The following is a 72089-nucleotide window of genomic DNA, read 5'->3' as shown; positions in this document are numbered from 1 at the left end:
GAATCGAGACCGTATGTGTTTAGGTACTTGACAAGCTTGTGTTAAGAGGATTGCAGTGAATTGTGCTTGTCTTGGTTAGCCTGTGAAGATTCAGCGGGATTCAGAGGTGAGTAAATCTCACGATATTTGTTATGAGCATAATTACCTTATTGTCTTGGAGTTATTAGGTTAACTATGACTATAGTTGGTATTAGTGACATTCCTAAGTGGATGACTACGTATACATATATTTACGTGAAATATATATGTATTGGTGGCTTCGTTGTGATGTGAACAATATTTGAAATGAGTTCATTATTGCTCGAGAATGGTGAAATTGTGTATTGAGTTGTGATTGTAGAATATCATGTGTTGAGATACCATGGGTCTAATATGACCGTCTTGATTGAGATTTAAGATATGGTAAAGCTTGTGTAGGAATATCTGTGTGATGCTTCAATGACATCAGTGTGATGAATCTTTGTGATGATTGTCATGTAAAGCTTGTGTAGGAATGTCTGTGTGATAAATCGATGTAATCTGTGTGATGACCAGCGAAATCTGTGTGATGATCGCTATCTCTGTGATGACTGGCAAAATCTGTGTGATGATCGTTGTCTGTGTGATGACTGGCGAAATCTGTGTGATAATCAGTTGGATGATCGTTATCCGTGTGATGATCGGCGAATCTGTGTGATGATCAGTAGGATGATGGCTATCTATGTGATGACTGGAGAAATCTGTGTGATGACTGCTCTATAGCGGAGTTGAATTGTTATTAAGTTAACAACGATCGAGAGGACTGCTGTGATGGTCGGAGCTACCTACGGATGTCAGAGTGTGGAGTTATGATGATTTCTATGACTTGAATTGCTTGTCTTAATGTGACCCCCTGAACTAAACTATACGCAGGGATTACTATGAACTGTTTTGCCTGTTTTAAATTGTGATTGCCTTGTTTGCTTCTTGATTTTACTGATTTATGGTTTGATTGATCTTAATGGCCATAGTGGTGACGATTATGCTCTGTGTGAGGATAGGAAGGTGATTCATTGTTTTCACCTTTGATGTCATGTTGATGACAAATGCTTCCGGTGGGAAGGAAATGAGTGTCATCTTTGTGACTAGCCGTTGTGTGTCAAAAGATTTCCAAACATTACTTGAGGAGGTTTTGTTTGACTGGAATTTGTGTAATTGGATGCTAGGTTGAGAATCTGAGCATGTGGTTTCATGTTATGGAAGATTATGAAACAGATGGTTGTACTTGTGAGTTATGTGTTTATCGTTGTTTAGGTTAAGGTGACTTAAGAATGTGTTTCTGCTTTGTGATTTTGAGTTTACTCATACAGGCTGGCAAAAGCTTACCGGGTTTGTTGTGTGGCAACCCGGTGCACCATTCAAATTATGTATGGGTTAATTCTGCAGGTCAGGATAATCGTGGCTGATGCTGAGGTAGCGCCATTTGCAGCTTTACAATAGGAAGCCATTTTTGTGACTTTACCATTATTAAGACTTCCGCTTGTAGTGAGCTCTGAGGAGCATTTACGTTTTATTTTGTTGTTGACAATTTAATTCGTCAGCTTGTGTAATATATAACTCTGTGAAGCTAGTATATATTAACTTTGAGGGTTCAGGGCAACAGTATGTACTTGGTTTAAAGGGAAAAAGTTTTCAATTAAGTATTTTGTATTGATGGCTGAACGATCACGCATGTATAATTATGGGATTATATATCGATTTTTATTTGTGTTAAAAATCAAGGGCGTGACATCGGAGGTCCCCAGAATGATATGCTCCGTTATAATCTTAACAGCCTTAAGAGCAACCTCGTTGGGTCTCACCCAGTCGAATTTGCTCAACAATCGGTACTAGTTTTCGGTTTGTTTAAATTAAAGATAGAGGTTGATTTTGTAGGGTTTTGAGCTTGTTTATTTGCTGGGTTTCAGACGAAGAAGATTCATTTGAGGAGACGGAGAGGAAAATCTTAGCCAACTTATGGAACTACACTGTCGATGAGAATGGTTTCGAAAGGCAAATGCTTTCGTGATATGAGTCTTTTTCTTTTGTATTTTGTATTTTTTTTCGAATTTTGACTGGTGTTTATGGATTTAGTTTTATTTTTGTGATTCAATTAGGTTTTTTTTTTTTGAAGGGGTTTGGAACCCAACTAAGCTAAGAGCCTCATCCCCACTCCTGACTTATTGTATTAGAAATAGCATTGTGCACTGAGGGGGACATAAAACCTTGACCTCGAGCATAATTACAATTATCTTCATAGAGTACATCCCGAATAATAACAAGACACTCATCTAACCAAACATCACCCAAATGATTATGACTAGCAAGGTGAGCTAACCTATGGCAAGTTTGATCTGAACATAGTGAAAAGATGTCAAGTAATGAAAAGATGATTATAATGATTACAATAGCAGGATAATTATCTTCTCGGAAGACATGTTTGATCTTAATATAGTGAAAAGATTTCAAGTAGGACTTACAATCTCCTATAATACGCCCTATTCCAGACCAATATTCCTCAGCTCGTTGCAAGGCAGTCACAAGAATAGAACAATCACTTTCCAAATCAAATGCATCGAACTCCTGATGTACGTATAGCCAATAATAGTCCTGCCCGACAAGCCTCAGCATCCATGTGTATGGCAGAAGAGGCATGGGGAAAGAAACAAGCTAGCAACTCCCTGCTCATTTCATATCACCACACCAACTCCCTTAGCACTAGTCTCCGCTCTAAAGCTGCCATCTATATTTACCATCGGTCTTCCACATGGAGGAGCCACCCACTTTGTTGGCTTTCTCTTCTTGGGCTTTGTCTCACAAGTATGCAGTTGTAGGTACTCCTCAAGGAAATTACTAGCCCACTGAGCAGCATTTGAAGGACAAAAATACTTTCCCTTCCACAACACATTGTTGTGCTCCGTCCACAGAACCTAGAGAGCCATATAAAATGTACTCCTTTGACCCCATTCAGTACATCCACCACATTCAATACCCACTCCACTAAGTTCGATCCTGGGACATTCTTAACTCCTCTATCCAGCTTGAATACGGCCCAGAAACACTGGATACCCAGAAAGAGCTTTCCAGCACCGATCTCGGCCACTTAAGGCCATGAAACCATTTCCATCTGAATCTCCTTGTCTTCCTCTTCCTCTCTGTGGTGGCGGAGTACAACTATTGTGGTGGTGGATGACGCAATGAGTAAAACTTTGGCTGACCCTTTTGGGACTCCGGCCAATTCTCGATTTTCCGGCCACCTCCGGCCGCTCCACTACCCACATCTTGAAGCTGTTTTCTTCATGGTTCGATCCCACCTAGCTACCAGCTCCAATTCAGCTAGAGGAAGGAGAATCGATAATCAAAGGAAAATCAAGGGATTTTGGGTTTTCAAGATAAATTCCGGTCAAGTGGCTTAGAATCTAACTTTGTGATAGTTGAGACTATTGTTGGGCTTGTTGATATGAATCTTTTGGCACTGGTTTTGCATACGAATTTGGGAGTTAAATGGCGTCAGCTGTTTTGACTATATTTGCTGCCTTGTTAGGGAGAGCTCTTCATTAGGAACACATTAATATTATTTTCATAGCCATTGAAATACTTCTGGTGAGAGATAAGGAATTTCTGAAACTTGGGGAAATTCGGGTTTTAATTTAGGAAGATCCAACCGTTGGATTGACCCCATTTTTTGATAGGTTGCTATAGTTATCGAGTCAATGTAATCTGTGGAGTTTGAGCTCGTTCCGTTATGATTTCAAGCTTTTCATGAATTATCATTTTTAGGGTTTGAATTTTGTTATCGACAATTTATTTTCGATTCTCGAAAATAATTATTCATTATATCAAATCTATGTGTAGACATTTGTTTTTAAAATAGACATTTATTTTTTGAATATTAATTTGTCATATTGATTTATGCTTTCGATGAGTTATTATTGATTTATAAAGTTGATTAAATTGAGATGGAGATTTACTTTTTGAAAAGGTTTTATTAATTATGGAGTTAATTGAATTTCGAGCATCGATTTGTCTTCGCGATTTTATCGCGATTTAAGTATGGATTTATCACGAGCTTTTTTACGATTTTATCGTTTATTTAGACTCTGAGTTTTATGAGGAGGACATGATTAGGAAGCATTTATGTATACTGTGTTGTTACATGCATGCATTACCTTATTAGCAGTACACTCCAGACAATATTCTGGTCAGTAGTACCCTCCAGAATATTTCAGTCGGCACTACCCTCAGATATATCATCTGGTGGGAAGTACATTCCAGATGGCATGAGGTAGTTATTCGGCACTACCCTCTAACTATTTGTGGTTAGTCGGCAGTACCCTCTGACTACCGCCTCCTAGATTTCGGTCAGCAATACCCTCAAATGCGTCATCTATTTGGCAATATCTTCTAGGTGGCATGAGATGACTAGTCGGCAGTTTCCTCTAGTCATCGCCTAGTTTATCATGACATCAACAAGAGTTCTTGAGACTTCTTAAAGGAGTACGAGATGCTCGAGTTTTAAATGAGATAAGATTATAATACATGTAGGATTTCTAGAATGATTTGAGATTTCTGAAATTTAAAAGCATTTTCTCAAATCCTTACTACATGATTGGTTTTTGAGAAAGTAAATTTGGGAAAGCATAAAAATATTCATTTTACTTTATTTACGATTACTTATTTTTACCCGCTCACTCTATCGGTTTTTAAATGCTTTTCCTTGGGATTTTTGATTTCTCGTGCCCAGTTTGCAGAGTAGTTGAGGTCGAGCTTGCATAGGAGTTGAGTTAAGGTATAGTGACCATCGATTCCATCCTCTTTATAGGTTACATGTTAACCTGCTTGTACTCTATTCCAGTTCATTTGTCTAGATTCCTCTGATGACCATCTTTCAGTTGTATTGGTATGAAAGATAATATGATATTGAGTCCTGAATTTTAGTTTGGTTTTATGTTTCTTGTTAGAGAGTTAGGTTTGAATTGTAGGGAGCTGGTAGGCTACAAGAGTTGAGGATTGATATGTTTATTAAGGACTGATAGAATGTTTTTACAGGTTTTGGGTAGTCCACTTTTAGGGGAAGTTCTGCCAAAAACTTCAGTGGAATTTCTTCTAAAGTGGGCCCTAAAGGGTCAATCCCTTTCAAGGTGAAATCTGGGGCAGGTCCTGTTAATTGGTATTAGAGCTTTAGGCTGTTAGGTCCTGTAGACTTTCATTATCTCTGTTCTTACCTTATATATTAGATGATACTCAGTACCTCTCGAATGGTTGCCTAACTGCAGCTGTTCCCCATCATAAACTCTTCAATTCTAGGTAATCATCAAGTGTGTGAGGTACGTGTCATTGTGTCATTCCATTTAGTTACTTGATCTTAATGTTTTCTCGAGTACTATGCCTCATGGACGTGGACCTCGTACTGCTAGTAATCCTTCGCCCGCTAAGGGGAATGACGATGAGCGAGTCCCTTGAGGATTTTCGCGACAGCACTTCCGAATCCTAGTATCGATTATATTGTTGAGCGTGCCAGATGTTGGTATGCACATACCTCCTAAGCACAAGTATCGGAAGCACAAGACTCGTATCGCCAATATACCAGCGAGGTAAGCTCCCAAGCTAAGGGTTCCAATACCCCTCAGGTGATATCGGGATCCCGAGCGTCCCACACCTAAAGAAACGATACCAAGCTCCCAAAAACCTGCTACATTAAGGCCATCTCCAACAACCTAAAGAGGTAACTGTTTATTATCGCTTTCCATTATCATTATCTTACACGATACTGACTTAGGCATCGGAGCGTTGAAGAACGGCACACCCGGTCTTCCCTCGGACCTTCGTCTGTTTTGCAGATAAGCGAGACCGATAGTGGTAGTAGCAGACTGATACATCCTGTGTTCAGCTGGATTGAACTCCTCTTGAGACAACTGAAACACCATGGAGCCTATTCTTTTTCTAGTGCTTCGAATGACTCCGTAATAGGAGATTGGATCACTAGGATGGAGAGAGTTTTTTAGTCTTTAGGTTGTCCTACTGTCAGGAGAGCCTCATTAGCTATTGATTTCTTAGATCATTATGCATACCTGTGGTAGTGCACCGTTAGGAACAAGGGTTTTGACCCAAGCATTATGACTTGGGATCAATTCAGAACCAAGTTATTTAATCAATATTACAATCTGGCCACTCAGGATCGTTTGCAAAGTGAGTTTATAAGGTTGGAGCAGGATGATAGCATGACAGTGATGCAATATCAAGAGCGTTTATCACTTTGTCTCGTTATGCACTTAAGCTGATAGTAACAAAGAGAATGAAGGCTATGAGGTTTATTGAGGGTCTTCGACAAAAGTATCAGGATTTGTTGGCACCTTATGAGTATCCGGAGTTTAGATTGGTTGTTGAGGCTGCTATGAGATGTAAGGCCAGGATTCTATCTCGTTCACAACCTTTGAGATTGGTGGCCCTAATCATGGTCCACCTAAAAGGGCTGCTTCGACGTCGGGATCTGAGTCTGAGGGCAGCTGTAGGCCATATTGTTTTGGTTCTAGGGCTAGATAGAGTTTTGGTGGACGTGACATGAGATTTGATCAGACAGATGAGTGGCACTTCCAGGACCACACTAGTGACTTTAGTGATGCTTACGATACTTACGTGAGTAAGAGCTACTTTCTATAGTGTCAGACTTGTTGTGATACCATGAGCGTCAGTGCCGAGCAGGTAGTAGAGAGTGTTATCAATGTGGCCAGCTGGGTCACTATATGAGAGAGTGCTCGCAGCTGATTCAAAAGAACACATCGGGATTTGGTCAAAACTCCAGTTAAGCTCGGGTGGTGTTTTTGGTAGTGTATCTGGTAGTGCATCTAGTAGTCCATCCAATAGTGGCACCCATACTAGTACAGCAAACAAATCTAACACTAGACAAGGTAGAGGTCATCGTGGATGTCCAGTACTTCAAATTAGGCTTCAGGCTATGTTTCAGCGGGAGAGTCATCCATCATCAGAGGTTGGTATTGGTGTATTATTGTATCTCAATTAAACTGTTTACTTTAATTAGGCCGAAAGTGATATTTCCATTTATCTTCATATACTTGCACTTTTCATCATTACCCCATCATCATCTCTTTTATAAGATCAGTATATTTCCCTTTCTTCGATAAATATACTCAGCATTTCATATATCTCCCTCTCTTCAAGTTAACTAGCACAAAATTTTGAGGATGAAATTTTTCTAAGGTGGGAAAATTATTACGCTCCTTATCCAAATTTACCCGTTTACTAGTCATTTGGACATTAAACGATTTTTACCTTCATTTCTGACTTTTTAGGGGTTTCAAAAGTTGACCATTTGTTTGGCTCAGTTTTTTAGGAAACTTCCTTCTAGAAAGATATAGGGCACGTTAAACCAAATTTGTGGACATGCGGTTTGTTAAAATCAGAGTTGTAACAAAGAAGTTATAAGGGTTTTAAGTCAGTTGTAGTTTTGCAAATTTTGGGAAATGCTTCTAAGTATAATTAGGTGTTTCGAGAGGTGGAAACTTACTATTTTTGGTGATTTCCATTTCGGGAGTCAGAGGAAAGAGAGAGAACCCAGAAAGAGCTTTTTGGCATTGAACTTCTCGGCCTCGTCAGCGTCGATTCCGACCACCTCAAGCCGTGAAATCAGCTTATCTAAACCGCCTTGTCTTCCACTTTGGCCAATTCTCAATTTTTTAGCCACCTCCAGACACGCCACCACCCAGATCTTGAAGCTCTTTTCTTCATGTTTCAAACCCACCAAGCTACCAGCTCCAATTCAACCAGAGGAAAGAGAATCGATAATCGGAGGAAAATCTAGGGATTTATGGTTTTCAAGGTAAATTATGGCCAAATGCCTTACAATCGAACTTTTTTGATAGTTGAGACTATTGTTGGACTTGTTGATGTGAATCTTTTGGCATTGATTTCGCAGCCCAATTTGGGGATTGAAATGGTGGCGCATGGGTCCTACGTGCCGGCTGTTCTAACCATCTTTGTTGGCTTGTTAGGTAGAGTTGTTAGTATGATTTTTGTAGCCATTGGTGTACTTTTGGTGAGCAATAATGAATTTCCAAAACTTAGGGAAATTCGGGTTTTAATTTAGGAAGATCCGACCGTTGGATCGACATATTTTTTTGATATGTTGCTATAGTTATCGAGTCAATGTAGTCTGTTAAATTTGAGCTTATTCGCTTATGATTTCAAGCTTTCAACGAATTATCATTTTTAGGGTTTAGATTTTATTATCAACAATTTATTTTTCATTCTAAAAAAAAAAAAAATATTTGTTCAGGTTGACGTGTAGATCAAGCTTGAGCAGGCAATCATCGGACGGCAATCAAAGCTGCAAATCTGTGAGCTGATATTTGTTCTTAAAATAAATGTGCATGCAGTATTATTTTCTTAATATTAATTTGTCATATTGATTTGTGCTTTCGATGAGTTATTGTTGATTTACGAATTTGATTAAATTGAGATAGAGATTTACTTTCCAAAAGGTTTTATTAATTATCGAGTTGAATTTCTAGCATTGATTTATCATCTCGATTTTATCATGATTTGAGTATGGATTTATCACGAGCTTTGTTATGATTTTATCGTTTATCGAGAATTTGAGTTTTATGAGCTTGACATGATTAGGAGGCGTTTGTGTATATTGTGTTGTTACATGCATGCATTACCTTGTTAGCAGTATCCTCCAAATAATAGTCTGGTCGGCAGTACCCTCCAGATAGCATGAGGTAATTAGTCGGCAGTACCCTCTAACTATATGTGGTTATATGGCAGTACCCTCTAACCACCGCCTCTTATATTTCGGTCGGCAGTACCCTCTGATGCGTTATCTGGTTGGTAGTACCCTCCAGGTGGCATGAGATGACTAGTCGGCAGTTTCCTCTAGTCATCGCCTAGTTTATCATGACAATGTTCTCAATGAGATTTCTAAAGTACGAGATGCTCGAGTTTTAATTGAGATAAGATTACAGTACATGTGCGATTTCTAGAATGATTTGAGATTTCCGAAATTTGAAAGCATTTTCTCGAATCATTACTGCATGCTTGGTTTTTGAGAGAATAAATTTGGGAAAGCATAAAAATATTTGTTTTACTTTATTTACGATTTCTTATTTTCGTCCGCTCACTCTATCGGTTTTCAAATGTTTTTCCCTTGGCTTTTCGGTTTCTCGTGTCCAGTCTACAGAGTAGTTGAGGTCGAGCTTACGTAGAAGTCGAGGCATAATGACCACCGCTTCCATCCTCTTTGTAGGTTACATGTGTAACCTACTTGTACTCTATTCCAGTTCATTTGTCTAGATTGCTCTGATAATCATCTTTCAGTTGTATTAGTATGAAAGATAATTTGATATTGAATCTTGAATTTTAGTTTGGTTTTATGTTTTCTGTTGGAGAGTTGGGTATGTATTGTGGGAAGCAGGTAGGCTCAAGGAGTTGAGAATTGATATGTTTATTAAGGACTGGTAGAATGTTTATACAGGTTTTGAGTAATGTACTTTTAGGAGAAGTTTTTTCAAAAATTTCAACGAAATATCTTCTAAAGTGAGCTACGCATGATCACTCCGGATTTCAGAGTGAAATCTGGAGCATATCCAAACCTCTTCACCATAAATCTTGTGTTAAATGATGAAAACCATAATAGTACTTTAGTACTACCTAGATGGATACATTGTACCTTCCCCCACACATTGAAGTGTGTGTCTTCAACACTATGTGGCGTCACATCGACCCTTTGATCACGTGTGATGTTTGACCTTATATATAACTATATCAAATTGGTAGTGTGTGATGATAAGAAATACTGACTTGCTAGCAAAGCATGCAAGGACAGCCAGCTCTATTGTTTGAATTGTAATTGTAGGTATCAATTATTACAAATTGTGTGAATTACATGGAATTATATATTATTCTATCTACATGTGTGGATTACTTGCAATTTGTTCTAGAGTAGATCATTGGTTGTTCGTCACTATTATATACCCGCCTAGTTAATAACAAAATACTAGATTTATATGGTAGATTCGATTTATCATTGTATAGAGCCGTAAACTCCATTACTTGATACGAGAGAATAAGCCGATCCCTCATTTATCATGATTTTTGTTATCTCTAATCCATTAAGATATCCTAAAATGAACAAAGGCCTGTTATGCTTAATGAGTCCTGGTTGCAAGAGTAATCGTCCGTAAACTTGATCAAAGCCAAACACGTTTTGGGAGGCAGAAGGCTTGCAATGTCATTCCATCAGAGCTCGGCGATCAAGATCTCATATGTGTTATACGCATAGACCAACATCTCTATAATACGACGAGTTTTCTCAGGTCATAGTAAATTAAGGCGGCCAATATCTTATATATATTGAGCTATGACAAAGAACAAAATTAGTCTTATCCGAGCAATTAAGCTCACACTAGTTTGAGGTCTTTCGGCCGAGACCAACCTAAATACTTGCATCGATTATACCACATAACATGTTCAATCCACCAATTAGGTGGCTATCAGAAATTAAAACTAACACTCTTCGCTATCATCTTGTGTATGCACCCTCTCTTTTATCTGGGGCCATCACATAATCGATTGGTGAGTTACAAACAGTTGGAGGGTATATATATAATGTTGTACCTAGCTAGCTTTCTGTAGCATATATCTGAAACTGAATGGTCCATAATTGTAAGAACAAGAACAATAATGCAGGTTACGGGTAAAGGAAGAAAAAGCAGATGGGTCTGAAAGCGATAAAATAGATCGAGTCCACATGTTTCCAAATCAAAGACGACAACTCTATTTGAACTCCCAATGGAAACAGCGTTGCCCATCTAGATTAGGAGTACCCACCACCAAAGTAGCCTATCCATCTTGCACGTGTGTGACATTGAATATAGCAAAAGGCCCCCACACGAAACGTATGGTATGGATGATATATCAATCTTAATCTGGGCTAGCTTGGTTTCGTTGGCTAGCTTAGAAAGCTGTTCGAAGTAGAAATCCTCCGCTGGAAAAAGACCTTCAATGTCGACATATACAAGTTTCGCACGGGCAGGACGGCACTTTGGAAAACTGGAGATCTGACTAGAGACTAACAAGTCAATTACTGTGTCTGTGCATGCATCGCTCTTGTCTATGAATTATTGGTCCCTATGATTCGACTTTACAATGCTAATCACGCTTTCTTATTCTTCTATCAACCTTAGTATTTTTTATTAAGAGCTGAAAATAATTGAGTTAGAATTAAAATAGATAAGAATATGATCATGGCAGGAGTTCGAGTTTCTTCCTCGTTTCGAACCTTGTATACGCAAACAACTATAATGCATGAAGTCTCACTGTTGCATACAGTTGAGAACTATGAACAGATTACAAGAGAAAGCTGCAGTACCCAGCATACAGATGTGATAATAATAGAGCATGCCCTTTGGTAATGTAATACAGATATGCGACGGTAATCGACAAGCTGGCAACATTATTGGTGTCGTTAACAATCTATTCAAGGCTTTCAATCTTTGACTACAGAGGAGCATACATAAATACACATCCAAAATATATATATATATATATATATATATATATATATAGGCCCTTCCAGTGAGGATCCCTTTTTTATCTTTTCTAGGGATAAGACATCTGACCAACTTTTCGATCATATTTTCGCATTTCAACCGTTCAATTTTTAGGTCCTAATGTGTAGATTTCTGCAAATTTTCATCTAAATCGGTGATCGTTAAGGTATCAAAATAGATTAAATCAATGGACGAACCAAATCTGTTAAACTTGAACCATTTATACTTATAATATTAAATCGCCATTTTGAATGCCTAAACTATAATCAATTTGGCTGAAAATTTGCAAAAATGATCTACACATTATGACCTAAAAACTGAACGGTTGAGATACGAAATGTGATAGAAAAATTGGTCTAATGTCCTATCCCTAGAAAAGATTAAAAAAAGGGATCCCTTAGTTGGTCTAATATATAGGATTTTGCTAAGGAACTTAAGGAACAGATTTCCATATTTTGACCATTTTTCGATCACATATTCATATCTTAACCGTTCAATTTTTAAAACCTAATATATAGATCACTTCTGTAAATTTTCAGTTGATTTGATGATCGCTAAGGTATCAAACTCGATTAAATCAATGAACGAACCGAATCTGTCCAACCTGAACCGTTTGTGTTTATAATGGTAAATTGTAATTTTGGATGCCATAACGATCATCAATTTGGCTGAAATTTTGCAGAAGTGATCTATACATTAGGACCTAAAAACTAAACAGTTAAGATGTGAATACGTGATCGAAAAGTTGTCAAAATATAGAAATTTGTTCCTTAGCTAAGGAAAGAACGTTTGTTTCTGAGACGGACTCTGTGTGTGTGTGTGTGTGTGTGTATCAGGCCTACTCGGCTAAGGATATCCTTACCTTAGCTTATGGAACGGATTTCCATATTTTGACCACTTTTCGATCACATATTCACATCTTAACCGTTCAGTTTTTAGGTCCTAATGTATAGATCACTTCTGCAAAATTTTAAGGGATCCTTTTTTTTAGCCATATTAAGGGATTGCTCATTAGACCCACTTTTCAATCACATATTCACATCTTAACCGTTCAGTTTTTAGGTATATATGAGTATATCATCTCTCCAAATTTTCAGCCACATTGATAATCATTAAGGCATTCATAACTGCGATTTACAATTATGAACATTAACGGTTCAGGTTAGATAGATTTGGTTCGTCTATTGATTTATCTAGTTCGATACCTTAACGATCATCAATTTAATTGAAAATTTAATGATCTATATATTAGGACCTAAAAAATGAACCGTTGAGATGCCGAAATACGATCAAAAAGTGGGTCCCACAAGGGATCCCTTAAAGATTCGGTTCGTTCATTGATTTAATCTGGTTTAATACTTTAACGATCATCAATTTGGCTGGAAATTTGCACAAGTGATCTATATATTAGGACCTAAAAACTGAACGGTCGAGATGTGAATATGCAATTAAAAAGTGGATCTATCAAAGACATTCTTAGATATTAATATCTAAATACCTCCTTAGCACATAAGGAATATATATATATATATATATATATATATATATATTCAGTTTGTTTCACGTTCATTTTTGAGATTGAATCACTTTCTAACCTTGGTCGATGACTCGATGTCAAACCCACTCCATGAAAATCCCATTGTCAAGATTTTTTTTATTTTTTTATTTGTCAATTACACGGTGTCCTCAAAAACTTATTAGGCCCAGAGACTAATCTGTGCTCGGGAGATCTTATCAGAACGCTTCCTCCCCCCTGGCCACCAAGAATATATGGGATTTAACTCCAATAAGCGTCGGCGGGATTCGAACCTGGGTGTGGGGGTTCCACACCTGGAGGCTCTTACCAACTCGACCACCTGTGGTGGTTTCTCATTGTCAAGATAAACGGTCCTATATCTCGAGAATAGACCATCGATCAACTATTTATTATCGGCTAATCTTTCGGAAATTGACAGTCTTTAGTACTAAACATTTGATTACGTGCTGCAGGTAGCAGTCGATTTACATTTTACCCTTATGGTTGATATGAAATCGCTGTCTGTACGAATTGATCTATCGATTGAATGGCTGATTTGATCTCTCTCCAACAACGCAGACTGTCTTCTAATATAAAGGCCATGTTTTCCATTTCAAAGTGAAAAAATGCAATGATTCAGTCAGTCATATTTCACAGTACTCAACTGTAGGGTTACTGGTTTAGGGTACAAAGTGAACAGTAGTATTATATACCATGAATATCCAAATAGATCTGACCTCTCCCATGCATCAATGGCAATAATTCATTTGATTATAGCCTCACACTATGGCTCTCTATGACATTAATCAACAATAGTTCAAAAGCGTCAATGATGTAAGGCCTCTGATCTTTTCCCTATTTAAACATCCACTTCACCCCTTGATGAATGCATCTCTCTCTCTCTCTCTCTCTCTCTGAAATACACGCAGTCAAAAATGAGAACAAGGAGTTCAATTCCATGGAGAATTAAGTCGAAGAAGAGAAAGCTAAAGCTCTCTTTTGGTAGAAACTCCGAACTGGTTGCCAAATCGTCCATAGAAAGGAGTCTGATGGAGCTGGGAAGGATCATCCCCGGGTGCATTGCTGACAGCAATAACCCAGAAACCTTGTTCCAAGGAATTGCTAATTACATCTATCTCCTGGAAACCAAAGTGAATGCTCTCAGATACCTGTCCCTTTCATACGGAGTCTAAGCAAGCAGAAATTACTTGTACGTACTCTCAGACTCTGCACTGAATAGTGCAAAGAGCTAGAGCAGAAAGATATGATGCAAAAATCTGTAGTTTATATATTTTCCTTCTTCTTCTTTTTTTTGAAAGTATATATGTTCCTTCTTGTACCTGCGAAAAGAATCAATTAAGTACTTGTACTCCGTTAAATTTCTATCTTTGAATAAGGATTCTGAGGGTCAGTATATATACATATATTTATATGTGGATCTGATAATAGACGCTGCACTGTTTTGGAATTCATAATAATTATCATAATATCCTTAATTTTTCGTAGTAAGCAGTACGTATCTGCAGCCATGAGTTATAGATTAAGAAGTCCAAACAATCAAGTCCCCGACACCTTTAACGGACGCATCCCATGCACACGCTTGCCTAGTTTTCAATAATTGATGACGTTAAAGACCACATATATACTCTTCTTTTTATGGGTGGCGGAGCAACCGGTCGGCTGTTAACTGACTGGTCGTAGATTTGAATCCTAGCGTACTTGGAGAGATTTGATTCATTCCGAATTCTTGAGTTCGGAAAAGGAGGGGGATGATCCAAACGTCAACCTCTTTCATATTTTGGTGGAAAAATGCTTAATTTACTAGATCAAATGCTCGTCGAAACCGACATTACACTTCAATTAATTAATTAGTTTAAAATACTAATCACACAATTGTAGTAGTGTAACAATTCTTGTCATCGTTTACCAGTTAATCCTACAAATTAAATATGTCACACAAACGTCTATAATTTAGTTTTAACATGTAAATTAAGTACATGTAGAATCGGTTGTATACATATTTTGACATACAAACATATGTTGTACGTCAAAAATGCAACACAACAATGAAATAACTAACCAACAGGTCTACTAATTTTAGATAGACTCTGACATGGTTGAATAGAGTCAACACGCTTTCATGTTAATTATCTCACTTAAGATATCTCTAAAGAAAAACTCGATTACCAACTCTTAGCCGCCTTAGTGAAGGCCGCGAGTTTCTATTGGTAATAGAGATGTCAAGGCTCCTATGTAGGGGTCATTATTTGGCCCAACTCATTGCAGTTATAACATGTTAAAGACGCAATCTGCTTGATAGGTGCAGCTCTAATAGGTTCAGCGGCTACTCCAGCTGAAGCCTGTTGATGAGTTCTTTGCCTTTTCCAGGACTCACCCTTGGGAATCCTTTATAGCCAATAATTCCTTCTAAAACGTTAGATTATTTTTCTCAATTGCTACAGTACTATCCATGATAATTGACATATAAGAGAGGCGAAAATTAACAACACCCTGCCTAATCGAGGGATTCAGTCCCCGCTCGAACTTTCGAGCGTCTTTGCTTCCATTGGCCACACAAAGCAATACAATTGGGAGAAATGAGCCTCATATTCCCTGACATTCATATCTCCCTAAACTAGCTAGATCAAGGAACTCAATATCCAACTGTTCCCTCACGGAAGGAGAAAAATACTTGTCTCAGAAGAGTTCCACAAAACCTTCTCAGGTCAAGGTGGCCACATCCTTAGCCTTCTGTATGAAATTCCACCATTATCTTACCTCATCCTGGAGAAGAAACGTAGTTATCTGCCTCTTCTCAATGTCGGTACAGATGACCATCTCAAAGTAAATCTCCAGGTTCTCAATCCAGCGATCAGCTAACATGAAATCATTACCACCTTGAAATGCAACTGCTCAATCTAGTGACCTCTCTAGCCAGCCTAGATAGGCGAGTAGCATCAACTACCTCAATAACATGCGGAACAGGCTGCACCACCTATGGTGCCTCCGCCTCATCCTCTTGATAGAACTCCTCTTGAGGGGGAACCCTGCCTCTACCTTTGGCCCTACCCCCACCTAGAGGTCTACATCGGCCCCTAGCTCTACCTCTCGAAGGATCCATCACCTAATAAGCATAGCATAACCTGGTTAAATTACTTGTACCAATTCGAAATACGAGTATAGGCTAAACACCAAGGACCATAACAACCAACACAACGGAGACAACAAAAACAAAAACAATTCCTAAGAAAATAATCCTCGATAACGAATCCAAAGTTCAGTCCGGAGGTTTCCATTCCTCAAAAGACTGCAACTTAAAGAGGCTACACTCCAACGCTTCACCTACAGTGCAACATGCTGCTCTGATGACTTAATGCCTTGAACAACACCCAACACTACTACATACCTAATGATTATACTAGTACCGAATAGTATATGATGGGGAACCGCTGCAGATGGGCCATCACTAGAGTAGTACTGATCATCACCAAGCGCGCATGTGCCCTACGCTCTGATACCAAATTGTCACGCCCTAATTTTCGAACACAAATAACAAACAAAATAAGAATGACAAAGTACATCGGGCTTGATGATTCAAACATCGACCCTAAATAATAGAAATTATTTTTTTCTTTTAAAACAAGCGTACGATGAGTCATGAAATCACAATATCAATACCAACTCGTTCTTTAAAGTCATATATTACATTACACAAAATTTACAAATTAAGTTGTTTTAACAATTTAATAAGTAACGCACCCTCATAGCAGACTAGATAATAGAAGTTTAATAAAATCAAAGCAACAAAATTAGCTTCCGACACCTATAGCTGCAACCACAAGACTTAAACTTCAGCCACTATTATCCTAACCTGCAGGATTAACCTCTACACCATCAAATAGTGCATGAGGATACAACAAACAAACCCGATAATCGTTTGAAGCTCATATGAGTAAACTCCAACAATCAAAATACAAGATCAGTTATGCCCTGTAACCTAAACTTACCCGTTTACTGGTCATTTGAACGGTAAACGAATAAAAGTTTCACTTTTACCTTAATTTTGACCTTTTAGTGGGTCAAAAAGTTGACTTTTTCTTCAACTCGATATTTGAGGAAACTTCTTTCTGGAAAGTTGTAGTGCACGCTAAACCGAATCCGTAACATGAAGCACGCTAAAATCAGAGTTGTAACCAATAAATTATAAAGATTAAAACTTACTGGCATTCTTGTAAATTTTAGAAAATTCTTTATAGTATAATTAGGTGTTTCCATAAATGGAAACCTTACTATTTTGGGGACTTGCATTTCGAGAAGCCGAAGGAGAGAGAAACCTATAAACCCTCAAATCTGTGCCGAACTTCTCGGCCTCGCCAGCACTGATTTCGGTCACCTCAAACCATGAAACCAGTCCCATCTAAAACCGCCTGGTCTTCCTCTTCCTCTCTGTGGTGGCTATGTATGACAATTACTGAGATGGAAATCACATCAAGCAAAAGCTCTGGCCGTCCCTTTTTCAAGACCCGGTCGGAAACTTTGTTTTTCGGCCACCATTTTTGATGATTCCTGTCAGGTTTTGATGCCCTCTTCTTTGTTGTTCGAACTCATGAAGCCACCAGCTCCAATTCATTTAGAGAAGGACAAATCGAAGATTAAAAAATATATATATAGGGATTTCCTAGCTTTTGAGATAATTTCCAAATTGTAAACTTGAAATTGACTGCTGTCATAGTTGAGAAACTTGTTGGGGATGATGAGATGATCATGGTGATAAAATTTCATGACCCAATTTGGGGTTGGAGGTGTGGGGGCACGTCCAGCCACTTTATGTCTCCTGTTTCGGTCCGTTAGGTGGAGCATAGTGTTACGGACATATGGATATGACTTTTGTGTCGGTTGGTGCATGTTTTGAAAATGATCAGAATTTTCGAAGTTTCAGAAATTCGGGTTTTGATTTGGGAAGATCTGACCGTTGGATTGATCCCATTTTTCAACATATTGTTATCATTACCGAATCAAAGTGACCAATGAAATTTGGGCTCGTCTTATTATGATTTTGATTTTTTGACGCATTATCGTTGTGAGGTTTTGATGGTTATTATATTCAATTTAGCTTCGATTCTTGGTAAACAGTTATTTATAATATCAATTTTTTCATGACGACGTGTAGATTGAGTTTGAAGAGGAAATCATTAGACGGCCGTGTAGCACAAATCTGTGAGTGGACATATGTTTTTAAATTAAATGTGCATGCAGTTATTCTTATTTTCTAAATGAGATTTAACATATGATTTTACGATTTAATGATTTCTTTACATTTATGATTTATCAGAACTTTATAAATTATACTAGAAAGTTTATCCGCGCAATGCCGCGGGCTACAGTTGTTACGTTAAGATTATGGAAGGGTCCTCTCACTATCAATCAAGAGACATCAATGTAAATTCAAACACATTTAATATAAAAGGGACGTTCATTCGGTGATAGAATATATGGATTTTATATGCATCATGTGTACAAACAAAAAAATAGTTGATCTGATTTTTGTTACAAAATACTCCCATGTGGTCGATGTTCATAACTACATTCGCTGCTAATTGACATTGTTCAAAAGTGTAAAAACCATTAGATTTTGTGTAAAACAGAGTCGGAAAAATCAGAGTGAACAAACTACTCGGCCAGGCCACAGCCATCCCATACCTTAACTTGGAGAAAACAAAACAAAAAAACAGCACAATCACTTAAAAACTAAACCAACTGCAATATGAGGCAGGATTACTAATGACATTTTCCTCCTACCAGATTTCATTACATTTTCCCTCATTCATGTGTTACTAATCAAGTTCTTAATCCTGGTTAGTCAATTTCAACTTTTCTGAACTCATCTCAGCAAAAACAAAGCACTATGGGTCTGGAAAATTGAAGTGGACTTAAACAACTTATAGTTTGATCACCAGAAGCTGTCACAATTTGAGTATCATCCTGTAAAAACATTACATTGCATAAGCATCACATTACATCTGCTACATTTTCACAACGGTAAGAATTGCATCAAAATTTATTATACCTCTGTCAACAGATGTCAAATACGGCATTTTGATGTGCAACCCACTTGGGTTTTTTGTTAGAGTAGATTGTTGCTGACATCTAGAGATTCAAGTGCTCCTCCTAAATTGTACATACCAAGCAATCCTATTGAGGGAAATTGGAGGTTGTCACCAAAAACTTGGCACATTACACATTTAGATCTTCATACCACTTCGAAAAGTATTGAGAACCAAGTAACCTAATAGAGACTAGGAGATATGGTGAAAAACTTCACATTCTAGCACATCCAAGGATACTTCAAAGTGGTCTTTCTTTGGCATTACAGAAAGAGTACTTGCATTAAGCAACATGTTTAGTGTGGAATTTGTTAAGTGGAAAATTTCATATTCAAAAAGATGGTATAAGGTGACCTAACTGGAATGCATATAGTGCCCATTCTCCTATGCAACTCTCATTTGCAACATCTCCAAGCATACTAATATCTATCCATTCTGAGGGAGGCACATATTCAGCACCTATAATTGGTGGCCACTTTCTGCCTCTTTGGCAATTGAAAACACCAATGACTCCTAATAACTTGTTTAAATTCCAAATCTTCAGCAGACTGCAATAAATGAACCAAATTCAGAAATATTAGTTAGTAATGTTGAAAAAATTCTTCTAGGTAGTCAGGTGAGCAAATATTACCTATTATGTCGACCACCGGTCACTGAATAAGCAATCTTTGTTAGATCAAAAGTGGACTCATCACAAGTTATCCTAAAGCAACTAGGAAACCATTAAAACATTAAGTCAAATACAACATGGATCTGGAAAAGAATCAACCTAGATATCTAATGTGCTAGTGTATTTAGCATTGGATTAGGATTCCATTATTTGGATTACAAGAAGGTCCTAAACTGTGATGCATTAGGATTCTTAGATACAAGACTTGATCCTTAAGGAAAACCTTTATGGGAGGTTTCTTAGGATTAGTACTTGTATAAATAAGAGGTTAGGGTCCCTGTTATCACCACCGTCTATAAGCATTGTGTTCTGCTCATTCAGAAGCTTCAGTTGGTGAATAGCAGAAGACTTCAACCTTGCCTTCATCTTTGTTTTTGCAGCTGCGACAATGGTCTCGACTTTGGACATAAATGGTATGTTTTGATCCTCTGATAAGTAAAGTTGAACATGAAATTGTGTAAGCCTATTTGTAATTTAGTTTTACAATTGGTATCAGAGCTTATGCTCACAAAACTGTTCTTCAAAATTATTTTAGCACAAATTGTTTTAAGTTTTCAAACAAAACAAACAAAAAAAAAAATTTCTTTGCAAAGAAATAGGCCTCGTTTGCCTCTTCAGAAAATTCTTCAAGGCCCAAGCCGCAACATGTGCTGATCCAAGCCCAATAACCTGTTCCTTTAGAAACTAAAGAAGGTGACCGTTATTTTACAACGGTCATCTGAGTTAAGTGGCTGGGTTTTGGAATCGGAAGCACAAAGGATGATTCATCCTTTTGGGAATTCAAAATCCTTATGCTGTCGAATCAAGATGCCAAGAAGGATGTTTTTGCTGCACTCTGGTTTTTGAATTCATGCTTCCGCGAAAGGTTTTTGCAGCAAAATTGGGAAAATTGCAAAGATCAAGTTTTTACAGAAAACTGAATTTTCAATTCAATTTGTTTTATCGATTGATGTGCACAAGAACCCTAGTTGCATTCCCAGCGTGCACATAGGTTAGAGTAGATGGTGACTGGAGGAAATTTAATTTTCTTGGATGCTTTTGTGTTTTGTGAAATTGAAAATGTGCTTGCATATCTGTGTTTTGTGTTTATGTTTTGGTATGCATGTTTGTGATATACTCTTATGTTTTGTATCTATGATTATTGATATAACAATGTATGCAGAAAAACTCCCAAAAATTTAGGCATTGTTAAAAATTTGACAGGTACAAAGAGCTTAGTTTCTTACAAGGATTATTAATCCGGATAGAAAATCAAGTTTTCAAGCTAAATGTGGTTTATGTTTTCTGTAGGTTTGAATGAACATATTGCACAAAGCACTCTTCACTAATTTTTGCAGACAACCTTAAGTTAACAAACCAGAAAAATTGTATCTTGTGTTTTAAAATCATGCATATAATTTTGCTTCCAAAGAAGTAGTACAGTATGATTTTAGGATGCAGATAGAAATATGCATATTCATTCTTTTCAAATATGGATACTTAGAATTCAAATTTCTGTCTGAAGATGTGATTTGTGTTCTTTGGATAACTTGGATTGAATAAATGTGGCATGTTGATTTGGAATCTTCAGAATATTATGTCTTCTGCTCAAAAGTGTTGCATGATATTAATTTTGGTTAAAGGGCTATTGTTTGAAATATGGCATTGCTTGTGTTTTGTTTTCTGTGTTGTAGTTTATTTTGTCTTGAAATTGCTTAAGTCACAAAAAGCATCAAACTTAGAATGATAAGAACTTTTGGATTGAAAACTTACAAAGCTTTATTTTGTTTTGCTCTTTAGGAATCCCTATTGTGACCTTGAACATCATTCAGCTCTTAACTGGCTATAATTACAAGAAGTGGAGAAATCAAGTAGATTTTTACCTAGCCATGAACCAGAACATGGACCTTTGCTTAACCGAGGATGAACCTGAGTTACTTACTGGTGAAAGCACAGATGAAGAGAAGAAATATTTTAAGGAATGGCATAAAGCTAATAAGATGGCAAAGAATGTTATTAGGACTACCATGTCAGACACAATTAGAGGTAGCATAGAGGAACCTGATCTAGCCATGGATTTTCTGTATGCCATTCATGACATGTATAGGGAGAGTGACAAGGCTGAGGCAGCTAGGCTGGCAAAGGAGTTTAATGACCTTAAGTACACTGGAACAGGAAAAGTGAGAGAGCATATCATGAAGCTTATTGAGATTAATGCTCAGTTAAGGGACCTGAATATGGGGGTCACTGATGATTATGTAGTGCATACTGCACTGCATTCCTTGCCTAATAGCTTTAGCCAGCTCAGGACTAGCTACAATGCTCAGAAGGAAAAATGGAGCCTCAAGGAGCTGATTGCCATTTGTGTAGATGAGGAAGACAACATTAGGAAGGAGAAAGAGCTAAGCACCTCTGTGAATCTTGTTGAAAAGCCTAAGAAGAAATACCATAACCAGTCTAAACTCAAGCCTACCAAAACTATCACCAAAGGGTCTACCTTAGGAGCAGCTAAAGCCAACAAACCATTTAGGTTCAAGTGCTATTTTTGTAAAGTAGGGCACATGAAGAAAGACTGCACATGCTTTAAGAATTGGTTGATCAAAAAGGGTAATTTTTCTAACTCACTGTTTTCTTTAGAAATTAATTTAGTTAATGTTGAACCAAAAACTTGGTGGATTGATTCAGGAAGTCCCTTACCCATTACTAATTCCTTGCAGGGATTCATAAGGAAGAGAGTCCCAACAAGTGATGAAGTGAACCTGTGTGTAGGCAATGGCATGAGAGTGGCAGTCAAAGCTATTGGAACCTTAAAATTAGATCTTGGTTTAGGAAAGTTGTTAGTTTTGGATAATGTTTATTATGCACCTTCCATGAGAAGGAATTTAGTTTCAGTTTCTCTTTTGGTTAAATCTGGACGTAGACTTCTTATTGACAATAATGGAATTATTATTTCTAACGATTCAGTTCAAATTGGTTCTGGTGTTATATTGAATGATTACCTGCAGTTAAATTGTTCACACAGTCAACAAGAAATTTCTCTTGTTGAAAATAATAACACATCAAGTAACACTTTAACTGGTGTTAAAAGAACTAAATGCAATGAAAAGTCTGCATATTTGTGGCATAGAAGAATTGGCCATATATCAAAAGAGAGATTGAAAATTTTGGTTAAAAACAATATCTTGAATGAACTTGACTTTTCTGATTTACAAGATTGTGTTGAATGTTTTAAGGGAAAGATAACTAACTTAAGGAAAAAGACTGCATACAGAAGCCAAGCACTTTTAGAGCTCATACATACTGACATTTGTGGTCCATTTAGAACTCAAACAATCTGTGGAAATGTATATTTCATAACCTTCATCGATAACTTTTCTAGATATTGTTATGTTTATCTACTTTCAGAAAAATCTCAAGCACTTAAAGCCTTTCAAATATTTAAGGCTGAAGTAGGAAAACAACTAGAAAAGAAAATCAAAACTGTTAGGTCAGATAGAGGTGGTGAATTTTATGGAAAATACACAGAGAGTGGACAACAAAAGGGTCCTTTTGCCTTGTTTCTGCAAGAACAAGGCATCAAGGCTCAATATACCACACCATATAATCCTCAGCAAAATGGTGTGGCTGAGAGAAAGAATAGGACACTTTTGAATATGGTCAGGAGCATGATGTGCACAACAGGCCTACCTAGGTTTTTATGGGGTGAAGCCTTAAGGACTGCAAACTATGTTTGCAATAGAACACCTAGCAAAGCTATAGGGAAAACTGCTTTTGAGCTATGGTGTGGAAGAAAGCCTAGCCTCCACCATTGTCATGTGTGGGGATGCCCTGCAGAAGCTAGAATTTACAATCCAAACATTAACAAGCTTGATCCTATAACTGTAAGCTGCTATTTTATAGGTTATCCTGAAAAATCTAAAGGCTATAGAGTTTATGCAGCTCAACATTCACCAAGAATTTTTGAAACACATCAAGTAAAATTCTTGGATGAGAAAATTCACAATACAAGTTTTGAAGATTTATCTTCAGAATATGAAGAAATTGTGGATAATGAGCATTCTGAAAGTATATTGCCTATAGTTCATGATACACAAGAAGCCATTAGTGTTCCAGAAACTCAAAATGCACAAGATCAACTTGTTGATCAAGGAATGCATTTTGCAGATGATCAAGCTAACCCTGAAACCTTACCTGATCAACCACAGCCTGTAGAACCTTAAGATCAGCCTGCAGAACAAAACCAAAATGTAAATCCCCAATTAAGAAGGTCTAATAGAGCAAGGAAACCAACTTGGGGGGGGGGGGGGGGAAGATTCTGACTACATTGTTTATTTGCAAGAACATAAAGTTAAAATTGATCTTGCAGATGACAATGATCTAGTCAATTTCAATCAAGCTATTGAAAGTAGTCAGTCAGATGATTGGAAACAAGTTATGGAAGCTGAGATTGACTCCATGAACAAAAATGCAGTTTGGGATTTAGTGAAACCTGACCCCAAACAAAAGGCTATAGGCTGCAAATGGGTGTTTAAACCCAAGAGAGATGCAAATGGAAATATTGAGAGATATAAACCTAGGTTAGTTGCCAAGGGTTTTACACAGAAGGAGGGTACTGATTTTACTGAAACCTTTTCCCCAGTTTCAACCAAAGACTCTTTTAGGATTATTATGGCACTTGTAGCTCAATTTGATATGGAGCTACACCAGATGGATGTCAAGACAGCATTCTTGAATGGAGAACTCGATGTGGTTATTTACATGAAGCAGCCTGAAGGGTTTATAGAACCAGGTACAGAAGACTTAGTCTGCAAGTTAAGGAAATCCATTTATGGTTTAAAACAGGCCTCAAGACAGTGCTGTAAAAAGTTTGACTCTGTAATTTCTTCTTTTGGATTTACTGAGAATTTAGTGGATGAGTGTGTTTATCTCAAAACATCTGGAAACCAATTTATATTTCTTGTACTTTATGTTGATGACATTTTGTTGGCCAGTAGCAATTTAAAGCTACTTAAAGAAACCAAAGCCTTTCTGTCAAAGAATTTTGACATGAAAGATTTAGGTGAGGCATCACATGTACTAGGAATAGAAATTAAGAGAGATAGAACACAAGGGCTGCTAGGTTTATCCCAGCAAAGCTATATTGCCAAAATACTGAAAAGATTTGGCATGAAGACTTGTGCATCAGGGGAGGTTCCAATGTCTAAGGGAGATAAGCTCACTAAGAAACAAAGTCCAAAGAATGAAGTAGAAAAGGTGGATATGGAGTCCAAGCCTTATGCAAGGCTTGTTGGCAGCCTAATGTATGTGCAGGTCTGCACTAGACCTGATTTATCTTTTGCAGTTGGCATTCTTTCCAGATTTTAGTCTAATCCAGGTCATGAACACTGGGTAGCTAGAAAGAAAGTACTTAGGTACTTGCAAAGGACTAAGAACCACATGCTTGTATATGGACAAGTGGAAAAATTGGAGCTTGTAGGATATACAGACTTAGATTTTGCAAGGAATTATCCTGATTCCAAGAAATCGACTTGTGGATATATTTTTATGCTTGCAGGAGGGGCTGTTGCTTGGAAAACTACGAAACTAACCTTAGTCACAACATCCACAATGCAGGCAGAGTTTATTGCAGTATATGAAGGAATGTGTGAAGGGCTATGGATTAGAAATTTTTTGATGCAAACTAGGATTTTAAGTCATATAGTTTCTGATGCTCTTGTAATTCATTGTGATAATGAGGCAGCTGTGTTTTTCAGTAAAAACAATAAAAGGTCAAATAACTCAAAGCATATTGACCTCAAGTATTACAGTGTGAGAGAGAGAGTCAAGCATGGTGAAATTTCAGTATTGAGTATAAGCACAGACTCTCAGCTTGCAAATCCCTTCACCAAGGCATTGTCAGTTGCTGCCTTCAAGAATCATATTGAGAACATTGGTGTTTTACCTAGTTTAAGTTCTTGAGTTCAGTGGGAGCCTATTTAGTAAGAGCAAATTTTATGAGTTTTGTATTTTCTGAGTTCTTGTAAAATTTTAGTAATTGTGATTTTCAGTTTAATCGTCATCACAACTTTATGTATTATTGAATTTTGATTATAAATAAACTTCTCGAGGTATTTCATTTAGTTTGTGTTGCTGCAGTTTTTTATTAAAATTTTCTGTAACTTTTGTTTTGTGTTCTTGATTTATCTTAATGTCAGATGGTCTTGAAACTTCAGTGAACATGTTCCTTCAGTTTAAAGTACAAGCATTAAGACCATCAGTGTTTTTAGTTTTGCTTGAGTTTCATTTTGAAACATTCAGTTGGACCATTTAGGTATATGATCTTCTGGTAATACACAATGTTCATATACTGCATCATTTTGTTTTTAAAATAGCATATGTAGAATGCAACAGCTTGTGTTAGTGGTCTAGAAGTGCTGCATTTTTGTTAAAGTGTATGCTTTTCCTTGCTCTGCATAAGCTACTGCATTTTGACCGTGATGAATGGATTTTGAGACTTTTCCTTATTCTGGTGCACACTTCAGTTGGTTGTAAACGAGTTGATGTTATTCAGTTTTGGTTTCCCTTGATAACCAGTGATAGTCCAAGTGGGAGATTGTTAGATCAAAAGTGAACTCATCACAAGTTATCCTAAAGCAACTAGGAAACCATTAAAACATTAAGTCGAATACAACATGGATCTGGAAAAGAATCAACCAAGATATCTAATGTGATAGTGTATTTAGCATTGGATTAGGAATCCATTATTTGGACTACAAGAAAGTCCTAAACTGTGATGCATTAGGATTCTTAGATACAAGACTTGATCCTTAAGGAAAACCTTTATGGGAGGTTTCTTAGGACTAGTACTTATATAAATAAGAGGTTAGGGTCCCTGTTATCACCACCGTCTACAAGCATTGTGTTCTGCCCATTCAGAAGCTTCAGTTGGTGATTAGCAGAAGACTTCATCCTTATTTCTGCAGCTACGACAATGGTCTCGACTTTGGACATAAATGGTATGTTTTGATCCTCTGATAAGTAAAGTTGAACATGAAATTGTGTAAGCCTGTTTGTAATTTAGTTTTACAATCTTGTCTTTACTATATATCAAATGTCAAACTGAATCAGATAGGGTTTAGTATGAATCAGAATAAGCTACAGTGTAATACCTAAACCCCGATTCAGTGTATATAAGGTTTAAGCTACAATGCAATACCTAAACCTTATCTATCTGTTCCTAAGCTACAGCTCGGCTATCTATCTGAATAAGCAATCTTGACTGGTTTTGCAGCGCCATTGTATTTGATGGTTGAGGTATGGCTCCAGATACCTGACCTGATGCTTGGAACTGAACTTACAACTAACTTCATATCTATGCCAGTGTCGTTCATCAACATATTCTGAGTTATGGTATATAACAATTGAGAGCAAAATTGAAATGGGTATTCCACGACTGATAGTTGTGGATGAAAATTGGAAAGAAATTGAATTTCAAGCTAAAGAGGAAACGAAGAGGATAGGAGGGGCATAGATGATCAGAACCAGAACCAATTCTTGACTTAGGCGCAGAACCAGAACCCATTTCCCTTCTCTCTCTTTCTGCGGAAGCAAAGACGAAGATCCTCACTCTTTCTCTCTACCTCTGTCACTCTCTCTCTGTACTCGTGCAATGCTAATCGGTCGGTGGAAGGAGAAGCAAACACGTAATAGCAGGTGGAGTCTGTAAAACACTAAAGGACAAAATCATCTTTTCATGAACGGCTTGGCTTTAGCCGGCACTGTTCCTACGCTACAATAGCACAACCTTGTTTTAGTAGTGGCTGAGGGCAAAAACGCCAATCTTCTATTCATAAGGGAAACCTTACTTTAGTATATAGTATAATTTTCAATGGCTTGGTGATAATATCCGAGCATTTGATTTATGATTTATATCGTTGAGATTTAATGATGATTTTTATTGAGTATTTTAAGTATCGAGTTATTAAGAGAACTTCTGAGTTTAATATTTTGAGATGAGAAATTTGTTAGTTTATTTTATGAATTGAGGAGGTAAATATGAAAGATGAGTATAATAACGCATGCATTCATTACTTGGTCGGTAGTATCTTTCAGATAATAGTCTAGTCGACAGTACTCTCTAGACAATATTTTGGTCAGCAATATCCTCCAAAATATATATTTCGGTCAGTAGTACCCTTCGATGCATTATCTGGCCGGTAGTACCCTCCAGATGGCATGAGATAGTTAGTCGGCATTACCCTCTAACTATCTATGGTTAGTCGACAGTACCCTCTAGCCATCACCTCCTCGTATTCTTGTCGACAGTACCCTCCGATGTGTCCTTAATCAGCAGTACCCTCCAGGTGGCATGAGATGACTAGTCGGCAGTTCTCTCTAGTCATCGCTTATTTTACGATATGAGTATTTTATGAGATTTATAAGAGTTTTGAGATGATTTCACTAATGATTTGAAGTTATTTTACGAGATGAGATTTACAATATGATTTGAGACACCAGTATATTTCTGAAATTTTTTTATTTTTTTTTAAGGTATTTTATCATGTGAGTATTTTAATGAGATTTTGAGATGACTTTCGAGATGTGTTACAATACATGTTTGAGATTCTAGTAAAGAGGAGGATCAAGAGTATTTTCATGAGACTTTACTGCATGCTTGGTTTTTAAGAGAATAAATTGGAAAAGAATTATATTTATTTTATGTTATTTTCATTAAAATTATTTATTTTTCGTTTACTCACTCTAACGGTTTTTAAATGCTTTTCCATGGGCTTTTAGGTTTCTCTAGCCCAGTTTGCAGATGAGTTGAGGTCGAGCTTGCGTAGGATGTCGAGGCATAGTGACCACCGCTTCCATCTTCTTTGTAGGTACATGTTAACCTACTTGTACTTTATTCCAGTTCTTTTGTCTATATTGATCTGATGACCATCTTTCAGTTCTATTAGTAGAAACGTAATTTGGTATTCAAGATTTGAGTGTCAGATTTGTTTCATATTACTTGTTGGGAAGTTGTTTATGAATTGTGAGGAGCAGATAGGCTCCAGGAGTTGAGGATGGATAAGTTTATTGAGGAGTGCTAGAATGTTTTTTTTACAGATATTGGGTAGTCTACTTTTATGGGAAGTCTTACTAAATTTTTTGTGAAATTTCTTCTAAGGTGGGCCCTGCAAGGCCACTCCGGATTTCATGGTGAAACCCGGTTTGGGTCTTGTCAAGATCAGAATGGTAAAATCAAACAATTCAACATATATTAAATGTTTGCATATGATTTACCTCAGGCGATTAATAATATAACTAATTTATCACCCGAAACAACATTAAATTTACTCACCTCGAAATCTCGCTACGTTTTCACACAAAACGAGAATAAGCACAATACCACAAAACTCCGCTCAAAATGATCTTGTCAAGCACCTAAGCAACAAGATCTCAACTCAGTACCAAGGTTCTAAAAATCGGTCTAGGCAGCCGCCTAAGCACTAGGTGTGGGGTGACCGCCCTGATTTTGGGCTAGGCGACTGCCGAAATCGGGTTGGGATTTGCCCGGCGGGCTAGGTGGGCGCTGGGCGACCTGCTCTTCTACTTCTCAGCATAGAAATAAGCATCGCACCAAGACATTCTAATTATTAAAATCAAGAAATGAATCAGAATACCTGCTGCAAATCCAAATCCAACACTTGAGAAATGCAAAATATAATTATTAATTACAACACCTCTATCACTAACCCTCTCTAATCTCACAAAAGCAGATTCCTGAATCGAAGCATCGAAACCCAGAGTAGTCGTGTCAGCAGAGAAGAACAGAAACGCAATGTCTAAGGATGTAAAATGGTTGTCTGGTGCTTTGCGATCATCATACATCATTTTTAGAACCCCATTTTCTGGTGGTTTTGATCTTTGATTATGGCCAAGATAGATTTAGGGAATTGAAGTTGTACTCATGGAGATTAAGTTGATGAGGGAACGAGTTAAGAAGAAATGGAGGATATTTGATGAGTGGAATACCAGATTGTGCAGATGTTGAAATTTTGTAATTTACATAATTGAAAGTACAGACTTAGGGTTCTTGATAGAAATTGGGGATTTTATGAGTTTGGCAGAGATGAGATCAAGAAAGCTGTGAGACCCAAATTGATGTTTTTTTTTTTTTTGAAAGGGACCCAAATTGATGTTAGGTTTTATTAGATTTTGGAATCATCTGTGCTAAAGTCTACAATAGAACATATAGACTTACATAGACTTACATAGAGACCCAATAAATAGGTGACATCTGTCATTTTTTTTTTTTCTGGCTAATAATAAGTATGATTTCATAACCTTTGTTCTTTCCTATTTTAACTACTTCTGACTAATTGTAAAACTTTTAATACAATTATTTATTAACTTTATGTCTTAAAAATAATTTAAAAATTAAAAAAATAAAAACCACCTAGTCCCCACCTAAGCTCCTAGGCGCTAGTCCTTGGACCACCGCCCGACTAGTGCCTAGCGTCTTTTAGAACCTTGCTCAATACAAAAGCGTTTAGAGTTCGAAACATGAACTTCAACTAAAAACTGAAGATTTCATCAGTCATGACAAAACTTCATCCTAGACCACCCAAAGTCTTCGAAACACTTCTAGGATCAAATTGACAAAACAAAAGGACGATCTAACGGTCGGATCCTCACAGATCAAAATCGAACATACCGAAACAGAAATTAACCTAACTCGTCCAAAAGATCGAGCAATGACAAAACTAAACACACATAGATGTTCGTATCGACAAACAGAGGCTAATGGAGTAACCAAGTGCTCCAAAGATGGCCGAATGCGTCACCGGTGAACTTCAAAATTTGCACGATCAGCTTCAACCAACTTGTAGTGCACAACAATGAGAGCAACTTTCATATCTGGCACCAAGTCCAACTCTGCCTACATCAAGTTAGATCAAGCTCAAAAATTTTGGTGGACGAAACTACAAATCCAAATTTTGTGCTCCACACTTCGGTTGGTCCTCAAGGCTTGTAAGGATCGAAAGAGGAAGTGGAGACCTTCAAAACCCAACCGGTTTCAAGCCGTGATGTTGTCGGAAAATAGAGATCGAATCAGGTCAGTTCCACCGACTTTCGACCTTCGATCCTCTGTGTACAGTTCAAGTGGCGGACGTGAGTGGCTAGGGGAGGAAGAGGAGACAACGGCGAGTCGATTTGGCTCGATAGCACCCACTATTATCGCCGGAGGAGGAGAAAAAATAGGGTCGAGTCAGCCGTTTCGCGTTTCGGATTGGGGTTTCTGGAGAGAAAGAAAACAAAGCTTTCCAAAAATAGAAATTTGAAATTTTCTGAATTTTTCTGGAATTTCTTCTATTTATAGGAAAATTTCCAAAAATATAAAGAGTTTTTCTATTGGAACCTCCAAATTTACTCACTTGACCTTCTTGCTTTTTACACCTCCTATCAAATTTTCCAATACTAAATTTACTCACTAAACCTCACTTAAATTCCTGAAATAACCTCGCTCATATAATTTGCAAATAAACTATTAATTACATATTCATTCCTTAATCAGATTACATAAATCTTTTATCCAATAAAAAAGAAACTCAAACACAAGGTATTGGGCTTTAAAAATTAAATATTTTTTTTTTGATTGGGGGAGGTCAGCGTTAATAAGTTAGCGACACACGCACCCATGCAGAGTATCCTAGCAGAGACAGACTAATCCACTGCACCGTCTATGGGGACAAATCCACCACAAACTGGCCACTAGGTGTTAAAAAATTAATTTCTAATAAAAAAGAATTGTTTTTTTTTAACTTTTTTTCTCTTGTAGATGTGCAAAAAAAAAATGAAGAGTAGTTTTTCTTAATGTTTAATTATTTTCTCTATTTTCTGTACGTCATGATTAATTATTTAATAGTTTTTAGGTTTTTTTTTTTTTTTTTTTGCAAATATAATGGATAGACTGGGATTTAGGTCATAATATGATTTCTTTTGTTATCCCGAACCAATATGCGTTCAACATATATGATGATAGGAATTTTTATGTCACATGATCTTGATTATAGTTTTAATTCTTATTAAATATATATAAAAGCTTTAATGAGTATGTAGTGAAATTGGAAAATAATAAGAATACGATATAATATTATTGAATTGGAAAGTCTATAGAAATTAAATATAATTTTTTTTGGGTATAATTATTGTCCTTAATAGTCATTTTATAAGAGGTTATATATGTCATTTAATAATTCATAATAGAGTGAGGTCAATTGAGCAGATTTGGAGGTCTCAATAGAAACACTCAAATATAAAATCTTTCTCTGATCATAACTTTTTCATACGATCTTAGAAAAATACTGCCACATATTTATAAACTCGTATCGACTTACTCTATAACATTCATGAATAAAGTTTTTCAAGAAAATCAACGAGTCAAAAGTAAACTCTCGACCCCTTCATAATTGAAACGTTTTGGAGAAAATAAACATTCTCTTCACTGACGAATCAAGAAATGATGTACGAACATGAGGAAATGCATAAACCGAAACCTCAATAATTTCAATAAATCAACAAAAAAAAATTCGTCTTTACAGGCCATGTCCTTATGGAGGATTGGATTTGGGTTTCGATGGTTGGGTCCTCTCTGGTGAAATGGGTAGGTGCCAGGTGGCGATGTGGATGCGGTTTGGTGATTTCACTGGTGGTAGGATTCAGGATTTCCAGCATAGGGTTAGGTGGGACTTGGGAGGAAACACAGTTACCCAAGCACTTTGGTTCAAGTGCGACCGAGCCACGTTATTGTGGGCATCTTTGAACCCATGTTAAGTTCTTTTTATGGGCTAGGTGGGTTTTCTACTTATGGGCTGGAGGACAATTTGGTTGGATTGTTAAGATGGTCTATGTATTTCGGCTTCATTAGCTTTCACTATGTTGGTTTCTTTTAGGTCTATATGGGTCGAAGTAATGGTTTCACCTGGACAATTCAAGTCTGTGCCTTGGTGTGTGGGGTGGGGGGGCTCATCTAGCACATCCCTTTCCAGATGGCTCTTCTAGCTCATCCCTTTCCAGCAATAACTGTGAGGAACTAGAAAATAAGTAAATTTTTTGGTTGATGTCTCTCTATGTCTGTGTCGTCCGAGTTATCATTTGTAATTTTATTGTAATGCTAAAGAAAAAATTATCTATTTAGAGATTGTCAACTACACATAGAAGCTACATCAAGTATCTTAACAGATAAACAACATACACAATCTCTCTATAACGATGACACTTGTTTAAGGAATAACAATCTGAATAGGTTGCCCCATGGCGACAAAAATAAATCAACCGAATGAGACTTATTGATATTTCTTCAGCTGAATCAAATATCTTTGAAATTGTAACTAGCTTAATTTCCTTCACCTTTCAAAAAAAAAAAGTAATCATGAAACGATGCATCACCCCTAGACTTATATTTGGGATATCATTCACAATTAAGAAAACACTAATAAGCATCAAAGCATAATACGTACTTGATGTCACATGAAACTATTGAGAACATCTTTAACCAAATCTTAAATTTACATCAATGCACCAACAAAAATCGAGTAAGCTGACCCCATAACCATTTTTGAACTCTAAAAACATCCATAAAAGTTTAACACACCTAACTTTCATAATGCTTTTAACTCACAAAAGCTAATCTTTGTTTAAAGGTATTAACAAATACTTAAGCATGCAGTGTTACTCTAATGGAATATTGCTTAAGAATGATATATCTTTGCCGACTTCTTATTAAGTGTTCAGATCAATCATATGTGTCTGCTTTCTTTATATCAATGTTGGCCCAATTGCATGCTTGGTTATCATGCCTTTCTTTCTTTTCTAGGCTGTTGTGGTTAGGGACTTAGGGGTTTTAGTGTGGTGGCCCTGGCCAGCTCTAGCAAGCTTAACCCTATCTTAAGCTCCCTTCATGCTTAGCCTGAGTTTATGGTTTTCATTTAAAGGTACAAAGTAGAGGGCCTCTTCATTCTCCTTGATCATTTTATCCAACAAGCCTCCATACTTCTATAGTGGTAAGCATGTGTTTTCTCTCTCTTGGACATTTGGGTACCCTCCAAGTTCCCTTCTTAGCACCTGCATTTTTTTATATATAATCTTAAACACCCTTTCCAACTGTAATATCTCATCTGTCCAATTTCTTTTGGGCGTGCCACGAGAGGACTGGAATATTTTGTACTTAATTACTTGGCATTCCCCTTTTTAAGTATTATTTAATTTCCACATTTTTCTGAAAATTTGCATCAAAACGTGGACCATACATGAATATAATGATGGTGAGTTTGATGTCTATATAAGTAGTGTACTTGTAAGCTTAAGATTTCTATATAATTGGCATTGTGAAGTTCAATCTCTCAATCTGTTGCATTTATCTGGGAAGTAGCAGCTTTTACATCCCAGGTTCATGGATTCGAATTTCAGCCCAAGCCCTACGGAGGCACATCCTGATACGATGGATTTTCTGTCTCTTGCATGGTGCAATTTTGCAGTACAAGCTTTGCAACCAGAGCAACAAGACCACCAATCTCTAGTTTCGTTAAGTGATCCAATTATCAAGTTTGAGAGCCAAAACATGACTCAAATCACGGTACGCCAAGTCAATTCATTTAGCATGGCATTTCAATACTGTGAAACATTTTAGAATTTTATTTTTGCCGACCATGAGAATTTGTAACGGAGATATTTTGCGACTTTCAGAAGTTGGACAAGAATGCAAAGATGGATGGTGCAGATGCCAAGCCTATACCACCATGGAAATCTAATGATGTAAAGGTAAGCATGTGTAAGTTGATAAACATGAAATGTTCGGGTCACATATCTATCAGGTATGTTGTTCAATTGTCTATTAATTACACCGCTATTAACACATCACATCGACAACCTGCCATTTTTGGTGACAGAACATCATTTGCTTATGATATTTCATTGATAAGTAAACCAAAATCTGTTTGTCTTTCTTCTTTAGTCATGGATATGGATGCAACAAGCCATGCATCCAGAATTGAACTACAACAGCTATTTCCGAAAGAAATGGGTTAGTAATTTGTATTACACGACATCTTTCTCTATATATGATAGTGTGTATTCACTGCTGAATTTTTTATAAAGAAAATGCTTTAGCAAAGAATTATATTACATTGCAGCTGTCATGGAAGATAGTGCCATTCAAGAACATGTCGATCAAGAAGTGGCTGAAGGAGATTAAAGAAAGGCGGAAAGAGGAACACAGGTTGCAAAGAGCTGAAGTCCATGCAGCTATATCTATGGCAGGTGTGGCAGCAGCGCTTGCTGCCATTGCGGCTGAAAGCTCTGGAAAGAATGAGAGCACTGCTAAGGAAGGAGCTGTGGCTTCTGCAGCTGCTCTGGTGGCAGCCCAGTGTGCAAAAGTTGCAGAAGCAATGGGAGCAAAGAAGGAACAGATCAGCAGTGTAATAGGTTCAGCCATGAGTAGCACAAGTGCAAGTGATATCTTAACCCTCACAGCTGCAGCTGCAACATGTAAATATCCTATCCTTCTCCAGTTTGGTTTAATGCATAAAAAAAGGATTCTGGATTTAATCAATCACCTCTACCAGCTCCTACAACAATTTCCAACTTAACATTATGCACATTAGATAACTTCTATCATTTCTACCAAGTAGTTGTAATTCTTTTTTCTTGGACTTGTGTATATTATTTTCTTAAGTCTCTGATAATTGTCCATGTGCACATAAATTAAAATGACTGGTAAAACAATCAAAAAGCATATGCAATTATTACTGGTGAAGAAATAGCAGTAACCATTTGCAATTGTCACTTGATGTCAATAACAATAGATACGATCACTGAAAAAAAAAAAAAAACAAATGAGCAGGCGCTTCACAGAAAGACAGTTCTCGAAAAGTAAAAAATAATCACGTTTTTTTACAACTTGCACTTTACAAATAACAGCATCAAATCAAAAAACCTCCAGGCGAAAGTCTTTTATATCGTACGATGTTATTGTCTAATATGACTTGACATTTCTTCTGTTTAAAAAGAGCCATTTCTTTCTGTTTTGTTTGTGTATGTAGCATTAAAAGGAGCAGCTACACTTAAAGCAAGATCAGGATGCAAGAATATGCTACATGGGGGTGCACCCGTGCTGCCCATCGAGGAGAGCCATGAGGTTGACTTCGACTTTGAAAAGTGTAGGTCAATGCTTGGAATGGGTGCGCACCTCAGCATCGAAACACCAGATGGTTTGTATTCCAACTTAATGCATCTACATTTTCTGACAAGAAGGGTAGCGTAGTTATCCCTAGGTTCTAGTTTATAATTCCTAAGACAATATCCTGATTTACTTATCTATATGCTAATAGTACATTCAAAACTATCTGTTAACAGGGAAGTACACGGTCAGATCAGTGTCCGTCATCCTAAGCAGTGAAGCCAAGGTCTGACTTAAAGCTTAAATTGTAACAGCTCTATTTTGTCATGCTGCATAGTAAAAGCATGCCCTAATTGCTGTTTAACAGAGATCTTAGTTTGAACTATTCTCAATTTCTTATGTAGGTTGTTCTTAAAATAAGGAAGCTCAGTCTATTGAAAAGCAAGCAGGAAAGTAAGTCTGCTACTCTGTTTCATATGTATTTATTAGTTTTCAATGTATAGTAAAGTTAGATTGCTATGGAATCTAACCTTTTCTCAAACAGTTGTGTAAATTGAAAGTCTTGATAGGTTCACAGCCACATTAAACTGAAGAGGACCAATTTAATGTAGTGCAACAATCATCTGTGTTTTGCTATAGGTATCATACTGGACATGCATGCAGAGCTGTATAAAGATTCAGAGGCAGAGACTGGTACAGGTTATCTTATCGTCTTGACAACGAGTAAGGGGACATTCAAACTTGACATGGAAGATGACTATCAACGTTACACAACATGGGCCACAACCATTAATCATATGCTGATGCTCTCTACTTCATTATCAAAATATCATCTTCAGTTCTACAAAAACTAATGTCACCAGCTATTACTATAATCAATTTGTTGCACCGATGTGCATATCTGTCCTGTTTTATGTAATTATCACAAGTAAATTCATAATTCACAGATTTTTTGTTGCTATCATAACAAGCTCATATGTTCCCAGAGCAGAGCTACACTAACAAATTCAGAGATGATAAATATAGGCAAATACTTTGTGATTAATTCATATTAACCAAATAGTAATAAATAAAAATAATAATAATAATAATAATATTCTTCTTCTTCCAGGAGAGAGTAAATAGAGAGTGAAAAATGGCTTACATATAAGCATTCAATTAAATAGTCTTGAACAACTACCGAGTAAACATTGTATCATATCTATATACCATGTCTCTATCACTTAAATGAGTCCAATACTACCAAAAAATAACAACTTTTTTGGACAAAATCAAAAATAGCATCTACAATGTAATGCCTCTAACTACTTTTACCACATATTTAGATTACTAGTCTAACATAAATGTTCAACCAATTAGCCCAAGCTCTAATATTTTTTTTTCCCGAGGTTGATGGAAGGAAAGACAATAATAAATTAATTCATAAAAGTTTGAGGTAGGAAAGAATTATTACATTAAGAAGATCTGAAGTTGATCTCCACTGAGGCAAGCACGTCACCAATTAGTCCAAGCTATGGGGATTTCGCTAGTTGAGGAACAACTGAAGCCAATAACTTCTTTGCCAATTATATCAGTGCATAAACAATAATCAGGAGCCTGTCAAAGCATATACAACGACTGATGCTTGAAGATCACGATCCACTTTGAAGTGAGCATGGAAAAATCTTTGTATCTGTATCGGTGGTCAGAACAGAGCAATTTAAGAATCGACTATTTAGCTAACTTGGAAGTATTAATTGAGTCGAAGAATCTACCTCTTTGAAAGAATGGGAGACTAGAAAATCCCGTAACTTCTTTTCTTCCGAATCAAATAATACAATATGACTCGGTAAAGACCAATTTTTTGCAAATTCTGATGCAAACCCTACAGGATCCATCATGAATTGATCTGATTCGTCTGGGATTCCTTTCTCTTCACTGTTGACAAAATTTTGAACAATGCATAAGCTACCAAACAATTATATTAAAGGCTTCATGGAAAGAAGAAACAGTTCCAGCCAAATTGTCAAATTCCAAACCTCGGTGTGCAGTCTAGAAATCGCATTGGAAGGTTTCGGTGCAAAGTAGAGTAGTAAGGTGTGGCGTGGCAAGGCATTAGAAAAAGTATGTCTGTTACTTTTCCCTCGACCACTTCATTGGACAGATAGTAAGTAACATCTTCAGTTCCTCTCTATTCACCATATTCGAAATTACCAGCAGAAAGAGAGGCATCGAAAAATTAACTTGAAAAAAAAAATCAGAGAAATTTTCTCCTTTAACTACTCAATTAAAAGATACAAAGAAGGTGATCCATCGAATAGATAATTAAAACATTGATGATAGAAGTAGAATAGTGTTTAAGTTGGCTAGCCAACCACCAAACATATACTACCCAGCTTTTGTGGTTATCAAAGAGCAAACAAACTACCTGATGAACCAAACTCATATACAAGGCCATTGGAATATTGGTAGCGAGCAAGAAAAAGATGGCCAACAGCATTTTTGCAGAGAATTTATTATGGTAATCTGCCAATTTCTTCCTTTGACCATTTCCAGAAACTGATGTTTTTAATGCGGTTAAAGAGTATCCAGAGAATATCAAAGCTATAGGAAGCACAGGCAAAACAAACCTATAACTCAGAATAAAAGTGGAGTATTAGTTGCAAATACAAAAAAAAAGGTCAAACAGTCACATTTATTTGTATAAACTCATATACCTTATGAATGAATAGGTACCTGAATTCTTTGTGGCCTAGTACACTATAAAGTACCAGAACCCATGCAATAAGGCCAGAAAGCTTCCATTGTTTCGACTGCAAGATGCCAGCTATAGAAAATGGTAAAAAAGAAAATACCATGACAGAAAATCCCTGAGTGAAGTACCAGTGCCACTTGTGAGTTCCATAATAATCTCCACCAGAGGAAAGAAAATTGAATCTTAGGAAATTAAGAGGTACTAAGACCCATGAGCCGTACATCAATCGATCTATTAAAAATGTAAGCCCAAGCACCAGGACCCTGAAGCCACAAATGAGTAGAGAAAACATTTCACATAAACGCCACCAGGCACACAATGACTGACATGATACAGTTCACTAAAAATTTGTATAAGTCCGCACAACAGCTACAGTCATTTTACAGATGTCACACAAATGTGAGATAAATATGGTGACAACTTAAATGAAAATGATGAAGACTTCAAACGTCTTATGCCACATAATTCGTTGGTCTTATATATTATCAGTAGCTTCAACCGTCAGCTTTATCATGTGTGTATCACATTGCATAATCACCAAGAACATTTGCTGCCACTCCTAAACCCTATTAGAGTGACACCAACTCTCTCTGTCTCCATAATTTCAAGGTAGCTCACATACTTAGTATTGTTTTTATTTGCATCACCTTCATTGATAATTTTTATTAATGGCAGTTCCACTAATCACCAAGGACCTTTAAGCTCTTACTACTATGACAGCAAATTTCTCACTTTATCACATCATTTCAATATTGCACTCAGACCTCACTAAACTCAATGTCAAACAACTCACCATTTATTATTATAACTTGCTTCCTTCAAACTTCTAAGTAGAAACAAACATGAAAAAACAACTATGAGAATCATGTATTCTAGGAGCACAAACAATTTAGGCAGAAATTATCATTTTAAGAACTTCATGTAAATTAGGTATTCAAAGGAAAATGGATAAATACCTACCCAATAGGAGCTACCTCCAAAAATATGAATCTGAGTTTATCGCGTGACACAAATAGCTCAAGGACCCCAACATAAAGCCATATGATGGCACTTGTTGGTCGAATAGCACAAGCTAATGCAGCAATAAGCAAACCCCACTTTCTAGATTCCAACGGAAGTTTGCTGGAAGAAGGCCTGATACAGGGCCAGTAGTACAAGCTCACAATGGTAAGAACAGTCTCCAGACTATTCGATAATGTACGAGTGAGACAGAAAAACATAAACCAATTTGTCAATTGGGAAAAAAGCTGAGACCAAGTTAAGTACATCTCGTAGCACAAACAACTTGATGTTTTCAATACTGCAGTGTAAAGTGTACCCATGAGCTTGACATAAAATATATAATTATTCAAAGAGTAAAGAAGCTGTCTGTTATACAAAAGGATACAGCCCATTTTGCAACCTGGTCGCCAAAGAGGATGACAGAGAATTTGTACAGGTATAAATCACCAAATGCAGAGAATAGGGACTGGAATAGCCGAGGTGCCTTGACCTACAAAACATATAAACAAAAAAATAAAAAAATGAAAACTTTGAAAAAAAAAACATGGAGAAAAGCAATTACTTCAAGCACCTAAAATTTGATGTCATCTGTTAATGCGATATGAGTAGCAAGAAATCAATGGCAACCTTACCAGAAGAAAATGAAATGTTTATACACAACTACCAAGATAATATACGCTGAAAATCAATGCATTCTGTCTCTAGTTTAGAAAATCAAAGATAGTACAAAGTTTACCATACAATAAGCTAACTCGACTAATATACTTCTGATCACAAAAGGTAGAACATCTTAGCAAATACTTACACTCCTTACGCACCTCATTCTTCTTACTCTCTGACTAAAGTCACAAAATACCAATCCAAATTTTACATAAGATAATTGAAGACCTGAAATGCTCATGCTTTAAAGACGTAATATCTGTTGCAAGGAATTAATAGAGAACTACTACAAGGATGGGTTGTTCACTCTACTGGTCAGCTTAGCATAGACTTCAAAGCTAGAAATTATCGCGTTACACATAAATACAAAGAAATTGCACATAAATACAGAGAAATCTTTTGCATCAGCTTTCGTTTAGAATGTAATGATGACATGCATTGTGTGGGTTTAAAGGCCATTACCATGAACCATGGGGTATCAAGACCTAACAAGGCAAGCACTTTGTAAAGGAAAGCAAAGAGCAAAGGATGCAAGTAGCTCCGAATCCCCTTCTTCCACTCCCACGTCAAATGGCCAAACCTGTCATTTAGAAATACAAAAACCCATTTCAGCATTTTGTTTCTATCATCCTTTTTATTTCGGCATTTATAACAACAAAGTGAAATTAGTGATATTCTCCACACACAAAAAAAAAAAAAAAGGTGAGATGAGTGTTACCCAAAAGTGATGCGGTGAGCAACTTCAAGAGCTTGCCAGTGCTCATCTGGGTTGAAATAGGTCTGAACCAACAGAGCATTTAACATTCGAAAGGCCAAGCAGAAGAGATAAATGTTCTTGGGTGAGGCTAGCAGATCGAATTGTGGACCTTCCTTTTTTTGTTGTTGTGATTTTGTAGGAATTGGGTTTTGGGTTCTGTTTGCGTTTGCTGATGATGAAACTGCAGAACTCTGTCTTTGCCTCATTGCAATCTGTTGTATCAGCAAGGCAAAAGATCGAATGAGTATAACTTGATCTCGAATGAGCTAGTTTTGTTCCGAGAGTTTGAGTAAATTATTAAACCAGGAGCTGCGCATAAGGCGCATGTAGAATCGCCGAGACAGAAAGATGGTGTAATCACTGTAATGTAATTACATCGAAGGAGAAAGTCAATTTTGTGGGTTTTTTTTTTTTTTTTTGTTTTTTGGTAAACAGAGGGTTTGTTTAGAGAGAACGTCTTCGGTGCTCCGAGCTTTTCATGCTCGTTTTGCTTGGGTCAACACACGTGAGGTGCACGTGCCATTTTATTAGTGTTGGTTTCTGAAAAATATTCCTCTAGACCAAGATGCTTCGAAATCATCTCAATGAAAAATAGATAGTTCAGTTGCGTGATAATAATCTAGGGTACGTTCCACAAAACCCGGACTGGTTCTTGGTCTAGGGTTTGCCACCTTCGTCTTGTCCGGCGGCGTGTTTGGGCGGCGGTGGCTCGCCTCGCCTGCTTGACGCGGCTGCCGGACGGGAATTCGAAACTAAAGGCCTGGCAGTTTATTGGACAGGGGTTAAGGCTCGAGTCCGGCTCTGGATGGTCTTGGGACGAGTACCGGAAGAAATCTTGGGCTCAGTGGGCGGCGGTACAACGAGGGTCGAGCGTCGCAGAGGCACCTCCATGATCGGCAGCGTGATGGAGGGGCTGGACGGTGGTGGCGGCGTGCTGGATCTGATTGCATCGAACTGTTTTTTCGACGGGTTCAATCGGATTTTGACGTGGTTTGAGGCAGCGAGGTCAAGCTTGTGGTGCTGCGGCGTGGCTGGCGTCAGTGGCAGTGGCGAGGGCTGGTGTCGTTTGCGGCGGTGAGATCTGGTACCGGGTGGCAGTGGTCGACCACTGGGGCGGAAGATGGACTGTGGGCTTGGGTCAAGGTGTTCTTTGTTGGGCCTGAGCTGGGTTTCTTTCTTGGGCTGTTGGGCTTTGATTTTATTTTGTTCAGTCAGTTTTTCTATGTTTTTTAGTTTCGTCTATTTACAATAAGGTTCCGTTTTCGGGACAGTCTAGGCACTTTTGTGCATTTAGTTTTTTGCATTTGGTCTAGTCTTGTCGACTTAACTCTCAGTGGATCTAGGTGTACACCAATTGAGGTCTCTAGGCAGCTAGGTTTATTGGTTAATGAGTTAGGTTTCTAGCGCCTCCGGCGTAGTACCAAAGGGGGATCCCCGCTATGTCTACGTATTGATTGTACAATGAGTGGGTCTAGTTTCTATGTACCGATGTGGGTACTACCACTATCTTCTTGTCTGTTAATGGCAACGGAAGGGTATGTAATGGCCTATTCTGGCTTTCGATGAATATATTTTCGCCTACTGGCTCCATTCTCAAAAAAAAAAAAAAAAAAAAAAAAAAAAAATTCTCAATGAAAAATAGATTCGCATCACTCACAATCCTCAAATCACGTCAAACAACACCCCCAAACTGAATTAGATTGCTTCCTAAAAGAAAAAGTTTATGATGGAATAAAAGAATATGCAGGGGATGGATCACATACCCTAAAGCATGGGCTGCTCTAATGGCTGGCACAATTCTGGGATGAATTGGAGTCTTTGAGCACCTCCGCCCAAACTCATATGTTGATGAACATAACCTACGAAGAGGACTGGTAGTCAACTTTGGAGAAACAAATTCTTTGCGGCTTGCCTCCAAACTCACAGAAGCTAGGACATCTAAAATATGATTCCTTTTCTTTCCAATGGGACTGATTGAGAAGTTAAAACCCCACTTCCACGCAATGGGACTTTAGAACTACTACAGGTGGAGCTCCGAAAAGGTGAACAATTAAGATTGTGAAGTTACATTGTGGAGGTCACGGGTTAGCTAGCCTAACTAACACTGTGGAGGTCACGGGTTCAAATCTCACTGACATCAGGGATAGGGTGGGGGTGGGGGTGGGAGTTGCATTGTCGTCCAGAGTCAAAAAAAAAAACAAAAAAAAGATTGTGAAGTCTTCTGGAGGAGGTCGAAGTCTTGAAGAATCGAAACTGAAGAATAGATTAATGTTTCCACTGCTGTTGTGCGGAGGCTGAGGCTGAAAGAAATGATTGTGGCGGAACGGGATCGAGCCACCTCATTCCCATTTGCCTATTTCGTTGTGGTTTGTTTTTTTTTTTTTTTTTTTTTTTGGTCTTTTTACTTTCTGTTTTTGAACTTTTTTCGTTCCAATTTAATTAGTGGGAAAATGATCATTTACCCGATTTTAGGCTAAAAATTGCCCACTTGCTCCACCAACTGTTTTTTAACCCCATTTACCCAAAACACTCTAAGGGATTATTTCCCCTTTACCCAATTAATTCTTTTTTCTTTTTTTTGAGACTTTTTTGCCCTCTCTTTCTTTCTCACTTAGAGAGAGAAGTCACCATCCACCTTGCTGTGCTCCGGCGACCAGTGACCGGACTCCGGCGACCGATGACCGGATTCCGGGAACCAGTAACCGAAATCCTGCGATCGATGACCGGAATCCGAAATCCGGCTATTATTGCCCCCAGTAATCATATTACTGCCCCCAGTAATCATATTATTGCCTCCCAAAAATCATATTATTGCCGTCCAGTGAATTGTATGAACTCCAAAAACCAAAATGAATACACTACAGGCACAATTGATCAATTTATAATCATATTATTAGCTCCCAATAATCATATTATTGCCCCCCAATACAAAGTCCAATGTCTCTACTGCCTCCCAATAGACCACCAAAAATGCACCATTTTGTATGATTCACAGATAATTTGACTTTAATACACAGAAAACAACAGGTAACTTACCAATACACCACACTATAGTGATCCCTGTCCCTCATTTCAAAGTCTACTGGGGCCAATAATGTGTCTACTGCCTCATCTTCGTTACCAACAGACCCAACGTTTTGCTCATTATCCATAATCATCCCTCATTTCAAAGTCTACTGGGGGCCAATAATGTGTCTACTGCCTCATCTTCGTTACCAACAGACCCAACGTTTTGCTCATTATCCATAATCATCTCCACAACACCGTTCTTCAATTCGTCTTCGGTGACCTTCGACTCCGCCACATCGTTTCTAGGCTCGTCGTCGCTCATTACATCCACCACATCGCTCACCGGAAGCTCATTCTCAGCCTTCCTGGCCCGAGTCCGGCCAAACGAACAGGTGACCTCCGCCTGAGCCAAATCAAGGTCAATTCGTGCTTCAGCCCCGGTCGTTCACCGGCGGGAAGCTCTACATGCAGAATGACCTCGACATGTCCGCCGCGTCCGTCACCAACCAGCTCTGCGACCTCGACTTGCTGCTCAGATCTGGCGTCCTCCACCAGTCAAACGCCACCTCCGCCATCTCGCCCCTCGCCGCCGCAAACGATGAGTCGCGCAATCACCGTCGAGGCCTCATCGCCGACCCGGAAAATACCTCCTCTGTTTCGGTCTTCATCGGCGCCTTCTCCGACGACGCAGAACCACTCGATCGGCGCCTCCTCCATTTGCCGCTGCTTCTAGAAATATTACGCCATGCCGGAGTCGAGAGAGAGAGAGAGAGAGAGAGAGAGAGAGAGAGAGAGAGAGAGAGAGAGAGAGAGAGAGAGAGAGAGAGAGGGACACGTCTGAGAGGAAGAGAGAATATGATAGGAGAGTAATTTTTTAATTAAAATAAGGGTATTACTGTCAAATACTGTTAGATTGGGTAAATGAGGTTAAAAAACTCTAGGTGGAGTAAGTGGGCAATTTTTAGGCTAAAATTGGGTAAGTGGTCATGGCCCCTTAATTAGTTATTTCAAATTTGTTGGTTATTGTAAAAGGAAATGGAAAGAAAAAAAATTATTATACGTTCATTTGATTAAATTTTATTTATAAATTTAACATATAAGTGTTTAGAGATGCTAATCTCGCGAAAATCAAGTCTCTCAAGTTCTTGTCTATAGGTAATGCTTGTATTCCATATGAGAAGCTAGTAATGATTTGTGGTGATGAAGGGTTATGGAATTGGTAGGAAGATGAGTGTGATGGTGGAAATGGTGGTTATGGAGGTGGAAATGGTGGTGTGGTGTTGTAGAGAGAAAATGGGATGTCTTGGTGAGATCTAGATGATGGAATGGAGTCAAGAATCATGAAGATAAGGTCTTTGAACTCTCTTTGATGTATGTCCCTTTGGTCCAAAGATTTGCAAGAAATGCTCTTACACCATTGTCTCCTAAATGATCCCAAATTTGCAAGATGACAAAAGGACAAGTTGTTGGGAGATGTTTGAATTTCAAGTGGTGGGAGATTCTCACAACCATGGTCTTCCTTGGCTGGACAAAGGGTCCTCCATCAGTGGCGGCTCGCTGTAAAAGTTGGCCGAAAAAGTCGCCGGAAAAGTTGCTGGAAAATTCAATTTGCGTTTTTCACTCAAATTCCATGACTTCTTCTCCTTGCTCCAATTCTTCACATTTCAAGCCTCAAATGGTCATTTTATTCTCAATGCATGGTTTCCTACAAATAAGAGGAAATGGATTAAAGAGGGTAAAATAGCTTGGAAGACAAATTAATTTCCATAATTTTGGGGCACAAATGCATAAGTAATTTGTGACTCAACATCTAATAGCTAATGGAGGGATAGTACATGTACCACTAGACTCTCTAAAAGTTTTTGGGTATCAAACAGTATATTTGCGATAGTTCGGGAATCATATCAGGATTTTAACCTTGTTTATACGTGAATATCCAAATTGTTCTTAATGAAGGACTCATTTAATAATAAGAGAGTTTTGAAAATTTAAGTTATTGGCTGTGCAAGTTTCGTGGTTAAGCAAAACAAAATCAATGTGTTAGGTCCATAATTATCTAGTGATTATTTTCCTAATCTTGCGTTTTTGCTTAATCTTTGTGTTTATTTATAGGATTAATTACTGCTTACTCCCTATACTTATAGGGTTTCGTCGTTTCAGTCCTTGACATTCGAATTTCACCTTAAAACTTCTCAAACTCTCAATTTCCTCCCAATTGGTCCCTACCGTCAAGCTCCATCTAAATTGTCCGTTAAATTGCTGACGTGGCATCCATTTCACGCTGAAATGTCTATTTTACCCTCAATTACTTTTTTTTTTCTCTTCTCTCTTTTTTTTTTTTTTTCTTTCCCTTTTTACTTCTTCTTCTTCCACGCTCTCTCTCCTCCTCAGTTTATCTCTGTCTTCTTCTTCCAAACAAAGCAATCTTAGACATACAGAGTGAAGCAGAGAGCACGTTGACAATGTGAGGAAGAAGAACAATAAGACACTTATCTTGCAGGACCTGCAAAGCTGGCTTCTGTCCAGTTAGGAGGGTCCATCACAATACAAGGATCAGACTTTTCAAATTCAGCAACCTAACAACAAATCACAACCCATCGATCTTCAATTTCAAGCTAAAAATAATGGGTACTTATGCCAAAGACAGTCCATGGAACGCAAAAGAAAGCAGAACCCAAAGCCACAACACATCAAACACCCCACAACAGATGCCAGACTCGGCTTTGATATGATTTTTTTCAAACCACAAATCGCATCAAAAATTAAATCCCAACCATCGATCACATCAAAAATTTTCAAACCCAGAATTAAACCGTCAGTGAGTCTGGTGTCGCCGCAGTAAAGGCAGTTGAAAGGAGCTGGAGAGTCTCTGCAGATGGTGTGTTGAAGCAAAACTCCTCTGGGGTCGCCGTAAACAAACACAACCATCGTTCACAATCTACAACAAGCCGCCGTCTTTCCACCACCACCTCCCGTCCTCCGCTGCGACCCGGACTGCTCTGGCCACCTCCCCTACAAAGACATATAGGAAATCGAGATCAGGCTGGACCGATTAATGAAGGTAAGAGGAAAGGAGTGGTAAAGATTTGGACTTTGTTGGATTTGATCAGTTTGGTTTAGGTTGAGGTTGGTATTGATAGGGATTTGGTTTGGTTTAGGGGAAGGAAATAATCTGAGGATGGTTTGGTTAGGGATTTGGTTTGGATTTACGCTGATTTCAGAATCGTCGGTGATGAGGAAGAAGAAGATGGGGAGAAACAGACGTAGAGAGAGAGCGTGGAAGAAGAAAAGGTCAAAAGGAAAAAGCAGAGAGAGAGAGAGAGAGAGAGAGAAGAGAAAAAAAAAAAAAAAAAAGTAATTCAGGGTAAAATAGACATTTCAGCTTGAAATAAATGCCACATCAGCAATTTAACGGAAAATTTGGATGGAGCTTGACGGCAGGGACCAATTGGGAGGAAATTGAGAGGTCGAGGAGTTTTTAGGTGAAATTCAAATGTCAGAGACTGAAACGACGAAACCCTATAAGTATAGGGAGTAAGCAGTAATTAATCCTTATTTATATATATTTATTAATTTTTTCCTTATTATGCTAGGAAATACAGTGAAGCTTGGAAATACACTAAATAGTCAACCTCAGCACCTTTTCTTACTCTGGCTAGGAGAAACTAGGTTAGACAAGGAAGGAGGGGCGGCATGCTGACCAAATGAACTTCAAATGAGCTGCAATTTTATAAAGACATTCTAGACATCCTAAGGATCATTTTTTTCATGAATAATGAAAAAGCTAGTCCGGAGTGGAAGTCTTTCAAAAGATCGGTGCAAATTTCTACACTAGAAGACAAAAACTACAAAACCGGACCTGTACAAATTCCAACAACATTTCTGACCAAACCACAGTGAACTAAGCCCTAAAATTTTATTAGGATGATGTGCACTCATGGAGAAACATTTGGTATGAAGAGAGCGAGGGCCGATTACGAAGTCTTTGTGGAGATTTAATTGAAGGAAGAAAGGAGAAGAAACTGCGCAAAAAGATAAAAATCTGTACCGCCAAAATCCAGCCGGCAAGGTGGTGGATGGAAATCAATGGTGATGGGTGTTGGACAACAAGCCAAAAGACAAAGGAGAGAAAGAGTGGAACCCTAATTCAAATTCAAATTAGAATAAGACAAGTGAAAGAGACATCTTCACCTCTTATCCCCTTGATGTTGATCTTGTCTCCGATTTTTTACCCAATTATCTATTTGCCTTTACTTTTCCATCTCTACAAAATTATCTTAGGGCTTTTACGTAATTCAAAAGCCATGCCAAAAGTAATATCCACATTTTAAGCTTACATCTTTTGGCCTTCACATCTAGCCATCAATTCCTTTCATCTCCACCCTTCATTTGAATTGCATTGGCCTGTAAATAGCCAATTCTCTCTCTCTCTCTCTCCCCCCCCCCCTCCAAAAAACCATCCACCCCCTTGACTATCTCATTTTGCAACATCAAAAGCTCTGTTTTCTCTAGTTGTAGCTTAATTTTTCATAGTTTACATAGTTCTTTGAGTTTTGTGTAAGAGAAAGGTGTGTAGCCACTCTATTTTCTCTCGTTTTAGCTTAGTTTTTCATAGTTTACATAGTTCTTTCATTTTTGTGTAAGAGAAAGGTGTGTAACCACTTGGGTTTCATCAATCTACACACTTTAGATCAATCACAACACTTGTTTTCATATATTCAAGCCTTTGTTCTTCATAGTTCTAAGAGATTTTGTGAATTAGTATAGTGTTCGGGTTCTAGAAACTGAAATTACTATACTTTGAAGCATTTCTCATCTTGTATAGCATCTTGAAGTGTAGGAAGAGCCTTAGAGGTTTCTGTTTGGTTCCAAAAAGAACCAGATCCGTGTGCATACTCATTCTTCTCCACTCTTTCTTTTCTTTAATTTGATATTTATGGCTTATATGTGTATTAATATGGGTTGTGAGTAGTTGAATTTAAACCCTAGCCGAATTTGTGCACAAAACAATGTAAATTCCTATCTTCTTTAATGTTTATGCATGTTTTAAATGTATTGGCTACTATATTTTGATGTTTCCTAAGTGTGTTTATAGATTTATCACCTTGAAGCATGCTTTAAGAAATTAATAAATTGGGAACATAAACTTGATAAACTCTTCATTCTATGAGCATATGTAGCTAAATAGGCGCCGGCTTAGCTTATTCCTACGGGAAGAACTAAGTTGCTTGAATTTCTTACCTAGAAATTAAAGCATAATGCCATGAGTTTAGGTTCCAGAAGAATTTAGGCTCATGGCACCATAAGCCATTTATGATCCGGAAGATTTGAATGGTGTAAAGGTTGTGTAATTTAGCTTTGTTTTGGAAGAGATTGTTTAATTGGATAACTAGTTGGTTTCTTGGTAGCGTCATCAAAGGAGAAATTTATAAAAGCATGTTGTTACATTAACTTTGGGTTACATTGTGTGCATGAATAAGGCTAGGTGCGATGCCTAAGCCTCTATTTCTCTCTTACATCAAATTTTCTATTTTTATTTGCTTACTTTATTTTTTGTGCAATATAATTTGTTTGCGTAAACTTTAAAATCAACCAAGCCGTTTCACTACATATTTGTCAATACCATCCTCATGGTCTTTAGTTTCTTGACTTGATACAAATTTATGCAAGCGTACGTATCATTGTCAAGATAGGGAAGTATTAAGCCCAAAATTATCGTACCGCACGGATTAATGGCTAATACATAATCCTTAATTGGGTAGTCGGAACTAAAGTCACTAAGAAAATAAAGAAAAATAAAACAAATAAAAAAATGCTAATCTAAGGCACCAAGCCTTAACAATGTTTGGCTTTGGTGTCACCCAAACCTAATCAAAACTAAGAGCCTAGTGATTATTATTTACAATGTGTCGGAGTTCCATTTTTTGAGAGAGGATTTTAGATTAACAAAATGTAATGAAATGTAAAGCAATTAATAAAAAATGCAAAGAAATTAATAAAAGTGTAAACAATATAAATGGGAATGTCGGGTGCTAGCCTTAACCCAAATCTTATGTGTCGGAAGCTAATATAATATAGATGCAAATTTCTTACTTTGGCGGTAGTGGTATCCAAGGCTCAAGGACCATATATTCACATTTTGGTATTAATGTGCCGGTTCAAGGGTCACACTAACTCAATTAGAGAGGGTTAGAGCAGGTTCATGGGTCACTAACGCACTCTAATCGGCATGGAGATTGGGAATTAGACTACTAAGCAATCTGCCGATGCAATCACGCAACGGATGTAAATTACCATGTTTATAACCCCTCAAATACGAAATTGAGGGTTTCTAGCTTAGGAATTATAGGGAGTCAAGCCTCTAACTCTGTCTTAGACATGCTCAAAATACACAACCTAGAGTTGACTAAATTCCTAGACATGCATTCAACCCAACAATAATTGATATAAGCATCCATAATATAAAATTGCATCATTACATTAAATTACAACTTTCTCAATATTATCAAACATGGGAATCAAAAGTTCATGGAAAACTTTTCTCATCCTATGCGAAAGACAAATAAATCACTTTTTTTTTTCACGCACCGAATGAGGACATCAATAGGATCTTAAGAACAACCCCTACAATTCTCAACAATGTGCCACTAGCCACAAGCAACCTAAACACTCAAGACCACAAATGTTGACAACGATTACTCTATTGGTGTCCAATTATTTTACTCAGCACCTAACCAACTATTCAACAACTCTGCCTTCATATTTAACTGTTAAACGGAAAGCAAGTTGGGAACTTTTTTTTTCCTTCGAAATCTGAAAATAATATTACAAAGATAGGGACCATAAACATACAAGTATAAGAGTAGATAATAGGGTACACTTCCGGGAAAAAATTAGTAAACCACACAAAGGTTGACTAAATTTATGGTCTAAATTAGTAAATTCGTCTACTAAAAAATTGCGTCGCGAAAAATCAACAAGTTGACAACTTGAGATTCCATTACAAATAAAGAGATTGGAAAGTGGCTAGTGACATGGCCGATGCCTTTCTTGAAACTTACAGAGAAATTTTTAGGTATGACAGAAATACCACGTAGCTGATATGCCCAACCAATCATGCTTCTCCGTTTTTTTATTATATATCGAAACTAGCCATGTTTAATAAAAATAAAAGATTCAAAACACTCTTCCATTAACACTAATTGGTTGGACGTACCGCCATGTGACAGGTCTGCCCTACCTAAGAATCACAAGGATGTTTGTGGTTGAATCTTTATTTAAGAAAATGTCTCATTTTTTAATTTACTAATTATGAAATTGACTTTTTAATTAACCTACCTGACACATTTTTATTGTTTTGTCTTGAAAGTATTCCCAAATTGAATCAAGTATTCATCGTTACAAATAGCACATAGGATTTTTAGAAAATAAAAGCCTTTAAGACCCAGTATGTCAAATAGGGTACAGAAATTTACATTTCAATGAGGAAGAGACCGACCAATCATGTTCAGACTTGTAAAATGCTCTGTACATTGTCGGAGCAATGTATATCGAGGAAAGAATCATATGATACTTGTCATAGTTGCACGCCCGGAATACCAAACCACAAAAGTAACCTTCTTGGCCGGTCCAGGAACCTGGCCTGCCATGCAGGTTCGTCACTCTCATAAACGAAACCACTCTTCATGTACAACTGTTTTGCTGGTTCATTATCAACAGCAACATGAACATACAGATCACTTATGCCTGAAAGATTCCAGAAATGCAGTTGAACTATTAATAAAGATGATCTACTTTGAAGATCTGGTGTTAATGTAAAACTCAGTGGTTAACAGCACCAACAGGAACCATATGCCCAATTCATTAGGATCTGAACCAAAAGGAATAAGCTAGACTGGAATTCCCCACAATCGCAGGCGATCAGAAAAGAAAACAGAGGGAGAGCCGAGTCCCAATATGCATTTAAATAAAACAATAATGTGATTAACCCTTTTAGCATTTATTATTAGGGTCTTGAGTATATAATGTATGTTACCCGTCTCCACAGAATGATGTTTATAGCTCTAGCCTTTCGAAATATTCTCATCAATTTTGTTTTTTCCTTAACCCTTTCTGTAAAGAGAACTAATCACAAGCGTGTTCACCAAGTGAAGAATAAGCAAAAGACTATGAGAGCATTATCACTGAAAAATCTTTGATTCTAAAGAACTCTAAAGCCATAAAGCAAGAGATAGGTTAAGGAGCATGGTACCAACAAAATTGAGTATGCGTGAGGGTGTTTAATCAAGAACATAATAAATGTCAAAAATTCTTTACCCCAATCTCGCGCAACTAACTTTGACTTTGCCACAAGAGCATGACCTAAACCATTTCTATGCAGTTCCTTGGCAACACATACATTACTCAGATATGCCCTTGCAAAATCAGCTCCAATCGCCTGTTGAAATGCACTATTAAACTTCAGTCATTGTTTTTGTATTTTGTTTTATAAAGGGCCTGGTTAAATCAGCAAATCTTAGATTAAGCTGAATTTTAACAATGTATTTGCTTCATTTGCAACCACATGCCCTGTTCTCATCTCTAAGTATGCAATTTATTCATCTGGAAATTTAGGCAAAAGATACAAATCCAATAAGCATAAGCAGCTCTTAATGTGTTGACTTCTATAGTTGAAACTTGAAACGAAATATGACTAAGAAGATAATTAGCGTCTGCCTTTCAAAGATCAGAGTGAAGAAGGCTGGCATGGGATGAAATACCTCTGGTCTTCTTCCTGCTATCTCATCTGGAAGACTTACACACTGGTTAAGATCAAGGGTCCCAACTACTACTCGATCCTCTCCATTGTCGGTAAACTAGACGAAAACAACAAGAACCACCAAAAGAAGTTACACCACTCAAACAGATTACGAAAACAAAAGAATGAAAGTTGAAACATGCTGAAGCAAACAAACCTTACAGGAAGCACATAAATCATCTGCCGGAAATGAAAGGCTTGAGAATTGCGAAAGTGGGACTGTAGCATTTATACACGAAACTCTCCCAAAACCCTTCCTCTTCCCACCAACACGTTCCTTGATAGCTTCAAACTCTCGCTCCGCCAAGAACTTTTTGTGATCCTAATACAACTTGACAAAGGGAAAAACACCCATCAATACAAATGATTCATTACATGTTAGAAACTAGATTAGGTGATTGGAGGGACAGACTTGGAGGCCGAACGTGGTGGGCTTGAACTGGTAGAAGGACCGAACACGGAGACAGGCGGCGGCCCAGAGCTCATCCTCGGCAAACCCTTCGGCGACATTGAGAGTGGACTCGTGTAAGGGTTGCTTGGGGGTGCAGACTTGGCAGGCGGTGATTGGGCGGCGGCGGACAAGTAGAGAAGTGGAGGTGGAAGCAGAGAAGTGGGTTGGGAGAGGACGAGGAGATGATAGGAGGGCCATTTTGATTTAATTATTATTATCCTTTCACTATGCGGACTATGCCTGCTACCTGTGGTTCATAACTTCATGCTTTACCTCTTTGCCGCTTGGGTCTATTCAACTTTACTACTTTCAAGTCAAATGGACCGGAAAGTACCTAATCAATTCCTTTACCACTTATCAAAAAAACTAAAATAAAAAAGGAGCTTCTATTCATACCTCTAAAATTAGTATTTGTACTTTTTTTTTTTTTCAAGTGATAGTTGATTTTGTCAATTTGTGTCAAATTACCAATAAAGACACAAAAGAGAAAAAAAAAATTAAACAAAATCTTTTCCCTTTTATTTTTGTTATGGTCTTCAGCCTTACCGAGCAATGGAGATATCAACAGACTAGTTTCTTACTTTGCAGTTCCTCGAGTCAATTTCGGATATGCAATATTCTCTAACCAAAACACCAACACACCAATTTCTCTTAAAATCATACTCATCCATTGGAGCGTACTGTTCCCATTGAGCAAATCTATGGAACGAGGGAATCTTAGGAAGTTGAAGTAATGAACTGCTCTTGGCCTCTAAAGATTCATATGCCTACAAAATATAACAAAATGAAATGGGGGATATATATATATATATATATATATATATAGAGAGAGAGAGAGAGAGAGAGAGCTACCAATTGAAAGTTTTTTTTTTTTTTAGCTTAATTATATCAAGAATAAGATAATATTGTGAAATGTTCAAAAATTGATGGAGGTCCAACTACCGAATTTGGAGGTATATGAATAGAACACTCTAAAAAAAAGGTTTTTATTGATATTATTGGATGATGGGTATTATGGGAAAATTAGGGAGGTGTAGATAGCATATTGATTATTTGTAAAAGTAAATTTAAGGTCTATTAAGTGAGGAGGTCTAAATACCAATTTTGGAGGTATGAATAGAAGCTCCCAAATAAAAATTCTAATATTTTCTCAAGGAAAAAAAAAAAAACATAAAGTTTAGGACTAAATACTGTTTAGACCTTGAACTTTTATCCAAAAAAACACTTCAATCTCTGGCATTCTAATTTCACACGTTTAGTCATTGTACTCTAAAATTTCAGACCAACAGGTCTTTACCGTTACTCTCCGTCCAAAATCTCGGTTAAATTGATGACGTGACAATTCTTTCGCACCAAAATGTCTATTCTAGCCTCACTTTTTTTTAAATAAATTTATTATTTTCTCTCTTTTTTTAATTTTAATTTGAATTTTTTTTCTTTTTCTTTCTTAATTTCTTTTTATCTCTTCTTCTCCACCCCCTACGATCTCCTTTGCGGCCTCCCCTACATCGCCATCCCCTATAGCCACCAACATCAGCAATTCAACCCCTGTCCGCTTGCGAGTTCGCTTCCCTCCGTATTCCAATTTAATTGCCATCTTGAACAAAATCTCATCCAAATCAGCCCTCTTTCCCCCTCTCCCTCTCCTCTCAAATCTCATTTCCTTCATTTGAATCAAACCTTATGCAAATCCATCTAATCCAACTATGGAGAACCAAGCCATCCAAGAGGTACAACCTTCTCTCTCTTCTATCTCTTACTCATCGTTCGAATACATATATATAAATCTCCAAGAATAGAATTGTGCTTTTCCTTTGATTGGTTTGTAGATAATTGAGCAACAAGTGCTAACGGTGGCTAAGGCAGTGAAGGACAAGCTCGATGAGCAGATCACAACCCTAGATCGGGTGGACGACGACAATCTAGAGGTGCTAAAAGAGTGGAGGCTCCAGTAGATGAAGAAGAAATGGATCTTCGGGTGAAGATTTAGAGGACCTAATTGTATGATTCTAATTCCAAATTGGAAATATGGAGGCTGTGGTCTTTTGGGGCTTGAATCCTTTTCGCCAGCGAGTTGTAAGTTTGAGGAGGATTGGTGACGTTGTCGGAGCTCATGAGCTTCCGGAGCCCGCCTGGACCTTGAAGAAGACAGGTCGCCAGCTAGGGCTGGGCTCGGTTTGGTACCGGAGCGTACGGGCTGATACCATTGTACCGTACCAACTTATACTGGTATGCAAAAAACCATACCACTACCGGCCACAAAATCCGGTATATCGAGAAGTCGGTATACCATTTAATCAGTCGGTTCGGTACGGTTGGGCTTGTAACCGAGTTTGACATTGAGCCGCAAACCAGTCACCAGTACATCACCAATCCCTTCTTCTTCTGTTTTCTCCTTCTGAGAACTCTTCGACCCACATGGTTATGGGTATCTCCAGTCTCCATACCACACACAGTGATGGAAGAGTGATTGTGATGAAGGAAGAAGCAACCTCAGATCTGCAACCTCTGCTAAAATCAAACAAAAGTTTCAAACTTTATTCATCTATAAAGCATGATTCTCAGAATTTCTAACAACACCTCATTTGGGTGTTCACCAAATTTCACAACTAACAAAACCCGAGTCGCAAAGAAACAAAAGACCAAAACTTTACTCAACACCAACTAAACCCAAAACCAGATTTTTCCTCCCTGTAAAGAAAATCCGTAAGCAAGAAAAGAAACTTACTTGAAGTAAAAGAGAGATCCAGGGCCAAGTTTGAGAACGGGTCTTCGATAGAAAGCGTGATGAGAAAATGAGATAGTAATTTCGCCTTAAGGCGCAAGGCTTCTCATAAAACACCCTGGAATCAATTACAAGGAGACATATTATCTCGTAATAGATGTCATTGCACTCCACTACCCTGTCAGTTTGCTAGTTTCCGAATAACTGAACATGCAGCTTACGAATATGGTAATTATGTATCTTTATGGGGATCTAGATACGGAATATACATGAAGGTTCATGGTGAACTTCATCTACCCAAGTCAAATGGCTCTAGACCACAGAGCGCATTTCCAAAGAGGTTGAAACTCTCACTAAAGTGACTACTTGATTAGGAAGGGATATGTAAATGTCCGCGCATTTCTATGGCAAGTTCCGAATTCTATCGCGGTTTATGTTGGTGACATGATCTTCATTAGAAGCCCTTAAAGAGTTAAGGGAAACAGTTGAACATTTGAAATCCGAGTTTGAGATGAAGGATCTTGGGAGAACACAATTATGTCTTGGTTTAGAACTTGAGCATCGTGTTGATGGATGCTTAGGTGTTTTGACAAGGTCAAGCTTTCAAGCACACCTATGATTGTCCATAGACTTGATCCTGAAAAGGCTCACTTTCGTCCGAAGAATGATGACGAAGATGTGCTAGAGGCAGAAGTGTCCTACTTAAGTACAATAGGTGCATTATTGTACTTAGCTCAATGCACAAGACCGGATATCTCATTTGCAGTGAATTTGTTAGCTAGGTATAGCTTTGTGTCAACGCGACGCCATTGGACTGGTGTGAAAGATATCTTTCGATACTTGAGAGTACGATTGATATGGGTTTGTTCTATCCCTACAGATAGATGATGGATTCGGACCCATCACACACTAGGAACACCGCCAACCCTGGCCTACGTCCTCTATCCCCATCCCAAAACAACATTTAGTGTTTTGGAAGGTTTTGCTGATGTTGGGTACCTCTCTAACGCACACAAACACTACAACAAAATTGCTTATTCATAGCACTTGATAATAGCGTTTTTTAAGCAAGTACTATAGATTGTATATACCTTATTCTTTGATAGCGTTTGTAAATTTTTAAACGCTATAAAAAAATTGAGCGGGAGTAAGTGGGTAATGAAAAACATAAGCGGGCTTAATTTGAGGTAGGTGACACTTTAAATGAAAAGCAATAACTAAGACCCCAAAAACCTCTTCTCTCTTGGTGGCCGCTCTCTCTCTCTTCTCTCTCGGTGGCCACCCTTTCTCTTCATCCCCACCGCTCTCTCTCTCTCTCCCCTTCTCTCTTCGTTTCTTCATAAGGTATGAAACATGAAAGGAACTCATCAATCTTCTCTCTTCATTCCCACCGAGCTCCGAAATCGATTTCTTCATTTTGAAATTTTTTTTTTATTTGTCAATCACACGGTGTCCTCAAAGGCTTCCTAGACCCAGAGAGTAATCCGTGCTCGGGGGATCTTGTCAGAACGCTTCCTCCCCCCTGGCCACCAAGAATATATTGGGATTTAACTCCAATAAGCGTCGGCGGGATTCGAACCAGGGTGTGGGGGTTCCACACGTGGAGGCTCTTACCAACTCGACCACCTGTGGTGGTTCATTTTGAAAATTTCTTTTGAGTTTAATTTTGGAATGATATCTGGGTATTGGTTTAATTTTTTGTTTTTCTGTTTTCTCAAACCAGAAAAGCTTTGTAAAGGATTAAATTTCACTTTGAAGGTAACGGTTTAAACATATACTCGATTATGTTTTCTGCAAATAACTCTCTCTCTTAGGGAAGACATTGTTTTTCAGTACTATTCTTACTTATTGCTTACATTGCCGACAGACCAATATATTTCATTCTCTTGTTGCTTGCCACCTTTCTCCGACAGACGATTGATTTTTTTTTTTGGGTAATTGCAAGTTTTTATTTTTTATTTGGTTCTTCGAGCTCTAGGCACTGTTGGTATGTATCTATTTTCTTTGGTTCTCCTTTCTAAATGCTTTACTCTTGATTGTGTCTGAAATATTCAATTTCGCTTGTTTCAGCTTAAGATTCAATTAGCCTTGGGCATTGTTGAGTTAAAAATTGCACAAAGTGTAAAATGTCACCCAACGTAATTTCACTTGTATTCATTAACAGAATAGAGTTTTAATTATTTCGGGTTCGACCCATTCAAGACAAAATGTGTCTCTTAATTACAATCCCTTGTTACAAAGGAAACACCATTTGATTCCATTTATAAAGAAACCAGTGTGTGGTTGTTTGTTTTTGCAACTGCACCCGAATTTTGGAATGGGTTGCCTACGTACCCGGGAGGGGATCAAGCCACTCATAGTTCAAGAGTTCCAATAAGTGAATGACCCATTGAAAGACTTGGATTTTGGAATAGGAATAGTGTTTAGGGTGCGGTTGCATCTAGATTATTTGATTCCAGATTGCCTACATACTCTTGAGGGATCAAACCACATGTAGTTCCAACATTTGGGATTTAAATGGGTAGATGACCCATTTATTTTTGGACTTGTGTTTGGGATATTTGTGAGGGTTTAGAGCCCTTGCATTTGCTTTTGGATAATTTGGGAATGATTTTATTTTTCTGGTGTTTGGGTGAATTTGACTGGTGGAGTCAGGGATTCGATTTGAATTTGTGGTTGCATCTAGTAGGTCGCTAGATTGCCTACATACCCTGTAAAGGGATCAAACCATTGTAGTTCATAAAATTTGTGACTTTGAGCTTTCTTGGTTTTGTACCAAAAGAAATTTCATTTTGGGCTTCAAAACACTTTTTTACAAAATCAGAGTTTGTGTATTTTTTTTATATGGACACCCGTAGCATCGAGTAAACTCCGAGTCGCACTTTTTAATTTTCATCTGAATCCCGGAGACACCCATCAAGCTTTTCTTTTTCTCTTTTAGACACCCAGATTTATTATGGGCAGCCACTGGAAGCTTCTTGGAGGCCCAAAGTGAAACAGAGGCCCACCTGCTAGGACTTCACACCAACAAGGAAGATGCTGTTCCATTTTTTGCTCCCTTTCTTTCTTTCTTCTCTTAGCCAAACCCAGATGACCTCGAAGCATAGCTGAATACTCCCAGAACAAGGCATACCTTTGCCAATCGATGAACGACTTTGAGATGGATTTGGAGATGCAACGTGACTTGGAGATGGAGACGAGCCTGGGCCTTTGTCAAAACAGAATTTCTTAACCATTGAAGCTTGCAATTGGCTTTATCGCTTCTCAGTGAGAAAAATTGGGTGAGGACCCTCTCCATTTATTTTTTTGCTCTTAGCTTTGTAATTCAAAGACTCAGGTGCTGACATGCACCCTTTATGGTAAATTTTGACAGGGTATCCACCACTTAGGAGTTTGCTTCTTCACCTTTTGATGTTCGATTTGCTTCTGCGTTTTATTGATCAACAAATGGTGTGTTTCGAATCGCCGTCAAATTAGTAGCGAAATTCCCGCCTTTGATCACAACTCAGGTATATATGTAAGGCACTAAGGCTCCATTTTTCTGTAATGGATTAAGAATTCTTGTACTTGTCAAGCCCAATAACATGCATTCGGAGCTTGATTTTAAGAAGAGATATTAAACTGGACTCCATGCTTTCACCGACAACTCTCCTTCAATTAACTCTCTTTGGTTTTGCTTGTAGGTGTTATTGGAGGGACAGTTCTTGCTGACATAGAGTGATAATGGTTCTTCTTTTGTTTTTCAATTGTGATCAATAAAGGAACATGTTCTTTGTCTCCATCCGACTTTGTTTTCCTTGGCTAGAATACATCTCCAGCAATTGCCTTCATATTTTATATTTCTTTTTCTTTATGTGCCAATACCTTTTCGAGGAGTTTAAACAAAACAATTCCCTTAGCCAATAAGTGGCTTTGCAAGGGATAATCTTGTTCATGTTTTGTTAATATGCAAAGGCCAAAACTTGTTTCCTTTCAATAACTTGGTCACCATTTTGACGTAAAAGCTCTGCATTATATAAATGCAAAGCTTTGCTGCGACTTCATTATATTATTGATTTGATAGAGCAACTTGTAACAGGTCTTGCAGGACTTTTGTTTAGCTCATTTTGTTATGTTGGTGTGCAGGTAGAGCTTCGGTAGTGACCACTGAGAAAGAATATATTTCAAGCTTGCCTTATATTTGGGGCAAAAGCTTTGCCTCCAGAAGTAACGGCTTTTGTAATTGTTTTGATATGTACAAACAATACCTTTGGTCTTTGTGAACATGAAGACATTGCATTGCATTTGCACCATCAACTGTCTGATAACGCCACCACCACAATTAGCCGAATATAATGGCTCTTATTTTATCAATTGCTTTTAATTTCACTCATGGCAGCAACGAAGACATGTTTAAATAAGCTTCCCCTTTGTCTTGGACTATCTTCCCCAAGAGGTGATTTTTGTCATCATCTTTCAATAGGCAGGTTGAACTGCATTGTTGTAACTTTTTTAGCCATATGTTGTTTTTGAGATCAAGACAGCAGAGTCAAAGTTTCAGAGACTCTTTTGCTCGGGTTCTTTGTTAGGATGTAACACGATAACAGCAAGCTGTTTTGACAAGAAAGCTTTATGCTTCTTTTTTTTCCTCGTTGTCGATGAGGTTTGAAAGAGATGGGTGCTTTTGAACTCTGTTTGACTGACATTCCTTGTAGATTTGTTGCAGGTTTCGGTCAAGGAAACTTTGAGCAGAGCAGTTTTGTGGTGCTGCTGGGACTTTAAAGAACAAGGAACCGCTGCTCGGATTTTAAAGACCAACAGCCATCGCTGGTATTTGGAGGGCCAACAAGAAATAGCAGTTGGGATTTGAGAGCTGCTACAATATGAGAAGGCATGTTGCTGGGATTTGAAAGCGCAAGGCCTACACCGGAGGCGCCACTACGATATGTTCATCGGGACGCTGCCCGACATGTTCATCAGAGACGCTGCTCCAACATGGATCATCGGGACGCTGCCCGGCATGTTTCATCGGGACGCTGCCCGGCATGGTCATCGGAGGTGCTGCTCCGGCATGGTATTTTTGTTCTTTTGTTTTTACTTTGTATGCATCATTGAGAGGCTTGTGAACATCCAAAGAGAAGGTGGAGCATGTGAACATTCAAAGAGAAGGTGGAGCATGGAAGGGAGGAAATCTCAACCTTTGTGGTGTCTTGAATATCTCCTCTGAACTTTGTCTTCCAAGCTGTTTTCTTGCCTTCGCTGCTTCGTCCCTCTGCAATTCCACGCTGCTGTGCTCCTGACGTTGTTGTCCTCCATTGCGTCCTCCCTTTTTTCTTTTCATGTAGCACTTATATAGTGAACTGGTGATGAGTTTGATTTCTAATCAACATGGAGGGTTTTGGAGTTCCATTGAAATTGAAATTGTTTGGGAACTTGTATTCCAAAGCCCGTGGAGGCTGCAGCTCTTATCTTCACAATTGCATTGATATCTAGAATCTTAACAAAACTAGGAGTCAACACGTTTTTGTGCCAATATGGGCCAACTTGATGACTCTAAAGCTTTATTCTTTTGCTTAGAGTTCCAGTAGCTATCAAACTTGTCTATATTTTTTTTTTTTTTGAATTAGAGGCTCTTATTATTTTTTTAATAAAGCACTCATATTTCTTCTAATGAACGAAATTCATTGTAATTAGGTCTGTATTTTTTTCGTTTCAACAGGCATGTGCTGTTGTTTGTTGGGCTACTATTTCCCTTCACTAATCTGCATTTGTTTATTGCATTACTTGATTTAATTACACAAAGATTTAGATATATTGTTTGACTTGGGTCCTTTACATCTTTAAAACATGTAAAAATTTGCCAGTTGTCTGGAATGAATATAAAAATATATATATATATATATAAGTTTGGTGCTTTTATTCGTCTTTTCTTGATAGAAGGCATTTCCTCATGGACTGAAGGTTGTGTGTATCTAGTATCTGCAACATGTCTTCTTCATGCCTAATAACCTATAGATCGAATAGGACAAATGCAGATAATATGTAAAAACTAGTTGAAAATAAATAGGATCCAAAAACATGTAAATGTTGGTAAACTTAAGGAGATGTTTATTTAGCTTGCAAACTTTTCATTTTGGTGTATGAACTACTGAAACATTGAAAAGCCAGTTTTGTTTTTGAATGTCCTATGTACATATTCTTCTTATAAAGCTATTTTTTGTTTCATTTCTACAGAGTAGGGGGGTTAGGAGCTGTCTATTGATTTCTCAGTTGCTCGTCAGCGTTGTCTATTGGGTGGTAAAATTGGATCAGGTATCTACTCATTGAAATCAGAGAGCATTATTGTTTCTTTAACTTAATTAGTTTTTGTCACTGCCATTGTGATTGTTATTGTGTTTTTCTGCATTCAAATTCCTAATGCATGTATTGTGGCAGCTTATTTTTGTTTCTTTTGTGCTAGTATATATGAAGTTTATTATGTATTTTATTCATTGATATCAGTTATGTAGTAAATTATGTTTGATCGATTATAATTAGTTTGTTTGTTTCAATTTTAGACATTGCTTGCATAAGTATTGCTTGAATCTAAAGATGATGGATAAAGAGTGGGTGTGGCTTCCTAGGTAAGAATCGTAACTTAATTTTTCTGGTCACCAATACTTGCAAAGTAACATAGAAATTTTTCTTAGAATGTTTTTTTTTTCCTGTTCTCTTTCTTTTTAATCATAGATCTAGTTCGGAGTATGAGCAAAAGAGCATTACATTTTGTGAAGACGGCTGAAAAGAATTTGGGATAGCCTGCAATGATTCTTTGCCCTTGCAAAGATTGCCGTAATGTAAGCCATCAAGATAGTACTACTGTTTTTGAACATTTGGTTATAAAGGGGATGGATTCCAAGTACAAGAAAAGATCACATTGGACAAAACATGGAGATCAGTTAGTAAATGCTAAAAATGTTGATCATGAAACCACCAAGGATGTGAGGCATATAACTTATATAGAGCTGCCTACTTTATGGATGAAGATTTTGTCCAAACTACAAACTCTATGGATGAAGCTACTGTACAAAGGCAAGATGATCAATTCATGAAGAACCTAGAAGATGCAGAAACTCCTTTATACCCAGGTTACACAAAGTTGTCAGCCATTATAGCTTTATATCGAATCAAAAGCAAGAGTGGATTGTTTGATACCCATTTCAATGAGCTTTTAGAGACTATTCATGGCCTATTACCGAAGGACAATGTTCTGTTAAAGTTGTTGTACTCGATTAAAAAGTTCCTCAAGATATTTGACATGGGATTTGAAAAGATTCACGCTTGCGAGAATGATTGTTGTCTTTTCAGAAAAGAGTATAAGGACTTGGACAATTGTCCAAAATGTGGTGCTTCAAGATGGAAGAAAAATAAGTGTACTAAGGAGATCAGAAAAGGTGTTCCAGTTAAGGTTCTGAGATATTTTCCTATCATTCCAAGATATAGAAGGATGTTCAGGTCTGCACAAATGGCAGAAGATTTAAGGTGGCATTTCAGTTTCAAAAGCACTGATGGAAAAATGCGTCACCCTGTAGATTATTTAGCTTGGGACATGGTTAATGATAAATAGCCTTCATTTTCAGCTGATCCACGCAATCTCAAACTTGGACTTGCTACTGATGGTTTTAACCCTTTCTCCATCTTAAGCTCCAAGTATAGTTGTTGGCCAGTAATGCTCGTCACTTATAATTTGCCCCCTATGTTATGCATGAAGAAAGAGAACATTATGTTAACATTGTTGATTCCTGGTCCAAAGCAACCCGAAAACGACATAGATATTTATCTACAACCACTTGTAGAAGATTTGCAATTGTTATGCTTATGATGCATTCAGTACAAGCTATTTTCTGAGCTAATTAAGTACAAGCTTATATTAAGGGGTGGTATTATGATAAAGAAAAAATGACTTTAGGCTATAAGTGACAAGTACAAGGCATTGAGGCATAAACAAGTACCACATTGACAGGACCCGCCCCGGGTTTCACCCTGAAACCCGAAGAGGCCCTGCGGGGCCACCTTAGAAGGAATTTTACCAAGAATTTGGCAGAACTTCCCCCGAAAGTGGACTACTCACAACTGTAAAACGCACAAAACACTTCAAGCAAACCAACCTTATACTCCTGGAGCCACCCTGCTCCCAATTTACCATCAACTCCACTTTCACAAAACACAAAACTCAACTTAACAATACTAAAACACAAAACTCAACTTAACAATACTAAAACACAAAACTCAACTTAACAATACTAATCCCAAAGGTTATCAGAGCAATACTAATACACAAGGATATAAAAAGAAGAGTAAAGGATCAAGGAATCCTACAATGCGGAAGTAGTGACAATTATGCCTCAAATGCCATGTACGCCCCACCTCCACTAATTCGCCTGCAAACTGGGCATTTGAAACCGAAGGGCCCATGGGAAAGTAATTTAAAACACGTTAGAGTGAGTGGACAAAAATAAATAATTAAGATCATTCAAATGAAAGTAAAGGTTTAATACTTTCCCATATGTTCATCTTTTAAAAACCTTGATGCATGCAACGTGGATAAAACATATTTCTCGCAACACGAAAATTCGTGAAAACATTCCAGCCCCTTTGGTCAAAAGAAATCGAGCTAGCCCCGCTAGCTGAAGGTATCAATCAAATATGGGGAAGAAGTTCTCACCATACAAATAAGGGAGCCTCCCAGGCTCGAGTCTGAGTGTCCCACACTCTGGAGCATCCCATGCTCTGCTCTACTCACCCACGAACACATAGTAAGCAGGGAGGAGTACTAATAGGCTAGCTAGCAATAAATATGACGACCCAGGTATGGTGGGTTAAAATCATACGAAAATCGAAAATCAGTAAAGCTTCCCCAATATCTCATGAGAAAATAAATATTCCAACGACGTGGCCCCGCACGCCAAAATATTCCTAAATTCATAAATAAATAGGCGAGAAATGATAGATAATTATAATCCTCTCGGGAAATCCCATTTCCAAAACACAATTGAAATAAATCATAGTTAATCTCCGAAAATTAAATCATATTTCCGAAAATAAATCATAACCCCAAATCCGAGCATAATAAATTCATATCCAAAATTCATATGGAAAAAACAATGCCAAAATTATAATCCAAACCAAAATATTATGCTCGATGAATAAAATGATAATTAAATTATTATTTCAGGAAAAATAAATGCATGCATCCTTATTTAAAACAAAAGTTCACTCACAGTATATGGCTAAACTTTCCGTTTATTCGAAGTTTCCTCAAATGGAGGTTTCTCACGTCCTGTATAAAAATAATCGCGCGTAAACAAAATAATTACAGGACGGAAATTAACTTTACGATAATTAAAACAAATTTCTAATCGTCTCCTTTAATCTCTACTCCTTCAATTCTCCTCAGATTTAATCCAAACTTCACCAACAAATTCTATTCGTCGATTTACAAATTCTAAGGTGAATTCCAAAGAAATCCAACGGTCGGATTCTCGTAAATCGATAATCGAAACTCTTAATTTTTGGAAATTCATAATTGATTCAAAACTCCTCCAATCTTCACCAAACTTCACATATAAGCTCTACAATATTTATGTGATTTAACTAACTAAAAAAAATAAACAGAATTTAAATCACTGTTCATACACCGCACTATTCACCGTCGCACTATTCTTGCGGTGACACTGTTCATGCGGCAGCCAACTCTTCCTCCGGCCACCAAATTTCATCCACAGCATCATCTCAACATTTCTAATAACTTTCTCAACTTTGACAAAGTCAGAAAATACCTTGAAGTGGCCGAACAATTAAGCACTCCGAAGTACAGTGAAATTTTCCAATTATGCTTTCTTCCTCCATGCTTCGGTCTGGGTTATGAAACTTGGCGAGCATGAAGAGTGGCTCAAGGCGCTTCTAATGGACCTGGGTTTATGACCGGAGGTGGCCGGAAATCGGCGTTGACCAAATTGCTACAGTAAAAGTGTTGGCTTCAATCTCCACATTCTGGCCAAATCGCCGTAAACAACTCCCACATGCGTGTTAAGAATGAGGAGACGAGTCTATCGATGCTCGCAGCTTGCCATTTGGTGGCCTAGAGGTGGAGAAAGAGAGGGTTGCAGAAGAGAGACACGGGGGATAGGAGAGAGAAAAGAAAGAAAACTTACCCGGCCACAGTAACTTTTCAAATTTATATCAATCCACCATAAACAGTAACTTTCATATTTCACTTATAACTTTCGCATACGAACTCCGATTTTTATGATCCAAGTATGCATGTACTCGGTTTAACGTCCTCTACGACTTTCATGAAGAAATTTTTTTCAAATTTTGGCCCGAACAAAAAGTCTATTTTTAGGGCCACTAAACTTATCGAAAACAACTAAAATGTAACCGAAATCGTTAACTTTCATTTTTCCACAAGTAAACAAATGACATTTTGGTTCGGGGCGTAACACACACACACAGGCAGTTGCAAGGGAATGGTTCGATTAGCAGCTGATATGGTAATACATATCATATATTAATGCTTTTTAAGGCAAAGTTATTGAAAATATAATTATTTCATCAGTTTTTCTTTTTCTATATATGATTGTAGAAAATAGATAGTGCCAACCCATCTTCTGTGTCAAGGGTTAAAGTTTGGATTAAATCTCGCACAAAAAAAATATGGTACACCTGTGAATACAACAGTTGGTGAAACTATTGTAAGGGCATTCCTTTCGTATATGGGTGAATATATATTGCTGACCCTTTGTAAAATAGAACATATATAATTATATATTTGTTGCTTCATTCAGGAGAAGTTAAGAGAAGTTGAAAGTGATTCACCCTCATCCTCAACAACTAATGTGAGAGAAGATGCTCTTTCCCAAGTATTAGGACAAGATAAACCTGGACGATTAAGAGGAATGGGAAGAGGAGTTACTATAAGCAAATTAGCCTTCTTACAGTCTAGGGACAAGTATGTGCTCCAGCTGGAAGAGCAACACACTGATATGCGAAGTAGAATCAAGCATTTGGAGAGCTTAGTCTGTAAATTAATTGGACATCATGAGGTAAGACACATGTAGATGTATCCAATAAATAACTTTACTACAATTAATTTTTTTTTTTTTTGGGTATTGTTAGACAATGCAAAATGAGGAAGATAAAAATGAGCAAAATGGGTCTCAAGTTGATAAGACTTCTCCAGTGGTAACTATTACATTCTATTGCATTTTTTTTTTGCTTAAGTATTACATCTTTAAATTAAATATGTTATTTTGAAGTTAAAATTGTATCAATATGATTATGTATTTTGATACATTGTAGAGTATGAGCCCCAAATCTCTAGACAAGTGCAAGCTTTTAGATTGGTGTGGAACGGATGAGATTGTAGCCAAAGGACGTTGGTGTTCCAGTGATGCGAATGAGCTTGTCAATCATACTCCTCTTGGACCTAATGCAATGAAAGTGAGGGTAGATATTCCAAACAAACCAGAAGCTTTTCTTTGGAGGCCTACACCTAATATGAGTTGTATGAAACAAGCTCAAGGTAAGACAATAGCGTGGCCAGCTGATAAAGTGGTCTTGCAAATCAGTTAGCAATCTGAGAATGAAGATAATATATCCATGCCTTCGGTAAAATACTTTTCCTTTTACAGCTTGTTCATTTATTTTCATTGTTCCTATTATTTATATTGCATAGCTATTTAGTCATTTGCTCCTGTTTTCATTGATTGTTAGAGTAAAAACATGAATTCTATCAAGTGAAAGTTGTTCAATTGGAGTGGAAAAGAGGAAATAGTTGCTGAAAGACGTTGGTTCTCTAATGATCCAAAAATGCTTGTTAATGATATTCCTCTCGGACCTAATGCCATGATAGTTTGGGTTGATATCCCAACATGTCCTGAAGCATTTTTATGGAGACCTACGCCTAACATGACATATATTGAAGATGCTATTGGCACCAAAGTAGCACGGCTTGCTAACAAAGTTGTTTTGGAAAATAGTCCAAACATTGAGGAAGTTGGAAACATATCATCTCCTTCGGTAACTTTTAACTCTTTTGCTGATTCTACTACCATTAGTTTGATATGTGAGTGTATTAGTTCCTTTTATAATCTCATATCATTATGTTTGTCTTGTTGCTAGACTGTGAACAACAACTCTAAGAAAAAGTGCAACTTGTTAGATTTTAGTGGCTCGGGAAAAATAGTTGCAAAAGGACATTGGTCTTCAAGTGATCCAGGCGAGCCTGTTCATTTTATTCCTTTAGGTCCTAATGCTACGAGAGTTTTGGTTGATATCCCAAGGGTCCCTACTGCATCTCTTTGGAGGCCAACATCTGAGCTGCATTGAAGATGCTATTGATACTAAAGATGCTATTGGTACTACAATAGCTTGGCTATCTGACAAAAAGTTGTTATGCTTTGAAATTCTGGTAAGTTTTATATAGAATTAAATACTGTTTACTCCCTATACTTATAGAGTTTCATCGTTTCAGTCCCTGACCTTCGAATTTCACCTAAAAAGTCCCTGAACTCTAAATTTTCTCCCAATTGGTCCCTGCAGTCAAAATTTTTTGTTAAAGTTACTGAAATGTCTATTATGCCCTCACTTATTTTTTTTTATTTTTTTCTCTCTCTTTTATTTCTTTTTTTCATTTCACCTCTTGAAGGTCAGTGGATTGGAACCATCTTGATGAGGATATGAACAGAAGGAGGCGAGAGAGCCAAAAAAGAAGAGGTAAAAAGAAAAAAAATTAAAAAATTAAAAAAGAGAGGAAGAGATTTTTTTTATTTTATTTTATTTTTTAAAATTAATTGAGGGTATAATAGATTTTTTAGGAGGAAGATAACGAAGTTTTTGACAGATACTTGACGGCAGGGACCAATTGGGAGGAAATTGGGAGTTCAGGGACTTTTTAGGTGAAATTCGAAGGTCAGGGACTGAAACGATGAAATCCTATAAGTATAGAAAGTAGGCAGCATTTAACCCTTTTATATATGTAGTGGTCATGCCATATCTAATTAATCATGCTGCTACTTGTGATCGATTAGTACACTTTTCAACTTCTCTAATCATGATTTTTGTCTTCTGTTTTGTAGCAGTCCATTGGTGAAGATGATGACCTCCCTCAATTCAATAGCAATGCAGTAAATTAGTTATTATGTTTTTGCAGTTTGTTAAATTTCAGTAAATAGTCCATATTGGATCTGAAGACACAACTTATTGGTTGGATTAGTTTTTGAATTTCTTGTATGCTACAAATTAATTATGTATCATTTTGAACTATTAAATGAATTATTTTGTTTATGGCGGTCAATTTTCAGTTCAACACAAGCGTTTAGATGACATCATTGAAATGCTATAATAAGTGTACAGAGACAATTGACAAAACGCTATTAAAAGAAGAATAATAGCATTCATTAAACGCTATGGTAGTTATCTAAAAAACAGGGGAAATGATCATTTATCCAATTTCAGCTTAAAAATTGCCCACTTACTCCACTGACAGTTTTTTAACCTCATTTACCCAAAACACTCTAAGAGATTATTTCCCTAATACCCAATTAATTCTTTTTTTATTCTTTTTATTTATTTTTGGGACTTTTTTGCCCTCTCTTTCTTTCTCACTTAGAGAGAAAAGTCATCCTCCACCTTGCTGTGCTCCGGTGACCAGTGGCTGGCCGCAGACTCCGGCGACCGGTGACGGGACTTCGGTGACCGATGACCGGAATCTGGAATCCGGCTACCGAACTGTTGACCGGATTCCAGCGTCTGAATTTATTGCCCCTAATAATACCCAGTAACCATATTATTGCCCCCAGTAATCATATTATTGTCTCCAACAATCATATTATAGCCCTCCAATAAATTGCATAAACTCCCAAAACCAAAATGAATACACTACAGGCACAATTGATCAATTTATATACATATTATTGCCCCCCAATACTCATATTATTGCTCCCTAATAATCATATTATTTCCCCTAATAATCATATTATTGCCCATCGGTGAATTCCATAAACTCCCAAAATCAAAATAAATACACTTCAGACACAATTGATCAATTTATAATAAATGTTCAATTTTACACACACACACACACACACTATATATATATATATATATTTATATATATAATAATAATAATAATAATAATAATTAAAAAAATTTCTTCCCAGTGGCCTACCCACCAGATCGTCCTTCGTCCCTGCCAACCCATAAGGAACTGCAGCACCGCCCAGCGAACTGCAGCACCGCCTCCCCTTCACCGGAGTCATCTGCAGCACCAACCACCTGCAGCACCAATCCAAACCGCCTGCATTTCGGCCTTCGATCCAGCCTCCTCACCGGAGCCTCCCAGCCTTTGATCTAGCCTCCACCCGTGCCTAGTCCCCCTCCTGCTCGCATAGTAGCATCCCATCGTCCTCCTACCCAAGCGGCCAGCACACTCGCGCCGGCCAACCCGCGCAGTCCACAGCGCAGATTCCAACACAGATTGCTGCAGAATCCGGCAGCCCTGCCCCGCCGCCTGCGCAACACAGCACACCCACGTCTTGCGCAGCCCAACGTCTGCCCATCCCAGCGCCACCCCGCCTGCGCACGCCCAGCACACTGCCATAGGGAGGGAGGGAGAGAGAGAGAGAGAGAGAGAGAGAGATCGGAGAATGGGGGATGAGAGAGAAATAGCAGATCCGGAAGAGTGGAGAGAGACAAGGAGATGCACATGTAATTAAATAATTGAGTTAAGGGCAAAACTGTACTTAAATATTAAATTGGGTAAATGGGGTTAAAACACTCTTAGTAGAGTAAGTAGGCAATTTTTAGCCTAAAATCGGGTAAGTGGTCATGGCTCCAAAAAACTAATAGCATTTTAAAAACGCTATGGAAAATACTGTTATAGCAATTCAGAAATGCTATGAAAAACTAATCAATAGCATTTTGTAAACACTATGCTTACAGACTTATAGATAGCGTTTCCCAGAAACGCTATCTAAAGCAATAGACCTACCATAGCGGGGGCTGTCATAGCTTTTTCTATAACGCTATGACATGATACTATAGCTTTTTTTGGCCGCTATAGATGACTGTTTGTGGTGTAGTAAAAGGTCATTCTCAAACTGGTTATGTGTTCACCATAGGTAAGACATCGATATCCTGGAGGTCTGCAGAATAGACTATAGTCGCTATATCTTCGAACTATGCAGAGATCATTACTCTTTGAAAGCTTAGCTAGAGAGAGAGAGAACGAGAAAATATCTAGATGCACTTTCTGTTATATTTTGACTTTATGAGTTTATTACAACAGTTTACATATATATATAGTAGTTGATAACTCTAATCTAATGTACAGGAACGTGACACTTGTCACTCATCTGCGAAGAAGCTAACAACCTTCTAACTAACTATTCTTTATTGCTTAAGCTACCTAACTTACACTAACACCCCCCCTCAGCTGGATGGGTGGTGAAACAACCATTAAGCTGCTGCACAGATATGAATGTTGTGGGGAGCTGAGTCCTTTAGTAAACAGGTCTGCAGGTTGTTCTTGAATGGAGACAAACTGAAGAGTAGTGGATCCATCTTTAACTTTGTCTCTAGTGAAATGTACATCGACTTCGACATGCTTCATCTTTGAGTGATGTACAGGATTAGCAGCTAGTGCTAAGGCCGAGATATTGTCACAGTGCAAGGTAGGAACCTGAACAAGTTGGATTTGTAAATCAGTGAGTAAATGCTTGAACCATTGTAGTTCTGAAGTTGTGTCAGCCATACTTCTGTACTCTGCCTCTGTAGAGGACCTTGAAACTGCAGTTTGTTTCTTGCTGCACCATAAAATTGGGGAATGATTAAGCAATATGACAAACCCAGTTGTAGATTTCCTATCATTGGGATCTCCTGCCCAATCAGCATCACAATAAGCTTGCAAACTCAAAGGCACTTTAGATGATTGGTTCCGAAATAAAATACCA

General features: G+C 37.7%; 3 protein-coding genes across 8 annotated transcripts; 1 reads left to right on the top strand and 2 right to left on the bottom strand.

Annotated features, from left to right (window-relative positions):
• Positions 1-33971: 33971 nt before the first annotated feature.
• LOC112197900 (VAN3-binding protein) lies at positions 33972-36925 on the top strand. Of its 2 annotated transcripts, none has more exons than XM_040518724.1 (9): positions 33972-34130; positions 34238-34441; positions 34552-34626; positions 34820-34888; positions 34998-35352; positions 35907-36074; positions 36220-36269; positions 36388-36436; positions 36623-36925. In XM_040518724.1, the coding sequence occupies exons 1-9, from the start codon at positions 34116-34118 to the stop codon at positions 36835-36837; spliced, it is 1200 nt and encodes a 399-aa protein (XP_040374658.1). In that variant the 5' UTR covers positions 33972-34115; the 3' UTR covers positions 36838-36925. The 2 variants fall into 2 exon arrangements, with proteins under 2 accessions (XP_040374658.1, XP_040374659.1); XM_040518725.1 differs by having other exon boundaries at positions 33974-34130; positions 34241-34441.
• Positions 34728-43195, bottom strand: LOC112197899 (mannosyltransferase APTG1). 5 transcript variants are annotated; one of them, XR_002935791.2, is made up of 10 exons: positions 41098-41526; positions 40842-40959; positions 40105-40209; positions 39678-39964; positions 38699-38980; positions 38391-38592; positions 38002-38153; positions 37738-37900; positions 37437-37655; positions 34728-35678 (listed from the first exon to the last, which is right to left on the bottom strand). XR_002935791.2 is itself a non-coding variant. In XM_024338857.2 (10 exons), exons 2-10 carry the CDS (start codon positions 41340-41342, stop codon positions 37572-37574), a joined length of 1638 nt encoding a protein of 545 aa, XP_024194625.1. In that variant the 5' UTR covers positions 41343-41348; positions 42900-43195; the 3' UTR covers positions 37108-37571. The 5 variants fall into 5 exon arrangements, 2 of the variants coding, with proteins under 2 accessions (XP_024194625.1, XP_040374657.1); XR_005810138.1 differs by having other exon boundaries at positions 34728-35432; XR_002935790.2 differs by lacking the exon at positions 34728-35678 and adding an exon at positions 35712-36106.
• Positions 43196-51500: 8305 nt separating this feature from the next.
• Positions 51501-53697, bottom strand: LOC112198168. Its single transcript, XM_024339240.2, has 5 exons — positions 53355-53697; positions 53100-53264; positions 52905-53000; positions 52462-52582; positions 51501-51891 (listed from the first exon to the last, which is right to left on the bottom strand). The coding sequence occupies exons 1-5, from the start codon at positions 53589-53591 to the stop codon at positions 51722-51724; spliced, it is 789 nt and encodes a 262-aa protein (XP_024195008.1). The 5' UTR covers positions 53592-53697; the 3' UTR covers positions 51501-51721.
• Between the last annotated feature and the right edge of the window lie 18392 nt (positions 53698-72089).

This window comes from Rosa chinensis, chromosome 4 (assembly GCF_002994745.2).
Source record: "Rosa chinensis cultivar Old Blush chromosome 4, RchiOBHm-V2, whole genome shotgun sequence".
NCBI classification, from domain to species: Eukaryota; Viridiplantae; Streptophyta; class Magnoliopsida; order Rosales; family Rosaceae; genus Rosa; species Rosa chinensis.
Note: the sequence above shows the minus strand (reverse complement) of the source record. Positions and strands in the feature narration are given on the sequence as shown.

What these genes read in the sequence shown, in the direction of transcription:
- LOC112198168 (XM_024339240.2), bottom strand. Translation starts at nt 53,591, where the DNA reads ATGGCCCTCCTATCATCTCCTCGTCCTCTCCCAACCCACTTCTCTGCT. An exon ending in ATTTATGTGCTTCCTGTAAG is followed by an intron (nt 53,001 to 53,099) that starts GTTTGTTTGCTT and finishes GTTTTCGTCTAG; the next exon opens with TTTACCGACAATGGAGAGGA. An exon ending in TAGCAGGAAGAAGACCAGAG is followed by an intron (nt 52,583 to 52,904) that starts GTATTTCATCCC and finishes GCATTTCAACAG; the next exon opens with GCGATTGGAGCTGATTTTGC.
- LOC112197899 (XM_024338857.2), bottom strand. Translation starts at nt 41,342, where the DNA reads ATGAGGCAAAGACAGAGTTCTGCAGTTTCATCATCAGCAAACGCAAAC. An exon ending in TTGATACCCCATGGTTCATG is followed by an intron (nt 40,210 to 40,841) that starts GTAATGGCCTTT and finishes TATGTTTTGTAG; the next exon opens with GTCAAGGCACCTCGGCTATT. An exon ending in TCTCCCATTCTTTCAAAGAG is followed by an intron (nt 37,656 to 37,737) that starts GTAGATTCTTCG and finishes CCACCGATACAG; the next exon opens with ATACAAAGATTTTTCCATGC.
- LOC112197900 (XM_040518724.1), top strand. An exon ending in CAGCATCGAAACACCAGATG is followed by an intron (nt 36,075 to 36,219) that starts GTTTGTATTCCA and finishes ATCTGTTAACAG; the next exon opens with GGAAGTACACGGTCAGATCA. An exon ending in TCCTAAGCAGTGAAGCCAAG is followed by an intron (nt 36,270 to 36,387) that starts GTCTGACTTAAA and finishes TTTCTTATGTAG; the next exon opens with GTTGTTCTTAAAATAAGGAA.